This window comes from Juglans regia, chromosome 12, assembly GCF_001411555.2.
Source record: "Juglans regia cultivar Chandler chromosome 12, Walnut 2.0, whole genome shotgun sequence".
NCBI classification, from domain to species: domain Eukaryota; kingdom Viridiplantae; phylum Streptophyta; class Magnoliopsida; order Fagales; family Juglandaceae; genus Juglans; species Juglans regia.
Window position 1 is genome coordinate 4,387,823 of NC_049912.1, and position 70,826 is coordinate 4,458,648.

Genomic DNA, 70,826 nt, shown 5'->3' on the forward strand with positions numbered 1-70,826 from the left:
ATGAGTTGAGAGATATTTGGTAACCAAACGAAGCCTAAATCTCCACATTAGATTATACATTTATTCATTATATGGTAATGAATAACTAATAATTTCAAAAATATTTAATTTTTTTAATTATTAATTTATTTAATTTTATAATATTTTACTATTCTACTTATTGTATGTTAATTAATAATCATGTTTTTATTAAATTAATATATTAATTGTGATCAAATATGTGATAGAAAGAAATAGAGAGATAAATAATTAATATAATATGTATTTGATGTATGTACAATAACCTTTAAATTTGAAAATTTTTTTAAAAGTCACTGTAAACAAATTCTAAATATAATATGACTAATCTAATGTAAATATATTTTACTCTTTAATAATTAAATACTCATTAAATTTAACTTTTTGTTAATCTAACAAGAATATTCTAAAAAGGAAAAAAAGAGAGAGAGAGATCACAAAATGGGAAAAAAGTGTGAATACACCTACCAATTGGCAGGAAGAAAGCTATACGATTACACCTACCAATGACTAAAGCAAGAACGTAGATTCTTGAAGCCAACCGAAGAGGAAATGGGTTTGACTTGCAGGTACTGCATATCTTGAAAACTCTATCCTTCTCATCTCTCTTTCGATTTCAATCTTCTTCCAGTCCCTCTCTTCCTTTCTTCCTTTCTATTTCCTCTTTTATTTATTTATTTATATATAGTATTGTTAATTAGTCTTCAGCTGAATTCCATCGAACAAGCCCCTATCGCAAGCATCTCTAAGGAATCTAACTTTGCCCGTTTGAACCACCACCAAAACCTTTGTTAGTTTCTAGTGATTTTCCAAATCTCTTAATAAAAAAGTGCAGCATAGTGCTTCTATGTCATTGTTTTGTAATGTATCGTAATGGTCCAAGTAATTATGCCTGTGTGCTGCTTCAGCTGCTGTTCTAGATCGCTTAAGACCATAAATCTGAGTCTTTGTTTGAAATTTCAGAACCTGAGTGTCCATCAGTTTTAAATTTCCACTAATGGGTTTGATCAGTGCTGGTTAAAGTTGTATTCTTTAGCTGAAATTCACTTCCGCGCACGTTACAAATTCCCACAAATGGCTTCAAATGCTCGGTGTTGTATTAGGTGGTACATGCACTTTGGGTTTCATATATCTGTATCTTTGCTTTATACCTTAAATCCTCCATGCAGTGTTTAGTGTGCTGTTATTATCAGCTCATCTTTCATCTCGAAAACAAGTATTTTGCCCTCGGAATCATCTATTTCTATCACTTCCACCTGTACCAAGCCTAAGTTTTTCTGTCGTGGCAAAGAAAGAGAGATGAAGGCTCTAGTTTTTCATTGCTCAATTGTCCTCAACTATAGGATCCATCTATCACTCTCCATGCTGGTTCATATATTTAGTTTCTTCAACTTTTAACATAATATATGTTTGGTAAATTTAGGTGCGTTCACCTTGATCCTGGATACTTCTCACTCAATTTTCAAATACTGTTGCTTTCTCCATGATAGTTTAACATTCAAGAACCTGATATTTAGACTTAATATATGCATGATGTATTCAAACATTATGTACTTTTGGAGTCATGTTCCTTAATATCTGTTAACGTGCTTGCTATATAGGTGTCTATGTCAATCGCCTGTGGCCTTCCCATCCTTGAGGGCGTATACTGTCTGGCCTGTGCTCGCTGGGTGTGGCAGAAATGCCTCTATACCGCTGGCCATGAAAGTGAAAACTGGGGCGTAGCTACAGTTGAAGAATTTGAGCCTGTGCCTCACCTTTGTCGCTTAATCTTAGCTGGCTATGAAGATGATATTCTTAGCCCGCTTTGGGCTCCTCCTGGAGGTTATGGAATTAATCCCGAGTGGGTAGTTGTACGTAAAGATTATGAAGAAACTGTAGGCCATGTTACTCCTTATATGATTTACCTTGATCACGATAAGGCCGATATAGTTCTAGCTGTTAGGGGACTCAATTTAGCTAAGGAAAGTGATTATACAGTTTTACTTGATAACAAATTGGGGCAGACTAAATTTGGTGGTGGGTATGTCCACAATGGGCTGTTAAAGGCAGCAGAGTGGGTTTTCGATGCAGAGTGTGAGGTTTTGAGGGAATTGGTTGAGAGGAACCCGAATTATACCTTGACATTTACTGGTCATTCTCTAGGAGCAGGGGTGGTTGCACTGTTGACAATGGTGGTAATTCAGAATCATGGAAAATTAGGGAACATTGAGAGAAAGAGGATCAGATGCTATGCTGTAGCTCCTCCTCGGTGTATGTCACTAAATTTGGCTGTCAGATATGCTGATATTATCAATTCTGTTGTACTCCAGGTATCATCATCACATTTCGTAGTTCCATTTTAGATATTTGTGCTTTTTCATCCATAGTTTAGTTCATTTTTACTTGGTTATGTTAGAATAGAAGTGTCATTTTCTCCGTGAACCAAGATAAGTTGCATGCATTGTCTTCATATCATAATTTAGTCAACATGTATTTGGTAATATTTTTTATATTCTTATTCATAAGAATAATTTTGGAAATATGTATTGTCAACTTCCTTATGGTATAAAGAAAAATTAGTTGTATTAAGCTATTAGTTGTATTAAGCTACAGAAGCATCATGGAATAACACATTCAAAACTTCCTAATTTTTTAGAGATGGCCATCATGTGATGGGGTGAAAAATTAGAAGAGCAGAACATCTTGAAAAGCACAAGTCATTAATTTGATGACTAGTCTTCATAAAGGCAATAGATTTGCAAAGGCAAGATGGATGAGTTGATTAAAGGGTTTAAATGTCATTAAAATATTACTTTCTTTTCCAGTAATTTATTATGATTTATACCAATGTTCTTTCTGTCTATGGCTGACTGTTTGTGCTAATTTTTTAATACGAGTTATCTTAATGACGCAGGATGATTTCTTACCTCGGACCACCTCTGCCCTCGAAGATGTATTTAAGTCACTTATCTGGTAAGGAGTAGTATGTCATAGTTTACCTTTCTTTCATTTGGTAGTTCCTAGCATGCATGATCTAAGTTTTTTCAAAGTAAGTTTCTTTCAACCTTTTATGGTAATCATTGTGAACCTTTATTTTTTCTTCCCCTTCTTCGTTTTGAAGAGAGGGAGTTCAAAGATGTGCCCCTCTTTATTTTTCTGAACAAGGGCTGGGCAGGCTTCTTGAGGGATGCAAGAACAATTGATACAAGAAAGGAATGCTTTCATAACCATGACTTTAGTCAGTTGCTAATCTTATTCTCTTTTACAATTCAGAGTGCACTGTCCAGATGAGATTCTAAGTTGCATTTGTTTCATTCTGACAGTTTGCCATGTTTACTGTGCCTAATGTGCCTGAAGGATACATGCACACTGGAGGAGAAGATGCTTAAAGATCCAAGGCGGCTCTATGCACCTGGTCGTCTTTACCACATTGTTGAGCGGAAGCCCTTAAGGTATAATAGGGTTAAGTATTGAGAATTATATGCCCAAACATTTCCTCAATTAAAAAGAGGCACTGCCTTGATGTTGACTAGAATGCATATCTGGCTGCTTTGTTTATCTAGGTGTGTTGCCAATTTGGTACATGCAGGAAACATTCTCCTGGAAGATTGCCACGGTTTGCAGGCACTCTTTGTGCATGCCCCCATCATATGGGCATCATCTTTAGGGACAAGAAAATACACCCCCCCCCCCCCACGGGGGGCATCCCTCGCTCTCTCTCTCTAATTCTTTTGGAGTGGGCGGGGTAACCTAGTAAGCTGAGTATGGACTTGGCTTCACTAAAGGTGACCTATGCCACTTGACAATCACTTTCATGAGCTTCTACTCCTCTGCTCTAGTCATCAAGGGTCTGTGAACCTGTATTAATCCAGATTGAGTTTAGGAGTGATGAATGAGATCTCTCATTGCCTGGGAGAGAGAAGTTCTTGCCCTTTATAATGATTCCAAATTTCCAAGGGGCACCAACTGCCCTTTATTTGGGTTGTTACAAATATTATCAGAGCCACGTAAAAGAGATCCATAAATTATAATACTGGTGAGAATTTATCTAAAACCCTATAAAATGAACCTAACAAAATGCCCTTGACATCATCATAAATCAAAGCTAAACAACTATGTTGAACACTTATTGTAGCTTGACTAAGTCATGGTCTCCAATACTAGTTTTGGCTTGCCAACTCATCTTTATCATCAACACTTGGGACATTTAAAACTTAAAAACAAAAAGGAAAATGAATTGTACAGTCCTAAGATGTGCAAGCTTTGCATTAACACCTGGAAGTTGGAACCCACATGAAAAAACTCACATTTTCATGGTGGACCCACTTCTTTTTCAAAGGTATTGTGTGGGGCTTGCACACCTTGAGACTGTATCTAACATTACTTTTTATGCCCAGTAGATAAGGATTGGCAATCTCAAGGGTCCCAGTAGGTTCCCATGACCACAGGTGAAACCGCATCTAGGATATGGACATCACTCAATAAACTAGGTGCACTTAGTTGAGCCATTCCTGCTGGACCATACAATATAGCTACCCCTCCCTTTAGCCTCGGTACCATTGCACATCAGTCATAATGCCAGGAAAACATTTTTAAATCCTACATGCATTCATATAGTCGCTTCCTTTTCCTTTGCTTTCATCAAGTTTCATAAGGTATTTATTAATTTTTATTACATATCACAAGGCGGAAGCATGCACATAAAATCATTTGTATTCAAACTCGTTATATTACATGTATATATGTATGCATATAGTTTGGGATGCATAAAGAGGGCTGACAAGAAAGGGTACATTACGTCAAAATCCTTGAAAACATTTTTGTGCAAATCATTGCATTGACAGTTCGAAGAAAAGAAGGTTATGATCATATCTACTTACCTTGTTTCCTTAGCTTGCACAGTAACAATTTTTCTTTAGCAACCTAGAGAAGCACTCACAGTCACTCAAATTATTCATTGCATACATGTTTCCAATGTTTGAACTTGCTACGCATACCTTTACAGTAGGACAAATCCGGATCTTTGCTTAATACTAATGTTTTCTTTGAAATACAAACTATTTTCATGGATGATCACCCAATCCCACTGATGATCGACTTACCATATGTACAATATGATATGTTTTCATGCCCTTTAGTGTGCCAACCTCTAAACCTTGCCCGGCTTTCATCCTTTCCGTGGTCATTAAGCCATCCATTAGGCTTAGCAGGTTTTTATTCTAAACCTAAGGACTTGCTGTACCTATTTCTTTAACTCAGCTCCTGAACAAAATGGTAGGGGCACTTCATCTAGAAATTCCAGCATAGATTTTGAAGCTTGTGTGGTTTGTCTTCACAACAAAATCAAAGATGGCAGCCTGCTTCATGCCTCATGTGCATTCAAAGGCTTTAAGATTAGGTGTGGTCTCTGCTCCAAAAGTGTACTTTGAGACCTCATCAAATGCTGCTTAGTATGTGTTTGCATGCTGTCAACCAGCTGTATGATGGGTGCTTGATTTACTACACTTCTTAGATTGGTCCTGCACATTCACCACTTGAGTCATTGAAAGATGACTCTCATCATGGGCTTAAAAGCCATGGTCTTAAAAGACTTCATGTGGTTTCCTTGGAAAGCCCTACAGCAGCCTCTATGAGTGGTAACTTCGCTGCAGAATTTCTGTAGGGGCTGAGACACACTCTTTTATGACCCTAACAAGTGAAATTGAACCTCCTGCACATTGTTGCATTATAATTAAATCAATTATTATATCCTTTAAACAGATTTTCAAACAAAAACATGATAAATAACTAAAATTCATGCTTCCGATAACAATCTATTGTAGGATTATATTCATGGACCTTGAAAATTAGCATATTGCGGAATGGCTTGACAAGGACGTTAAGGATTTAAGAGGGGGAGATTGTAATATCCTAGATTGAGTGTAAGAGGTGGTGAATGAAATCCCACATTGCTTAAAAGGGGGAAGTTCTTTCCCCTTTTTTAGCAGACCCATATGTGGCCTGAACTTTTCTTGGATTGTTGCAAAACCAATGCCGAGCACTGATGCTGGAATTATTATGGATTCATGGCTGTAAACACAGAGCTCAAATAGAGCCTCTGAGGACCAACTAGTCATGAAGTAAAGTTATGGTCCATCTACACTCATTCCCTATGAGTCGAGAGATAATGAGTTAATTGAAAGAAGTGACAACAATGTCGGAATCACCAAAATGGAAAAAATGTTGAGAATTTTTTTTTGATCAGTAAAAGATAAATATTATATATATGAATGAAATAGGCATAGGCCTTGTACACAAGAAGTATACAAAAGTACTCCTAATTACATTCTAAGAACAATTAAATAAAGACAAGAATTCCTGGATATTATCCCCATCTAATACAATAGTAGAAAACCAACACATTAAAGTATGAAGAAAAAAATTCTTTAACTCGGTCATTGAGCGTTCTTTATCTTCAAAGCAACGTGCGTTCCTTTCTAACCAAATACACCACATAATACACAACGGAATCATCTTCCATACTGCTACCACTTGATGACTACCTTGCATATTTGGCCAACACCCCAACAAATCCACCACCCTCATACGCATAACCCAAGCAACATCAACCCTTACAAAGATTTCATCCCACAACACCCTTGCAAACTCACAGTGTAATAATAGATGATCCACAGATTCTCCATTCTTTTTGCACATGTAACACCAATCCAACACTACACAACCTCTCTTTCTCAGATTTTCAGTGGTCAATATCTTCCCAAGAGCAGCACTCCAAACAAAAAAAGAAACTTTCGAAGGCACACGAGATCTCCAAATACTCTTCCAGGGAAATTGAATACTACCTCGTTGTGTTGTTAAGATATTGTAATACGCCTTCACTGTACATATCTTGTGGTTGTTAGTCCGCCACTTCAAACTATCTCGCTGCCCTGTAGGAATCTCCAATGAGTATAATAGGCTGAAAAATTCTAATACTATAGGTAATTCTCAATCATGGAAATCCCTAATAAAAAGAACATTCCATTGCTGCACACCATGAGAGTATACACGCACATCTACCACTGAAGCTTCCCCATTAACTGCAATACGATGTAAGGCCGGAAAAACCCTTTCCAAAGTATAATCTCCACACCACACGTCTAGCCAAAATCTAATACAAACGCCCTCACCAGCCACAAAGCGTATTTGATTTACAAACCCTGGCCATCCCTTCCTTATGTACTTCCATAAACCCACACCATACCTCCCTCCCACTTCCTTAGAGCACCAACCACCCCAATCGGCCCCATATCTAGCATCAATAGTTTCCTTCCACAATGATCCCCTCTCCATGTGATATCTCCATAACCATTTTCCCAATAATGCTTTATTAAAAATTCTCAAATTACAAACTCCCAACCCCCCATTCACTACTGAGGCACATACGGTTTTCCATTTAACAAGATGGAACTTCTTTTCCTCCCCCATACCTCCCATAAAAAAGCCCTGAAAAGTTTCTCCAATCTATTCACCACCCCTACAGGCATAGGAAACAAAGATAAAGCGTATGTAGGGAGATTAGTGAGTGTACTCTTAATAAGAGTGAGACGACCCCCTTTTGATAAATACATCCGTTTCCAACCAGCAAGCTTTTTCTCTATCTTCTCCACTACTTCATCCCAAATAGCTCTATTCTTGAAAGTTGCCCCCAACGGGAGACCCAGATATTTCATAGGGAACGAGGACACCTTACAATTCAAGAGACTTGCCAAATCTAGGATATTAGAGACCTCACCCACAGGAACCATCTCAGACTTACCCAAGTTCACTTTTAACCCTGACACTGCTTCAAAGCAAAGTAGCAAAGCTCGTAAAGTTTGGATGTGGCTACTAGTCGCTTCACAAAATACTAACGTGTCATCTGCAAATAGTAGATGTGAAATGATCATGGAACCACCAGAACCACTTCCCACTTGAAATCCTGATAAGAAACCTCCCCAACAACAGCCTGCATCATCCTACTTAAGGCCTCCATAACCATAACAAAAAGAAGAGGAGATAGAGGATCTCCCTGTCGCAATCCCCGCGAACTGTCAAAAAAACCAGCAGGTGTGCCATTCACTAGAACCGAGAATCGAGCGGTTGAAACACAATGCCGCATCCATGCAATCCACCTATCCCCAAATCCAGTTCTCTCAAGCAAGTAAAAGAGAAATTCCCAATTCACATGATCATATGCCTTCTCCATGTCAAGCTTGCACAGAACACCTGAACCTCCATCCCGTAATCTGAAATCCAAACACTCATTTGCAATGAGTACTGAATCAAGAATTTGTCTCCCACGAATGAAGGCATTTTGGGACTTGGAGATAATATGTTCCAACACCGGACTAAGTCGGTTAGCAAGCACCTTTGAAATGATCTTATACACGCTACTAACCAGACTTATAGGCCGAAAGTCTTCAATAGAATCTGCCCCATGTTTCTTGGGAATGAGAGCAATAAAGGTCGCATTCAATGATTTTTCAAACTTTTGGAAAAAATGGAATTCATTGAAAACCTAGAAAACATCACCTTTTACTATGTCCCAGCAGGTTTGAAAGAAATCCATTGTAAACCCATCCGGACCCGGCGCTTTATCCTTTGCCATACCCGAAATGACCTTATAAATCTCTTCTTCGCCAAAAGGTATCTCCAACACATTTGCACTCTGAGGGTCAATAGCCTCAAAATGCAAAGCATCAAGCTTTGGCCTCCAAAGAACCGATTCTGAAAGCAGGGTCTCATAGTACTGAACTATATGATTTTCTAGCTCGGGTGGAGAAACTAGTACCTGGGTCCCTGAATTAAGAGACTCAATAGCATTGTTACGCCTATGTGAATTAGCCACTTTGTGGAAGAACTTTGTACACCTATCACCTTCTTTCAACCAAAGAGTCCTGGATTTTTGCCGCCAAGAAGTCTCCTCTGACAACAAAACCCTCTCCAAATTTGCCATAACCATGCCCTTCAATGCCACATCTTCCGAATTATCTCCCAAGAACTCTTTCTCTTCTAAGTCTTGCAGTTCCTCCATCAGTGTACCCTTCTGACTGTCGATGTGACCAAACTCCTCCAAATTCCACTTCCTCAAATCTTGTTTTAAAGCCTTCAATTTGCCAGCAAGAATGTAACTAGGGGTACCAATAAACTGATACGAAGTCCACCAAGCACGCACCATCTCTACAAACCCATCCGCTGTAAGCCACATGTTTTCAAACTTGAAATATCTGTGCCCCCTGTGTATACCCCCGCAATCCAAAAGGATAGGAAAGTGATCTGAACTGACTCGAACTAGTCTTTTCTGCCTTACTTCCGGATATTTAGCTTCCCACGAGGGAGAAACCAAGAATCTATCCAATCTCGACCAAACCCGTCCATTTGACCAAGTATACTCACCTCCTGCCAAAGGAAGATCCATGAGATCAAGATAAAAAATGAACTCATTGAATTCCTCCATAGCTATCGAATGTCTACCCTGCCCTGATCGCTCACTAGGAAAACGAATAGTGTTAAAATCCCCCCCCCCCCATGCACCAAGGCACATCCCATAAGTAATATAAACCCGCCAACTCCTCCCACATCCCTCTCCTAATCCTATCCACATTAGGACCATAAGAGCCTGCAAATGCCCATTCCCATCCATCCACCACATTTTTAAAAAGAGTCGCAACTGAAAATTCTCCAATACATTCCTCAATCATCTCAACCATTATTTTATCCCACATTAGTAATACTCCACCTGAGGCTCCCACCGAGGCCAAATAAGTCCAACCCACATACGGGCACCCCCATAAACTTCTCACAATTTTTCTATCAATGTGTCGCAATTTTGTTTCTTGCAAACACACTACATCCCCCTTCCACAACCTCAATAACGATTTAATACTAGCTCGTTTATTACGATCATTGAGCCCCCGAGTATTCCATGATATAATCTTGGGCTTCATAATAAAACTATGTTGCCCCTCCCTCTCGATCTATCCCTTCCACCACTCCCTTCTTGTAATCTAATAAATGCTTCTTGTACTAATTTGGAGATCGTGGTATCTTAAACCTGTTTTAAGGGCATTTATGAAATGATGTCAGATCAATGCACATGAGATCAATAAATTTCATTAGTTAAATGCTGTCTATCTCATGTCCACACTTTTAAGGTGGGATTAGTTAAACTATGGCACTAGCTTGGCTTCATTTACATTTTCTTTTCCCTGTTGCAGGTTAGGAAGATTTCCACCAGTTGTGAGGACTGCAGTACCCGTGGATGGGAGGTTTGAGCACATGGTTATTTCTTGCAATGCAGCTTCCGACCATGCCATCATTTGGATAGAGAGGGAATCACAAAGGGCTCTTAACGTAAGTTACTAGGCAATAGGATTTTGCCCTGGAGACAACTTTAATACCACAGTTTTCAGCACCCAGTCCCACTGGCGTTTCAATTTGACCATATGATGGAAATTTCTTGAGTCATTTGGCCAAAATGAAAGACGTATATTTATAACAAAGAGTCTCGAAAGTATATGATTCTATCACTTTGTGTTTAATTAGCCGCTCTTGTTCACATTATGTGACAATCGATACCACCACACCTTTTTTCCCCTCCTTGGTTTGGATGATAACTATGCTTAAGGAATTAGGTCCTACATCCACACCTTAGACATGAAAGGTTAGCCATTAGATAGGATGCATGTGGACAACTACCTGCAAGAAATTTATTCTATTTGCCTTTTCAATATTATCTCTAATGCTTTCCTTTTGTTATCATTTGATAAATCTATTTGGCTTTTGCTGGCTTTTTATTTATGTTTACTTTTCAAATCGTCACTTATAAAAAAAAAAGTTTTCAAATCACTTTCACAAGCTTGTGTACACCTTGTCCAAAATCTTAAGATAGATTATGCTTCTCTGCTAAATTTGATATGAATCTATATATTCCAGCTGGTTCCAATTAAAATAATCGAATCCCTTTCCAGTATTTCAAAATTCTCCTTATTATCTAAAATTAAACTCTCTAATAAATGTTAATCCCATCTCTTCAAAGTTGAGAGAATTTCTAAATACCACTTGTAGTTTGCTGTGGTTGTGAAACATTATTTCTGTTGAATTCAGTTAATGCTAGAGAAAGATAAGATTATGGAGATTCCGCCAAAGCAGAGGATGGAGCGTCAGGAGTCTCTTGCACGAGAGCATAGCCAGGAATACATGGCTGCTCTTCGGAGGGCCATTGTATTGGATATCCCTCAGGCATACTCCCCTTCTGCATATGGAACATTTCAGGAAACGGAAGGTGAGCACTCCAGCAGATCAAGCAAGGGAATCTCATTATTATCCTCCAAGAAAAGGAAGGAAAGTTGGGACGGATTTGTTGAGCGTCTGTTTGACGTGAACGAGTCTGGTGACATGGTGTTCAAGAAGCAATAGATGATCGAAGGAATTTCACACTGTAACATAGACAACAAAATTAAGTCATTCTTTGATTCATATCAAGCACCCTTTGTTGGGGTGCATGATTATGTCCGAGTTCAATAGGAGGATATCTGCGAAGGGCATGAAAGGCTGCGTGTGAATGTAATGTCCAGCTCTAAACAAAATGTAAATGAGAATTTCAATCTTTAATGTCATTTAGGCCACAATTCTTTTAGTCCCCTTTCTGATATGACCTTGACTGTCAAAAGTTTGGCAATCGACTGCTCAGCAAGGGAACATATAAAGGGAAGGAGTCTATATATCCTCCCCAATGTTACAACAATTTAACATGCACAAACTATAGTGTATAAATGGGAAGGTAATAATTTAGAAAAAGAAAACAAGGAGAGAGCTTACTAGACGCTAATTTTTATAATGATTGGGTTCCTTTCGTCTTCCCTTCTCGGCACTTCTCGCTGGGATTAATCTTTAATCTATTTTAGAGTCAATTTGTTTGTTTTATTTTTCCTGTTTGTTAGTTCTTGTTATTGGGTGTGGTGGTTTTGGTCATTTTGATGGGGTCGTGTCGGAAGTTTCTCATTGATCAAAATATATTTGGTTGAAACATGAAAATGATCAGTAGTGGAGAATCACGGAAAGCAGTTGTAGGGTCATTAAATTTATTTCCATTGATGTTGTAGTGATGGATAAGTTGGCATCGGCGATGGGAGCTTGTGGTGCATCATATTGGATCTTCTGAGTTCTTTAGAACTCGTAGAAAAGGGAATCATGTGTTGGTGGTGCAGAGGTGCCATAATAGATACGGTCGGTTTTGGACGTTGTCAGAGTTTGGGCATGAGAAGAGGCGTGGGCTGATTGCAGTGCCAAAAGGGTTGAAGGGTGAGGGATGGAGGAGGTTTGGGAGAAGATCTGAGAGAGGCAATTTCGTGTTCCTCTGTTTCGGTCGAGAAGAACAGAGCTTAGGAGAAGGTAGATTCTTCTTCTCAGGTAGAAGCGAGACGAAAGGGCTCTTTTGTGGAGGTACTGATGTAGTTGCCGCCGAGGATGGAGGTTAGTAGGGGGGAGGGGGAGTTGGTGCAACCATATTCAAAGTTAAAGCAACAGGCGGTTCGTATTCTTAAGGGGGATGCTCAGTTCTCCAAGGAGTTGTCAGGGAAAGGGGAGGAGTTGTTATTTAAGGCCATGCAGGAAGTATGATTGGATATGAAGAATAAAGTTGAGTTTATACTGAAGTGGGTTGAGTTGGGCGTGGGCATGGGCAATGAACTCTCGGGCCCAGAGCTTTTTATAATGAATATGTGGATAAGTTGAACAATGCGAATGGGTGGTGGGCCGGGCTCTGGCGTGGGCTGTAACGAAGCTTAAGATTTGAAGGGAAAAAAAGAAGTGGTTGGGCTGGGTTTGGATAAAAGCCAGAAATGAGTGTGGAGGGTAAAGGGTCGTACCGATATTTCAGTATCAGAAATATTGGCCATGACTTCTTTCTCCTCTCTAACGAAGCCAATTCTTGAGTCGATGGTTCTAGATCTGGTGCAGAAATGTTCAATGGTCACCGACAACCCTTCTGGTGGTTCGGTGGACTTGATTCTATCGACAGTAGTAGAAGATGGCGAGATCGTTGAAAGATACAACGTCTGTGAAGTGTCAAATGGAGGGATCTTTAATCCGTTAGTCTCTTTAGACCCTTTGGTTAATGGTGTTCATCTGATGGAACCAATTCCAAGTTTATTGATACAGATTTTGTCAGTTGGGGGATTTGGCAACAAGAGTTGGTTGAAGAGATTGACAGAGATTTTGGAATTTCATTTGAAGAGATTTTTTGTGGTTTGCAGGTGGTTAATTCTTCTGGAGATGTTTTGATGGAAACTAATTTACAGATGGCGTTAATTGAGGGAGATTGTGCTGAGGAAGAGATGGGCAGTCCGACTCCTTTACGTATTTTTTTGCCTTAATCTACAACCAGATTAGCTTCGGATTGGGTTTTAAAAAAAGTTGAGGAATTATAGGCTTGCGTGGGGATATCTTGTGAAGGGTATGAAGAGCAATTTAAGACTCTTCTTGTTGTAATTGAAGCTGGACGGTCTACGACCTTGAAGTCATCTACAAAGGAGAACATGAAGTTAAAACAATTAAAATGCTCTATTAACTACAATAATAAAGAGGGAAGTGTGGGGAGGGATAGATTGAAAGAGATGACGTTTTATTCATCACATGAAGCCTAAGACCTCTCTTGGAATGTAAGGGGGATCAATGATGTTAATAAGCGTCTTCGCATAAGATCTCTCATTCGTAGTTAGAAAATTGATATCATATGCTTTCAAGAAACAAAGCTAAGTTTTATTGATAGAAGTATTGTCTGTTGTAATAAAAAAATTATCTTATAACTTTAATTAGATCATAGATATAGAAATCAATAATTAGTAAATGGTTATAGGTTAATTAATAAAATATTATTTTGTAATTACATATTTAAAATTTTATATTGTTAATGGTGATAGGTTAGATGAAAATTACATGATTAATTATACAATTATTATATAAAATAATATATAAAAAATATATTTAAATTTAAAATATATTTTTTTATTCGGTCGGTCCGGTCCGGTCTAATTCGGGAAAACCCCACCCCGAGACTGGACTAAAAACCGAAACTTTAAAATTGCCTAGACCAAGACCGACCGGTCCAACTTCGGTCCGGTCCGGTCAGTTTCTCTGGTCTCTATATTGAAATTCGCTACTTATTATTTTATGTTATTATTCAATGATGGGTATATTTTGCTTTCCCTGCATACTAACTACTACCTCCTACATTGGCAACCCAAGAGAGAGTTTGTATTTTCCTTTTCCTCTTTATTTGTGAATTATACTTTTGGCTCTCAGTGGTCCTTTGGGGCTAAATCTTGTTCATCGCCTTGCGAATGACTCACTAGGAGATGCACCGACTCCTCATTTCAGGTAGTCCTGCTCACGTTGGTCTAAAGGCACCTATCCAATGCACAATATTTATTTCTCATAGAAAAGGAATAGTATTTCAGTAAGTAAAATAAAAAAAACTGAGAAAGACATTGGTTATGCCGAAAAGGTTGGGTCGTTGGTGGTTTAAACAAAGAGAGAAATGCTTCAAATCCAAGTTACCATGCTCTTACTATGCATTGTGTATTTTTAGTTTTTTTTTTTTTTTTTAAATACTAATTAAGCGACTTACTATGTCACATTTTTCAGGCTTGCCTTCAAAAGCTCGACCTCGACCAGCATTTTGTCAGCTCTAACAAAACTGCAAATGAAATCCAACTCAAGTGGACCTGAAAAAGCATCAACAGTATCTGCCAAATAATGATATATTGAATATATACTCAGGTTAACAAACATAAGCTATGTTAGATAGCACAACTCAATGATCTAATGAAGATTCTGCATGATGCATTCACAAGGGATTGTGTTACATCTAGGTATAGATTACTTTTAAATCTTGGCCAAAAAAGAAAAAAAAAAAGAACAGTATAGTTTACTTTTACATCTTGGCTGTGCTCTGTTTTGTTTGACTAAAAAATTAGCCCAGCCTAGTTGTCAATTACCTGTTATAGATAATAGCAACTACGAATAATATTCTCCTAATCTGCAATACAGTAACCCCAAAGTTTTTGTGGGGGAGATAAATAATACACGTTCTGGAGAGGCTGCTTCTTCCATCCCACTATGCCTGGAGATCATGAACTGTCTCCCCTGCAGTGAAGATGAGACAAAACCAGTTACAATTCCGACTCACGACTGCATTCAGAATGTTATAGAGTGGTGGCCTCAATTATGTGAAACGAATTCTAATTCATCTATTTAATCAATGATGACTTATGGATTCAACGCCTTCATAATTAACCTAAATACCACCATACCTAGCAGCTCATGAAGACATGCTTTATCTTCCATAAACAAAATTACTTATTGTGCAGATCATCCTGACTTAAAAAAAAAATTTATTTAGATCATACAAAAATTCCTACAGGAATTAAAAAGCCAAACAGTTGTTCACTTGTTTTCGAATAAGTTGAACTGGGTCAGTAAGTGCTTGATACCCAATATAGCCAGTTTTATATGTCCAGCATTTTGGTTTCTTCATTACACCTTATATGATCTCAATTCAAGAGGAACATGTAGATTGGTTTGGTTAAAATCTGTACTGACGCAAATCTCTATTCCAGGACAAAGGCAGACACAAGGACTGATTCCCTCCCTATCAGATGGGTGCTCAAAAGAAAAGTAAAACAAATAAAACCTCAATAATTGAAACTATCAATATTTGAAAGAAGAGTGTCTCAAGTGCTTTTACCGTGCATTCTCTTGACAAACCCTTCAAATTCCACGAAGTTTTGTTGTTCCATAAGAAGTGGACTAAGTCTAAGGTAGGTAAAGGACAAAAAATGCCTCCCATCTAGATCATTCGTAGGCTTCCCGTAATCTAATATCTTGTTATAACCAACTCTGTCAAGACAAGGAAGTGCATTCTCACTTGCAACTGGTATGCAAACATCCCAGGCAGCATTCAGCACCTGAAATAGACAATTAGGATGCTGATTGCCAAAACACTCCAATAACAAATCTGCACGGTTGAATCTAAGCGACCATTTACAAAATAATTCTCCAAATATACCAGAGGAGACAGACACACAAGCTGTCTTAAAATATTCTGGCTTTCCCCAAACATAATTGCAAGCTTAAATTAAGAAAATAACAAAGCTCATCAATATTTTCGAATATTTTATGCTTACTTGCCAAACTAAGCCTTCAGGATCAGCCAATGCCTCCAAGAGGTCCTCATGACGGTCTAACATTTGTACTAAAGGAAATGTGAAGTTTAAAGCAGCTCCACGTTTCTTGAGCATAGCTGCAATTGCAGCATAACCATCACGATTGCAAGAATTATAGAACCCAGCAGTTAATTCAGCAGCATGACTGGATGTCTTGTACCACCAGTGAATGCTCGGTAGCTGCTCAGCAATTAAAATATGGTAAAAAACTGAATTAACCCATTACTAGTAACCACATTCAAAGTTCAAAACATCAGGATTCAAAAGAACTTACGGAATTAAGCCATAATGAACGAAACTACAAAGACCCAATATATATCACGAAAAACGAATGTGCATAGCATTTTCACTTTTAGCATGCTTACTTTCATGAAAGTGAAACAATTACCAAAACCCAATAAATATCACACACAGAAAATTTTAAATGCACTGTTTGATCTTAATTACTAAAAAAAGGCATCTTCCTGTAAAATAAGCAGACTTCAGAAAGGTAACTCACCTTTGCAGCAATACAGGTCCCCTCAAAAGCTAACTTTGCCAGGTGAAGTACACGATCACCATGATCAACCAAAACCTGAGAATACCATTTGAGGAAGAACCTTCCGTAGTAGCCATCATAATCACCTCCATCACAAAAGAAACCAGTTTCATGAGGCCTGGAATTATAGGAACCAGCATTATCTGGTCCTCTTGCCCATAACGAGTGTCCCCTAGCTTCTGCTGCCCTCTTCAGGCTTCTTAACATGTACCTATCATAGCACTAGAAAATAAGGGAAAAATTATGACACTACTCAAGAACTGAAAACATGAATTCTCTGAAGAGACAATGGTGGCAATGAGTTGAGATGAATATCAAACAGTGAATTATATGGTTATCATATTCAATCACAAATTTCTTATTCTGCACCCATGACTACAATACTTTGGAAATAAGCTCATTTCCTCGACTAAAAGGGCAGCCCATTAAAATAAAAATTTATAACATGTTTTAAAACAACTTCCTGTCTGGAGCTCCATCTATCTATAAAGAAACCTAGCTGAACAGTAAATATGATTTTTTTTTTTTTTAGAAGAAAATTTCTTTTTTATAAGTACAAGAAAATAACATTTAATTTTAAGAAAACCGATGTCACCTGGAAAAGATATTTCTCAAACTATGATCATTTACATTGCACTGCAAGATTTTAAGTAATAGTAACTTTAAGCCTTGTTTTAATTTTTGATGATGTGGAACCTCACCAAGGCAGGACCCTTTGGATCCATCCCTTGGGAGTAAACTCAGGATGCACAAGCCCTCCAGTCAGAACCGTGTATATTATGTAATCCAGGAAAACTACTAGCCCGCTCTAGGTTAGACTTGACTGGTTAAGTCATATTTTATTCCATCTTTTTATATGTAGTAAGTCATCTTTCATTACTATTAGCATTACAATCAACACTATTATGATCATTGCTAACCAAACAAAAATCTTAATTTTTTATAAGTAACAAAAGATCATTATTAATCAAACAAAAAGACCAATAACAAGGAAGATGCAACAAATCTCAAACAAATCTTGGGATGCCATCTGGCTAGGGGAAAAAACCATGCATGTGCCAAACAGTGAAGAGAGCAACTTGTGAATATGTTTTTCTTTTTTTTAATCAGTAAATAAGAATTTTATTAAAATGGGCGAAGGCAAGTACACAGGACATATATAAGAGCAACTTGTGAATATGTACCAGCTAATGCCGCAAACATGGCAGACATGTCTCTTAAAATATACAAAGAGAATCACCCAAGAGGTACCTGGAATTCACCAATACCAGGATATCTCCAACCATGCTTTACAGGAAAAGATGGGTAACGTAGCTCCCCACATGGTCCAAGTCCAACTTCAATTATGGAAATGATGCCATCCTCAAAGAACTCATTGAATTCTACCCGGAAGCTTCTCATGTAATCAAAGTAAACCTACACCATTTACCAAAGAATAAACCAATAAATCTTCTATGCTTGAGATTATAACTCATGGCGAAAAGTAATTCCCACACTGTTTTCTTTGACTTTCCTTTGAGGAAAAGTGCCAAGATTGTATCAGAGCTATGGTTTGGATATTAAAGAAGGTGAAAGAGAACTCCAAAGCATCTTTGGCTTCAATGAGCCTGGCACTTGAATGAAAACATTTTTTTTTCTGAGTAAGAAAATTTTATTAAAAGGAAAGAGGCATAGCTCAAGTACATAGGAAGTATCCGCGGTATAACCTAGCATCATCTAGGGACTAGAAATGGATACAAGCAAACTGTGGAAACTATCCTCATTACAATCAATAACTGAAGCCCAAGAAAAAGAGTGTCGAAGAAGAATCTTTTCTGCTCATCCAAAGAACGGTCCTGGTCTTCAAAACACCTACCATTCCTCTCCGTCCAAAGGCACCACATAATACAATGAGGAATCATTTTCCAAACCACAGCAACATGTATATTACCCTGAAGGCCCTTCCAACACCCAAACAATGAATGACAAAATATTTAGTTTCCACTACTTTCTAGTCCAATTTTCCAGAATTTTCTGGCTCTTTTCTCTTTATTAACTAGAAGCTTTGATGAACCAGTGTACTTTCTTTTTATGAACATTAATAAAACTTATATTACGTATTCAAAAGATGGTCATCTACTTATTCAAAAGATCGTCATGGGAACTTATGTCCTATGTTTTGGTTTCCTTAGCCTTGTGTTTTCTGGTATGTCCCCTTTGTCTTTGTACAATTCTCTTTAAAATACTTTCTTACTTGCCCAAAAGAAAAAAGGATGGAAACATTTGCTTTCAAATTATATGAAACATAATTTAATGTTTAAAGTCATTAGCCAAGTTTCACACTGTTCATACACTAGAAGTAGGGGTGACTCCGGAGTAGAGTCGGATTTGGGCTTTTTTTTAGCTTAATATTTAGCCCATTTTTAAAAAAGAATTTAGTGGGCTTCAAATTTTAGATTTTCCAAAAATTAAAAACTAAAACTAAATCATTCACTGTTAATTTACTTCTATACTAATATCTAACTTATTTTTATACTAGACTTATACTATATTGTCTAATTTTATGTTATCATATTACAGTATTACATATTATTTCTAGTGTCTAATTACATGTTATTATACTATAGTATTATGTGTTATTAACTTATTATATTAGACTTATTTCTATATTAGTGTCTAACTTATTTATAACTTATTTCTATACTAAACTTATTTCTAGTGTCTAATTACATGTTATTATACTTTAGTAAATTAGTATTATGTGTTATTAACTTATTATACCAGACTTATTAGTTATTTTTTTACTAGTGTCTAATTTATTTCTATACAAGACTTATACTATAGTGTCTAATTACATGTTATTATACTAATATCTAACCTATTTCTAACTTAATCATATACTAGACTTTCTAGTGTTTAATTACATGTTATTATACTTTAGTAAATTAGTATTGTGTTATTAACTTATTATACTAGGCTTATTTCAATATTAGTGTCTAACTTATTTCTATACTTGATTATGTATGGTAGTAATACTATGATGTTTACATATATATACTAAATTATTATTAGTTTATTTATATTATAGTATAAGTATATTATTTTATAATAATTAGCTCATACTAGTATATTATTGAATTTAACTATATAAGTTCTAGTTATATAGTTATATAAATATACCAGTATAAATGATAAATATATAAATAAATACATATTTTTATAACATATGTACAATATCGGAGTCGATCCAGCGACACCTTCAACTCTGACTCTTGAAAAATTAAAAAAATATCCGACTCCAACTCCGACAAAGTCGGATTTGGAATCGGATTTTCACTCAGCCCTAACTAGAAGACAATCAAGCAATTTTAAAATTTAAAGAATGTAGTACCTCAATTGCAGTTCGACCCCTTAAAACCCGTTCCTTGTCTATTCCCCATGAGAGACATTCAGGATTGCGTCTTCCCTCTTTATCAGTGAAAAATATGTCGGGATTGCTTCGACCAATTTCTGCCACCCAATGTGGCAATGGAATACAAACATCATCACCAACATTGCCCCCACATTCATGAAATGACATCACGACCTGAATCAATCAGACACTTGAGATTTAGCAGTGGAATGAATATTCAGAAGAATTAATAAATTCGAGTACAAAGAAGTGACAAACATTAGTTGCGTCTCAGGTATAAATCTGTAACTGCTTAACAAAATAGTGATAACAACACTGCATAACCTTAGTCCAGTCAGCTCAAAAACACAAGCAACATCAGCACCATATCAATCTAAACACTCAGCACTGTCCCCCATTGAGTGTACGCCACCATATCACACTGCACTAATGACACACCTGAGAGCAGTTTTAATAGGTGTATGACTCACCTGTAACTTAAGCTTAAGCTCACGCACCATCTGAAAGAGTCTCTTGTAACCACTCCAGTTATACTCCCGAGGAGAATGTGCCTCTACTATGCCCCACCAGCAATCAACCACAACACCATCAATATTAATCGATTTCAACACCCTTAGCTCCTTTAGGAGATCATCTGGATCAACCAGCTCACACTTCATATTAATGACACCCAGCTGCATCAACAACGTGAGGCACAATTACAGAACTGACAGAAGCACTCAAACATGTATTTAGCAGTTATTTTTTATTAGAGAGTAATGCATGTACCATGTACATGGAGTAGAAATGTAAGGTGTTGAAGGACAGATAAATCAACACCTGATCTACAGTAACAGAGTAGGAATAGGAATAAACAACTTACTGGTAGCATCACATAAACAGGAACGTGAGTGGTTCCAGCAAAATTACGTTCAAGTAACTTCGAGGGTAGGTCAACAATCTATAAAAAGAATAGAAGAATGTTTAAAAACTTGAGAAATAAGAAAGAAAAAAAAAAAGGAAAGGTACATGTTTAAAAGAACCATTTTATGTCAGATTCAACAAATCATCAAGAGTGTGAATAAATGTTACCTTCTTGAGATATTATTAAGAGCATGAGCTAGCGTCTTCTTATAACTAATAAGACTTTATTAAAAGGAGCAATCCAAGTACACAAGAAGTATACAAATACACAAGGGGAAAAAGATACGAGAAAAGCATGAAAGTTAAGCCAGTTAAAGTCGATAGTGTCCGAAGGAGAGAATGCTGAAGAAGAAAGTTTTGAACTACTCCACCATCCATTCATAATTCTCAAAAACATCTATCATTCCTTTCCTTTGAAATACACAATGAGACAAGTAGGGACCATTTTCCATACCATTACGATTTGTGGGATGCCAGCTAGCTTTCTCCAAGAGTTAAAAAGGTCAACTATACTTCTGGTATGACCCAAGCCAAACCCACCCATATGAAAAAGTCACTCAACAGTGCATTGACAATCCCAAAATAGGGTAAAAATGAGCCACGTACTCCTCATTCCTCTTGCACAGGGGCACAAATCAACCACTATTTTCATGCCACAATTATTAGGCATATTGGAAGGTCATGCTGAATACAAGATATATGCATGATCTTTCCATGAAAGGGTAGATGTTTCCTGTGCTCGAGGTTTGGTGCATTATGCAAACAGAGGAGATGATACAATCTGATCAAATTACAGGTTGTATTGCTGCGTCTTGCTGGATGAGCGAATGTGCCAGTGCAATATATTAGTTTCCTTGGACATGATCTTTAATTAAAGAGTAGCACAAAAACATCATGTTCAAGTTTTGAGACACAATATTTTTCTTTTCATGGAAAATACAATGGCACACCGATAGATGAGTATCTCATATTATATAACCCTAAGCAACTTAGACCTAGTACCTGCTTGTCATCAATGCTGTTAATGGAGCCACCAATAAGAGGATGATTTTCAATTGGTTCTCCCACATCTCCCACCAGGGATGAAGTATGAGATCGAGCACTGGAAGATAGATCATAAGGTGATGAGCTTGGAATATAAACACCTTTCATACGACCTGCGTTGTACTCTACCGAGGACTGGTAACCAGAAGCGACTCCTCTAACAGAAGCAGATGGAGAGTGTTGTGACACCATTTGGGAAGGGGATGAAGTCACCACAGCAGCACCACCACCGACAGGCCTTGAGCCCTGTCAAAGTAGAGGAGAAAACATTCCCAGTTTTGAGGTTTTATGGAATTTGTTAGAAATGAGGATCACAGAAATGCAGGAGTTGAACCTCACCAACTATGTTAAGCAGGAAAATAATTTACTGTAGATCTAAGAACAGAGGATAAGTAAACGGTGCATAACACCTTATTTCATCAAATGTAAATTAATGGGAGAAAGTCAAATGTAACATAACCTTATGGTAAAGAATAATGTTTTTTTTATAGGTCATGATTAATAGGCCATAATCTTTTTTTTCTAATATTAAAAGAAGAGTAGTGCTACATGTACTTACAGTTTTACTTACACTTTTACTTACAAGACTCATTTTGTTAGTTTTATTTTGATATTCAAATTTTATGATTTTCAACATATCAATAACTGACATGTGGAGAAGTAAGTTTTTTGTAAGTTTTTCTTAAGTAAATTTAGCATTTTTCTTAAGAGAATCTCAAGATTAAAAATGTCAATGATGCAATACTTCAATCTCCTTTGGGTTCTAATATTTTTCTTTTCATATTTAGCACCCTTATATTTACATAAAGCGTAATTTCAGTCAATCCGCCACTGATAGATTATTGTTTTTTTTTATGATGAGAAATCCCGGAGACCATGCAAACACATGTATTTAACCTGGCTAAATCCTGGACTGGTGCAATGTGTCCTCATCACATGGATCAGGTAAATCATCGACATTTCACCAATGGGACATGGCCCCTAGAAATTGTTTGCACCCAAGGGTTCAAACCTTAGATCTGGAGCATACTAGTAAGACCAAGGTCCTTACCACTTGAGCCACCCCTAGGGGTTACTGATAGATCATGTTTAATGAACTACTAAAATAATGTAAGATGTAAAACTATTTCATTAATAAGTTTCTACACTTTCTACCCAGATCATGCTATATTTTATTTTATTTTTTATTCTTCAAAAATGAAGTACAATCTTAAATTTTTGGATGAAGACTTAACTGTTAAGATAGTGCCGCGACATATATTTTTCATCTATTTTAACATCCAAATCTTTTCGAGGGCTGAATTACAAGTTATGTTTCAAACTTGGGTGCAAAATGACAACTTGGGTAGCTTAGTGATCATATTGCAAAATGAATGATTGTTTTAAGAGGGTAAAGTGTGATTTTCCCTAACTTTTTATAGTCAAAACTTACAAAGATGAGATCAACAATCTATACTTTTTGTTGCCAGAATCTTTTGAGATGAACTGAAGTGCAGATTCACATCCCTTTTTTTTTTGCAAGGCAACAGGGTGGGGTTTCTAACTCTGGTTTTCCCAGTGAGAAACTGGGGCTGGCGCCACCCGAGCCAAAGGCCACTGGCATAAAATTTTTTAAAAAATATATAAGGGATATCAGCATAACTTTACCTAAATCCAGGGAAGGTTTGGGTATTCTACCGATATACTTAATACTAGAACTAGTCTAGCAAGGTTCTAATATCAAAAGAATTGACCACCCAATTAAAAAGCTACATTCTGAAAACCACATGCATAAGATATGGCCAAATAGGGTAACAAGTGCGCATGAATACAACATCTTCACCAAGTGAAAGGAAAAAAAGGTCATTTTAACAAACCTCGGCCTTATCATTGTTCTGTCTCTCTCATTACATAAAATACAACTCCAATCTGTACAATGTTGGGGAGAGAGAGAGAGAGAGAGAGAACTTTTTCTTGAGGGATAAGTACCTGAGATCTTGAAGGAAAGGTGGTTCCATCCGGAAGAACAACCCATCCAGCTTCCCTTGCCAAAGCTGCAATTACATCATTGATATCAGCCCTGACTCTAAGATTATAGTTGCCATGCCTCCGTAGCCCAGCCAAGATCCTTGCAGTAATCGCTCTCCTATGCCTCTCTCTTAGCTTGGTTCTCTCTTTCTCTTCCAGTGGCCTACACCTCCGAGTGCCTCCACCTGGGGTGCCCACTTGGTCTTGAGTTTGCTGGTTGTGGTGTTGAAACTGGTTATTACTACTACCAGTCACCATCCCTCCAACCCCTACCATCACTGGTGCAGCATGCTTGTCTCCATTTTCTTCATCATCGTCCTCTTCTTTCACATCCATATCCATCTCCTCATCATCATCTTCTTCACTCGTACCAATCAATTTCTGCATGTCAGTCGCCATTATCTCCCCTCCAATTTCAGCTCATTAGCAAGTATATTTTTAATACTTCTGCTGCAAAGCCTCCATTGCAACTCAACTTTTAACATTTGCAATGAGATGACTAGAAATGTTCAAACACTGCAGCAACATAGTTGGAATAACTTTGTGCCAGGCAGATTCTATAGTTTTCTGGCAGCAACTGGGAACTTCAGATTAATCACATCTCAAACTACATGTGAAAAATATTCAGGAAAAAAACAAAAGTCATTCAGTTTCAGTGAAAATTTGTTGCAGAAAATATTTCACACAAAATCTATGCAATTCTGAAAAAAAATACAAACGTCATAATAGTAATTAGTAATTACTACGAAGTCGAGAAGAGAGAATTTTGCTCATCTAACAGAATCGCACCAGGAAACTTCAGAAAGTTGAGGGTTTTCATGTTCTATTTTTCAACAAAAAAAAAAAAAAACATAAAGAAAAGGCTTGCATTGTTCTCCTTTCACAATGTTTTCAAACAAGCAAGCAAAGGGTAAAGACAGCTATTTTAAAAGAAAAATAAAACCCTTACAAGTCTCTTTCCTACCCTTGAAGTTCAGACTGAAAAAACAGGACCAAACAAAAACCTTTTAAACCAGGATGCAAAGACTTTGCTTTACACTTCAAAAGATGGGGGGCCTAAGAGGACTCACAAACCCAATCCAAAGTATTGCAAAGCCCCTGAGCTAGGAGCAGTTATGAAGAAGTAGCAGCATGTTGAATAATGAATATTGTAGATGGAGAAGTAGCAGTCTTGTAGATAAGGTGTTGGTTCATACGTCCACGGGGTAAGTGCAGTAGCAGTTAGCAGACAGTTAAATTGTTTGTGTATGCATTAAAGGTGTTTATGACTTTGTTTCTATATAAAGGGCTAGGAAAGTAACGTGCAGGGTATGTGAAAAATCCTGAATTGTAATGTGGTCTTTCTCCAGCCCCAATTGGAGTGTTATTCAGTAGTTTCACTATCCAATCGGCATTTTTATATTTAGGACACATCATTTGGTATCAGAGCATCACTATGACCAAGGAAAGGATAGAGAAAGTAGAAGCCAACAGTCAAGAGGAACGGAAGGCTGTTTGTCGATGGAGGTTGATGTCCAGAGTACAAACTCACGCACAGAGGGGATCAAGGCCTTATTGAAGGAGATTATGAGCATCTTGACACATACTCGTCGTCACTCAAAGAAGCCACCTTCTTCCAATAACTCGGAATCGTCCTCATAAACAGTGAGTCACAAGGAGGATTCAAGCTCTCACACAGCCCTTCCAAAAGTACATCAAGATGGATTTTCCACTCTACTTGAGGGATAACAGGGAACTGCAGCAAACCAGTGTGTTGTCCTCGCTTCCTTTCATTTAGACGGAGAAGTGAATCAATGGTAGCAGTGGTTACAATGACAACATAAGAAGGAAGGAATGGAAGTCACTTAGGAAGCTTCTGAATGAGAACTCAAGGCCCAAGTTTGGGTCTACAGAGTACAAGAATTTTGAAGAAACTATTTCATATATTCAACCGCAAGGGACAGTGAGAGAGTTTCAACGAGACTTTGAAAGGCTTGCTGATCAAGATGTTAGTTGGCCTCAAAGAGCTTCAATTGGAGCTCTTGTTGGCAGTTTGAAGAAAGAAATTGTCGCAGAGGTGCAACCTGCCAGACCCAAGACTTTGAGGAATTGTTTGTGGTGGCTTGAATGACGGACGAGAGGCTGTCCAGGAAGAAGCAGCAGGGAAAATCAGAAGCACAGAAGTTAATTTCCCCAACATAAACTGCAATTTCAGTGGCACAACCTATAAAATCCAACCCCTTGGGATGAAATGCAGTGGTGCTGAGAGAAGGGATTATGCTTGAGATTTCAGTTGAAATGAAAGATTCCACTTGGCCATTGGTGTAAAAACATCACAAGTCTGCATAATTGAACGTGATCAAATATTGATTGAAGAAAACTCTTGAAGGCATACGTAAAGATGATCAGAAGCTAGAATGATAGGACTAAGAGGAGAAGCTGTAGGTATTATTGCCGGTCAAATTGGAGAGCCGGGCAAACTTTTCATACCAACGGAGTATTCACAGGGCAGTACTGCAGAACATATACGGGCCCCTTCTAATTGAAAAATAAGATTCAGTGGTGTTTGTGCATATGCCAGTGGGGTTAGTGCAGGAGTAGTTATCATACAGTTTGTGTGTATGCAGTCAAGGTGTTCGTGACTTTGTTTCTGTAAAAAAAGGCTAGGATAGAAACGTGCAGGGTATGTGAAAATCCCAAACTGTTCATTGGTCTTTCTCCAGCCCCAATCGAAGTGTGTTATTCGGTATTTCCATTATCCAGCCGCTATTTTTATGTTCTGTATCCACCAAAATATCTCATATCTTTCCATTCTCGGGCAACCATCATGAACTTCAAGATGACTAAAAATGCCCATAGAAAACGAAACACGCATTAACCAAGACAAAAGTACCTACAGAGAAAATGAAACACTTTTGTCCCCATGGCAGCTCCTAGCCTCTCAAAAGACAGGTTTCAGCATCCGAGTCGTCCCTGAAGGCCAAATCATATTGATCCTAATAAAAACTAAAATGACGATATCTTTCACGGTTATAATTTATGTGATAAAAAAAACAATAAATAAATAAATAACCCAGATTAAATGAGTGACTTCACAAAGTTGAGCTTATCGTTCACTTTTCCATCAATTTATCCCATACTAAACGGAGTTTCAGCTCAACTCTATAACTGTACAATACCAAAAAGCCAAAAAAAATGTAAAAGGAAAAGAAAATTCGATCTCCTACAAAAAACAAATAAAAGGACCGTTAACAAAAAAAAGAAACTTGTTTGCAACGTAAATTCATCTTCAAGTGCCAGGATATCATAATTACCTTCTCATGTCAGCGTGAACACGGATAATCAAGTTCCAGCGACTCGACAAGCCGTTAATTCTCTATTTTTCTCCAAGAATTTCAACCTTTTAGTCATCAATCAAAGCTCAAATAGAGCACCCTCAACCAGATCCGCGTTCTTAACTCCAAAACCAAAACTTACGCAGAATTCACGGCCGAGAAGGTCGAATTCCGGCGACCGGCGTCCGGCGTGGTTTCAAACACAGAAGCCGGAGTTCGGAGAGATCAAAAAACGAGGGAGCGCTAGAGGCGTGGGATTATCCGGCGAGCACAACGGTCAAGTCCGGCCGGTGAGAGAGAGAGAGAGAGTTGAGTGAGAAAGCGTGCGAGCATGCGAGGGCTAGGGTTTCGCGCGTGTGCGGGGCGGAAGGCGAGCGTGTCTCTGTGCGAGTGTGTGAGGTTAGGGTTTGGCACGAACGAGGCGTGTGTATTAGCGAGGGAAAGCGAAGAGTACGGACGTGAGACCGGAACGTGTCACACGTGTGAAGTGCACGAGATTTAGGGGGGGTATTACTGCTGGTTGCAAGGCGGGGATCACGTGAGCCTGAGATTTGTTGCTTTTCCGTCGTGCGGTAAGAACAACGTACCATGCAAATGCAAATGCAAATGCATGGGTTTTACGTGGTTTCTCGGATTGTTGTCCGAATTTGAGAACTTAGGGTCAAAGGACACGTTAAGGTTGTGTGTGTGAATATAACTGTTATCGGACATTCTCAAATTATTTTATTATTATTCATAAATAATTCATTACTATTTATAAATTATACATTATTATTTATAAACAGTTTCATATCACTTGAAATATTCTTAATATCTAAACAGAGTTTAAATATTCATACATTAAGAATGTAAATCTCCTACAAAAATAAAATAGAATTCAAATCACGCCCCACGTTTCAATCCTTTATCTAATGTTTCATCTTTCTTGAAATTCGCTCTGCCCTGATTTGGATAGAGGGATGTTTTCATCTTTCTATGCATAGATTATAGCAATTAGAGTGACAAACACAAAAATAAATAAAGTTAAATATTAAAATAGTCATCGTGGTTTGCTCTTTAAATATATTAATCCTTAAACTCTATTTTTGAAAATTTCTCTAAAAATTTAACTTTGATAAAATCAATCAATCTTTCCGTTATTAAATTATATGCGCGCAAACTTCATTATTCAATGGCCAATGGGTTAGTCGTAAGCCACCCAATGGCCTTCTAGCAGAATGGTCCATAGCAATGCTACACAATCTCTTTAACCTCCACACACTATATTTTATTTAATTTTTTAATATTTTTAAGTTTATTCTTTTTAAATTAATTCAATTATTCTATTCATTATTTATATATTAAATATTTGATAAAAGAAAAATAATAATAAAAATTAAAAAAAGTGTGATGTGTGGAGATTGTGTGAATAGTAAGAGGTTGTATAGATTTTTTCTAAAATTAATTATGGTTGGGAGCTGAAAGTCTCCTAATTAATATGGTTGGTGTCCCTACAAAAATGCCTATGAAAAAAAAAAATAGGCGAGTCAAAAAATGTTGAAGGACAACAGTTTCACAATAGCAGCAAAAAATATGAGACCTACATAAAAAGAAAATTAATTTTTTAATAGTGAACCTCATACTTTTTCAAAGCGACTGCACGACACTTGCTCACTCCACAACTGTATGTAGCATTATTTTTTTTCAAAACATGCTGTAAATATTAGGAAAAGAAAAACAGGGTATGAAAACTTATTATTTGAGTAAGCTAAGAAGAATCCTACTAAAACATATGGCATTGTCCTACAATAAATATCATTATGTTACTACTAAACATTTATCATGAAGTTACACTTTCAAGGCCATTAATGAGGCATTTCATCTGATATATTGTACCTTAAAACCCTCACTGATGTAACCGTGTATTCAATGAACAAATGAAACTGCCATCATCGTTTTTTTCCCAATTAATACAGCATCGTAGAGACCTTTTTCAATGAGATCTCATGCTCTCGTTTTGTTTCTCTTCACACTCCACAAAACACACACACACACACAAATGAGAGGAGGCATCCTTGAAGTGCTTCTTGTTAATGCTGAAGGCATTAGACACACAAAACTTATTGGTATAATTCCTTCTCTTCTTACTGTCTTTGCGCAAAGAATGCTGCATTTTTTGTTGTGTCATTTTTCCTCCTATCAAAGACAACATCCATTTTATGAATCACTAACAGTTTGAATTTGATCATATCATCATAGGAACCCAATCGTACTATGTCGTTATCGAATGTGGAACTCAAGTACATAGAAGCAAAGTATCATCAGGTTTAGCTCATGCTGTTGTTTTCCAATATGTTGCTGTTCTCATGGAAACCAAATGCTAGTCCTATTAACAAAGTTTCATTGTGCAGGTGAAGATGATAAGGCTTGGTGGAATGAAAAATTCCTATTTGAGCTCCCTATGTCTGATTGGAAAAACTTGACACATCTCAAAATAAGAATCATGGACACAGAATTCCTCACAGACAGTGCATTTATTGGTGAAACAATGTAATGTCTTTTCCTTCAGCCATACGAGGTTTATTATACTAGAATTGATGCTATGTTTTTGCTTCCCCTGAGAGTATGTTCTAGAATTAAACCTTTTATGAGCCTAGAGTAGTAAATATAAGGAGTGTTCTTCTAAAATTGATATGGACATGAACCCCTAGGGGTTGGCTCAAGTGGTAAAGGCTTTGGGTTTGAGAGTATACTCCCTCAGGTTTAAGGTTTAAATCCTCTTGAGTGCAAACAATCTCTTGGGGACATTGGACTGTGAGATTTTTCCCTTGAATTATCCAAGGTATATTTGTGAAAAACTCCTTCCCGAGAGCCTGTGCACCCCCGAAATTAGTCGGGATGCTATTCCTGGACACCTGGTGCTAATTAAAAAAACAAAAAAATGGTATGGACATGGTGAACAATCCAAATCTCTTTTAAGTTTCTCCAAAAGATTAATCTATTGTGTTTGATCCAATTTGCATTGCAGGATTTACCTTGGTGGAATAGTTTTAGAGGGAGCCGAAAGAGACTTTATAGAAATAAAACCGGCTCCATATAATGTGGTGCTTGAAGATGATACCTACGAAGGACAGATAAAGATTGGGATTAAGTTCATTGCTAATGTAAGAATTAATGGCAATAGATTAAAGTCTCATCCTAATTCTTGTCGTTGATTTTGCATAATTAAGCAGCCACTACCTTTTGCAGGAAGAAGTAAATGTAGTAGAGTCAAGAGATAACATTGAAGAGGAAAACGAACCAACAAAATCCATATGTAGCACCCTTGTCAAATTATGGAGAACTTCAAGGGGAAGCTCTTGTTTTTCTGTAAGCAGAAGGAGTCCAACAGTAAGCAGAAAAATTAGATGAATCGTATAGATGTTTGATGGGGGAGATGAATCGAAGCAATATCAAGCAGATGTTTTTTTTTTTTTTCCCATTTTCTTATATGTTCTTTTACATTTGATTATTGTATCAAACGTTGCCAATCATGTTCGAAGTTGGTATTAGCATATTTCAAGCATGTTGGAAGTTTTAGGTAGTTTTTACCGTGTGGCTCTCTCTCTCTTCCTCTCTCCAAATGTGTTTAACATAACAAAAACGGGTATTTTTTTTTTTTTTATAAAATCCCATTTGGATACAGAAACATTCTCAACACATCGCATCTCATCTCATCATTACAACTTTTTTAAATTTTCATACAAAATATAATAAACAACTCAAATTTTTCAAATCTTATAACAATAATAATATTTTATTCAATTCATCTCTTCTTACTATCCAAACGAGCCCTAACTAAAATGGCATCTTTGAAAGAGAGGATAATGTTTCATCTCATCTCCAACATAACATAAAGGGGATGCCAAGTCCTCAAGTAGGTGCGGACTCAAGGTGGTCTTTTGACGATGCTTATCCCTTTGAAGGGAGTATACCCCCCATCCCCCCACCCAATTCAATTGTTCACAAGAGCAGAGCAGCTTCTGTTGTGCCTGTCATGAATTTTCAATTTCCAAAACTTTTTCCAATCTAACGTTCATAGAGCTGAGGTAAAAAATTTTGCGTTTGACATAGAAAGTTTGCAAAAACAAAGCACCACTTGGGTAGAATTCTTCCCCCAAGTATACTCATAATGTCGCTTTGGAAAGCAAAATCAATAGTGTGAAAAGCAAATTAGAACACACGTTGTGTGCTATCGAAGTCTAGCCAAAGGGGGATAAAATAATAGGACGAAAGTGACATTTCCACTTCAAATTATAGGAGCCAAGAAGCCTCAGACAGGTCTGAATCCTCACTCAAACCCACAAGGAGGTTACTATCAGGATCCCATGTGAGAGACAGAGAAAGCTGAGTTCTCCAACAGCAAAAACAACTCAGCGCCTAAACCTAGATGTTCATATAGCACATATTTGGAATGCATTTTTAAGAGTTGAAACGAGGCCCAAAGGTACAGAACTAGAGGGAATTCCATATTCGGTTTTCTCAAATTAGAATCAACACCACAAGAAAAGTAAAAGAAAAGGAGGAGAATGTACACTCAATAGGAGCATGGACAGTTTGCTTAAGTAGTGCACAATGCACTTCGAACCACCCAAAAAAATAAAGATAGATAACATTACAACGTTCTAGATGCAATTCATTCCACTTAAGAGAAGAAAACGGTCTTAACCATGTTATATTTCAAGAATGGAAAGTTTTTTTATCAGTACACATTTTGCTTTTGTGGTGCTCAAACAACTCCTGCAATGACAACAGAAGAGAGCAAAATGAGCATTGCCCTTTCCACCAGTTATTGATTTATTTCTAGTATAATCAACAGTGCTGAGCTGAAATTACAACAATCATAAACAACCAGGCATTATTCCACTTCTAAGCTCAAAGCAAAGTGATGAACCCACCAATTACTACTACACCTTCTCTAGTCCAATTGGACTCAAAATGTGCTGTTTCTTTGTTTGTAAAGCATTCTCCTAAAAGAAAGCCAGCAAAATCAAGACGAATTCATGTGTAAGTATAAAAATGAATCAGAAAAGATCAACAGCCACCACTAAGAAAAGCAATGGATTCCATGCCCATAAGTGCAAGTGAGAGCAAAACCTGGTCAGAGTGAGGTTCAGAGAAGAGAAAACCCCAGGTTCCTGGGATGAAGTTCAAAGCTGTATGGCATAGCTGCAGAGTCACGAGTTCTATGCTCTACATTAGCACAGCTATTGTTTCAAAAACAGAGAACCAAATAGAAAGAGATTAACTTTGCAAGAACGAGGTGTTAATGAGCAAATATGATCTCAAAGTGTATCAAAGCATTAATCCCAAATAAATGGCAACTAATAGGATTGAAATGGCAACCAATACCAAGCTGAACATTTCAAGATTTTTTACTCGACACAGAAGATGTCCAACATACCTGGGATCTCTCCAAAATACTAAAGTAAGGCTCCACGTTGAGCTCTTCTTTAAATTAACGGGTAAAATTGACTTCAAACCCAGTGCCCACTCCACCCCTCTACAGGCCTTATTATAAAAGTAAATTTAAAAAACTCTTGATAATACTGACTGTAAAGACATTCATCTGTTTTATTACAAGTCATACTTTAAATGCGAAATTGACCATAAAAAGCCCAGCGCCCAAAGGAGATCCATTACCGCATCAAAACTATCATACACAAAAAGTATATGAATCGTCCATCAAAGATGACACTCCCCAAATTTAATTTTATATTCAAACTAGCTGATTTCTGAAAAGCACAACACAATACGAGTTCTAAGGATATGATGAGCACAACAAACCCACCAAGGGAAAATAAATATCAAATAAGAACTAATAATAGCAGTTTTACAGCACAGCTTTTATGAGGGTAAGTCTAGAAAAGCACCAGAGATAACAGCAATAATAAGTAAACATGAACTACAGGAAAAATGAGCTTAAGTTCCAGACCCTTCCTTTCAAAATTACAGCAATATATTTGCACAAAAAGATATACAGCCATATGTTCATAGTGTTTGCCATTCTGTCAGATGCATCCACAGATTGGCATTTTACTTCTTTGAATACTCAGACAACTCAAAATCGTTCTGAACAAAAGCATTCAAAATACTTCTCAGTTCCATAAAGATTGCTCACATTGAAAAGGCACAAATATTAAGAAAGGGGCAATAACTCTTCCCCCACTTTTTATACTAACATCCAAACTAGCCTTTAATTTAAAGGTGCAGAGGTACACTAACTTAAAACAATTATCATGAAGACAAAAGGTATTTTCCTCCGCCACAACTGAGGATTTTTTAAATAAAGAGGTCATTTTCCTCAAAAAAAAAAAACAAAAGGTATTTTGGTAAAAAGAACCAATTAACTTCTTGTATTTGACTTGTCTTGTATATGTCTCCTTGAGCTATGCCTTTCGCGTTTTTCAATAAAATCCTCAATTACATATAAAAAAAAAATTAATGTATTTAGCAATGGGAAAAACACTTTCAATGCAAAGGTGAACGCCCTTTTCTGGAAAGGTGAACTCCCTTTTCATTCACACTCATAAATGGAAAGGTGAACCCCCTTTTCTGGAAGAAGAGAATATGTAAACTTTCAATGTACACGCACGAAGCAAAATTGTTCACGCATAGGTTTGCATGTAAATGTGCGTGTACATATACAAATGTATATATGTTTATATGCATAACATGTGGAGATGTGCATGAGCATTGGCCTGCATGTGTGAGTGCGTGAGAGAGAGAGAGAGATCAAACCAAAAATTGATGAGCGTGGAACAGCTACAGATCATTCTTGAGATATTTTACTGAGATCAATTGGTAAAGTGAAACAATATCTCTATATACACAAGCACCCAAACTGAACTCGGAAAATGCAGAGTCTGGGGTGATTTAAGGGTTAGTAGTCAGGGAGGCCTGAGACTCAATCGGATGGGCTGCGTGAGAACCTTATCTTCAACTTCTATCACAAGAACCGCACAACCCCAAAAAATATCCCTCTCAACAGTTTCTTTCGTCATCAAAGGCAAGAAAGGCAATAGTAATCTTGATGCCAATTATGCATACTAAATTAGAACCTTCAATTACCTGCTGAGGGATTGATATAATCCAGCCAAATTAAGAATAAAGTAATCGTGTTATCAGCTATCATCATCCATGGCACCAGTGTAGGTGAGGTCTGTCCGCCTCACCCTCACTGCCCCCTTGAGCCAGCTGGATGCTCGAAGATTACCATGGTCACCACTACCTATCACAGCAGTGTTACTCGATGATGGCCCACATACTGCGCCATCTTCCAAGAGAGTCCATGGGTCAATTTCCATATCATGATCCAGCTGCAAGAGCGAAGGCTTGAACTTCCCTGAAATGTTGGTTGCAGTTCGTGCCAAAAGACCCATATTCCTCTGAGGAGGGCATGAATGAGCTCCAGGTAAGGAGATGCTGGATTGAAGCAAAGCAGTGCCAGCAAAAGGAACAGATGGTGGCTGGCAAGAGACAGAGCAACGAACAGAAGGAAGAAGAATTGGCATTGCAGTTTGAATTCGCAACCGAATTGTGTCAGGCAGTTGCATCCGATACAAGTCATTCTGCATTGGTTGATAACATGTTACACAGAAAGATCATTTTAATCCACTTGACAATGTGGTCAACTTAATAAATGAAGATTGGGGGAAAAGCCTGGGGGACTAAGTATAATGATTTGAAGATAGAGAAAATTAAAGGAAAGAAAGAAAGAAAGAAGAGAACTTCTACATATGCCGCTATATGTAGCCGATCCTTGCCATTAAGTGTCGAGGATTATTCCTTTTCAAGTATATTAGAGATATTGTTAATCACTGTAACACATGATATACATTATGGATACTACAATTTGATGGATGATCTACGGGAACTTGGACCTCCAATGTGTATCTTCTTAAAAGTAATTATTCTTGGACCCCGAGTGTACACTCTAAGACCACTTTATAATTTACAGACAACTTTAAGTCACGTTATCCGTGCAACACATCTACTAACACATTTTGGCTTTTTCCTACTTTTTTTCATTTTATTTATATATGTTTAAATATTTATTTGGGACGGGGTGATAAGTAGATGTTTCTTGATTAACATGAAGCTGGATTCAAACCCAGGCCAGTACTACCACTTTTCAGAAGGTAAGGGTTTATATAGTCAAGAAAACACATTAATATTGAATAGTATGCTGTAAAGAATCAAACCTGCAGAGCCTCTGCTACCTCACAATCAAATCCAGAAGATTCTTTGGTAAATTCACTGCTTGACTTGGAGTCAGGCTTTGACCTCAGCCAACTAGGCTGGCAACTACTCAACAACCCATGCAAAACCAACAGTAACCGATCAAAGAGACTATCGCCAGAAAAACCTGCCAAGGCCACTGAAGAAGCTTCTGCAGGGGACTCCACCTCCATCTTGGATGCATAACTCTGTGTTTGATAAAATGAAAGGTCTGCATCTTCATACACAACTCGATTTCCGAGGAGACGAAGTATTATGGGGGCAAGTATTTGCCTCATATTCCGCCCAGATGGTTCCCTGCCAATTTCATATAAGAAACTCAGCCATGATATTGTATCAGCTATATTTCATTCTCTTAAAATATTAATGAGTTACTCCTAAAAAAATATACTAATGAGCTTCTATGCACAACCATTAGCAAGAATCCAAAATTGATTTGATCATGCAATATAAGCAATTCAGCAATAATAGTCTATGCCACTACCTAAAAGTAACAGAGAACCTTTCTTTTTCTCTTCGAGCGTATGAAATAATATTGAGTGGCACTTGTTTGACATCATTTGCAAAGCATTGAGGGAAAAATTGTTTCAAGCACATACTTACCTACTGTTAAATAGAAAAGATTCATTTAGCAATCGGGACGTGAAATCTCAACCATCAGAATGTACAGGTCCCAGAAAAGAAATGAGGGAACATGAAAACTACTCTAAGCAGTACATCATTAGTCAACCTGCCAAATCAAGCTCATGGAATCACTAAATGAAAAATGTATAGAAACACAGAGAAGAAGGGACATGATCCCTTCGTGGGCACATTCAATCTTTGAGGGCTCTCCTTTCTTTTTTTTTATAAGTATTTGAGGGCTCTCCTTTCTTTTGAAGCTGTCTCTAGTTTGAGAGTGAATCTTGCAAAGTCTGAATTGGTACTGGTGCGGGCTGTCCCCAATGCAGTGAATCTAGGTCACTTCCTGGGATGTATGGTATCTTCTCTACCTATGAAATATCTTGGCTTACCGGTGGGTGCTTCATTCAAATTGGAGGGGATTTGGAACGCTGTGATTGAAAAGGTCGAACGTAGATTGGCTTCTTGGAAGAGGTTATACTCGTTTAAAGGGGGTAGGCTTGCTCTTATCAAAAGTACCCTTAAATCTACCTACATATTTTCTGTCCTTGTTCCCGCTCCCTACAAAGGTAGCCAATCGTATTGAGAAGCTACAACAGGATTTCCTGTGGAGTGGGATGGGGGACGAGTTCAAATTCCATCTGGTGAACTGGCAAATTGCTTGCACAACAATATCTGGGGTTAGCTTGGGGATCTATAATTTGATGAAATTCAATCAAGCACTGTTGGGTAAATAGTTGTGGCGGTACCAACAAGAAAGGGGGGCCCTATGGAAGTCATATAGATTCGAAGTTTGGGGAGGATGGTACTCGAATGTGGTACGTGGACCATATGGGGAAGTTTGTGGAAACAAATTAGAAAAGGGTGGGAGACTTTCCTAAGCCATGCACATATTGAAGTAGGTGATGGTTCTCGAGTCAAATTTTGGCACAACAAATGGTGCGGTGAACAAAGTCTCAAAGAACCATTCCATGACATTTTTTACCTTGTACGGGCGAAGGATGCTTCAATAGCAAATCTCTTTGGCTTCTCTCATGGCTCCCCACAATGGAATGTTGATTTCATTAGGGTAGCACAAGATTGGGAGTTGGGAGGTTATCACCAAGTTCCTCGCCTTACTATAATCCGCTAGGGTGATTGAAGGCACCGTAAATAAGATCAGTTGGAGCCCCTCCAAGAAAGGCAGATTCACAGTTAGATCATTCTACCAAGTACCAAGTTCTAACTAGCTAGGGCATGACACTTTTCCATGGAGGAATATATGGAAGACGAAAGCTCCTCTGCAAGCAACTTTTTTTGTTTGGACAGCCTCCCTAGACAAGATTCCTACTATAGACAATCTGAGGAAATGTCGAGTAACGGTGTTGAACTGGTGTTGCATGTGTAAAAAGAATGAGGAATCAGTAGATCACCTGCTTCTACATTGTGAGGTGGCCAAGATCTTGTGGGGTGATTTTTTTGTGGGAATTGGATTATCCTGGGCCATGCCTCTTAGGCTAGTGGATTTTCTAGCAAGCTAGAGAGGACTCTAAGGCAATCCTCAAGTAGCAACAATATGGAAGATGGCCCCTATATGTATGTGTTGGTGCGTTTGGCGGGAGCAAAATGATAGAAGCTTCGAGGATTGCGAGAGTACAATGGATGAGCTTAAAGTTCTCTTCTTTAAAACCTTGTTCTTATGGGTGGGGGTCCTTAATCTTAATGGTCTAAATGTCCATGATTTTTTTCTACTTTCGGTTGTAAACCCTAGTTAGGTACTTCTCATGTATACTTCCTGTGTACTTAGGTTATGCCTCATTTTCTTATGAATAAAATTCTTGATTACCTATAAAAAAAAAAAAAATGATGCCTTCGCTTGTGAGATGGCAAGGTGATGCCTAGGAGGGTGGGTGGATCTTTTCACTTGTTGGAGAGGTCTTACGGGTAACTTTGAAACCGCTGCTGTTTGGAACATGATTCCTTTGTCTTATGTGGTGTATTTGGTTTGAGAGGATTGGCTGGTGTTTGGAAGAACAGAACGCTCGGTGGACGAACTTAGATGTTTCTTTTTCAACCCCTTATTTCTCTGGGATTCGGCCAGTGTATTCAATGTAGTTACTGCTCACCATTTTCTTTTTTCCTTTCTCTAGTTCCTGACTTGTAACTAGGTTTGCTCATTTGTATACTTCTTGTGTACTTGGGCTATGCCTATGTACTTATCTCAATAAAAAAATTTCATACTAAAAAAAAAGGTTAGATCAGGAAGAATATAACCGTTTGAAGCAATATGTCGATAAAAAAGGAAAATAGCTATTTTGTAAACCTTACAAAAAGGGTATTGGTTAGAATTTAGATCTAATTATTGTCAATAGAGGGAAAAAAGAGAGAGCAAAAGAACTTAACAAGTGATTCAACACAACATAATTGGTGAGTAACAAATGCAAAGGAGTAAAAATATGTGAACAGATTATAGTAGAAAGGATTCGGACTAGCAATGAACCATACAGGCAACAGGTAGTGCATGCCAAAAATGCAAGAAGCTACTAAATGAAGACTAAATAGTCGTTGTATAATTACCCATCTGCACAAATGATGGGAAGAAATCTGAGGAGTAACTGTAAGCGCAACGACATAGAAGCTCGCAAAGCTGCAGGGGAGGGAGGAGCAGAATCCGATGTGCCTGTAGGACGTCTAGCTAATCCAGGACTGCCACCTCTCATAACTTTGCGATTATTTCTTTTGTTTACCGGTCCTTCAATTCCAGAAGGTATTGTCCCTGCCTGCTTACTTGCCCCACAAATAACTGCATTTATTTGTTGGTCAATAGTATTAAACTGCTTGATTAGATCACTTGCAAAGGTATTCCGTGATTCATCAGTGCTTCGATCTATGCAAGGAATAAGTAATTCAATGAGAGCCTTCTCAGTAACTTGCTGCTGGTGGACATTGGAACCTTCCATGTCCAATGTTTGGGTAGACCCATACTTTTTTGAGTCTGTTCCCTCTTCAACAACCTCTCCTTCTTCAAGAGAGGTGACTTCAAACTTCTTGCCTCCCCTCTTGGAATCAGAACCAGAATTACACCAGCCCCAAGGCTTCCAAAACTGGGCCTTTGATGAAAAACCTTCATTCTCAGCAATACTAATAAGCCTTTGTCTGATCGTTTTCCGACCAAAAAGAACATCTGGTCCTCCTAGGAACCATTTAGCCTGCAGCAACATTGAATCTTCCAATGACTGTCCAAAAAGATGAACCACCTCTGAAAAAAGAGATGCTGCATCAGGTCGGACCAGCAATCTTGTGAGGATAATGGTAATAAAATAGTTCTCATTCTCAGAAGCAGCAGCTTTTCCAGAAGGCGAGGATGACCGTAAAGCATCCACTAAGGACATATTATGGCTGTCAAGTTTTTCAAGGAGTGATTGTTCATTCAAAAGAAGCCTGAGCTCCACCCACTGCCAATGTAATTTTGCAGGTTGCAGGGTATCCAAGGCGTGCACAAGCTTGTCCAGAAGCTTTGTTTCTTTATCTGAATATTGAACTTCAGATTCACCATGTCCAGAACTCCGATTCCCATCCTCTGGTACAAATAGTGACTGTGGCATTTTACAGTCAATGATGGTATTTAGGAAGAGCCTAGCACGGAGAGGAACAAAGGCCATGGATTTTAAATGGATATCTGAACCATTTAAATCTAGCATGGCTGCAAATTCAGCATCAATGGCATCTGCAGCAACAAGATCATAGAAACCGCAACTATCCCTCAAACATACATCTCGAAAAGGCAAGTGTTTTATAGCATCAACTATGGCCACTGTTAAGGATTGATATAATTGGTTGATGTCTTCACGGTTTGCAAGGTTTGTGTTCAGAATGAATGGCCGCCACATGAGAAAAGCAAATATTGAATAGGCAGGTGCAAAGACTAAGCTAAGAGGAAGCATTCGCTGCATCCGTGAAAGAGCCACCATGCACGGTTCACCCAAGAGTTCTACAATCAATCCATCACAAATAGTTTTACAGTTTCCAACAAGCAGCCTAAACCAATGCACTTTAACTTCAACCGAGTTATCCACCTTTGGAGCCCCAATTGAACGGGCATTACCATTTGCACTGGATCTTGTATTCCTCACAAATTGAATTACATCCAATCCTTCCTTTAAGCGGAGGACAGTCACCATTCTCTCCAGGCTAGTAACCCCATGAATAACCAGCCCAATCACAAGTCCAGAAACAGCAGCTGCGATTTTTGTTGCTCTTCCACGTAGTTTTGTAGAACTGTTCAAAAATTCATTAGACATGTTTGTATTAGAATCATGAGCTTCCGGAGACAATTGAAACTGTGTGCGAGATGCCTTTCCAGGTGAAAGAACTACAGCAAGAACTGAAGAAGCTTCTGTTGCAAGAGCTATCTCAAATGCACGGCTTTGACGCTCTCCAAGAGCTTCCTTAAGCAGGCATAGGCTTGTTATATGGATGCGCAAAATGTGCCTAGCAAAATTCAACGACCCTGTAGCAGATGAAGATTTTGTATTATTAATGCCTGAAAGATCAGGAATTTTCGCTATAGTTGGTCCAACATTGCCAATAATGGCAGAAACAGCAGAAGACACCAAAGATGGATCCCCTTCTTGAGCAGCACCACCAGTCTGCCTTAAACAGTCCATTATTCCCGTAACTATTTGTTGAGCCACCTGATACCCGTTGTCCCACTTGTCAATGTCAGGACTTTTTGGTGGACTAGCAGTAAAAAGCTTTCTATCTTTACCAAGGAAGTAGTGAAAGGTATCCTCGATATGGCGTTGCACTATATCTCTCATGTTAGTACTGACTCTTGATAACCGACCACCACCACCTATCTTTTGACGGAAAAACTCATCAAGATCTTCAACTCCTGCAGGAACCCCAAGTGTAAACCCCAACTCTCCATCCGCTGACCGTCCAGCTTCAAGTTCGGAAAGAAGTTTCTTATCACATGCCACCTTGAAATTCTTCTCCCATTCTATGACACTACCCACATTGCCATATTTTTTCAACAGATATTGAGCATATACTAGGGCTGCTGAACCTGAAACTCTTCCATATGAGGCCATAACTGCTGCAGCACTATGCATTGTGGCCGACAAGGTTTGAGGAATAAGATCTGTTGCAACGAGTATGTTCTCATACCTGAACCAAATTAATATTTAAGAATATAAGACAAGCTAAGTTCATTGCATCCTCACGGTATCAAGATATAGAGAAGTAAGACAAGCCATGCATCATCACAGCACCAGAAATAAGTAAGACAAGCCACACACAGAGATGAGCCAGAAGAAATATGCATAGGAGAAAAGAATTTTCTATAATATGCAAATTGCTAAACAAGTATATGCGGGATTATCAATGTCAGTGTGTGCCACAAACACCAATAAACTAGAACAAAAGAAACTGAATAAGATGAGTTCAAAGAAGCTGGGCTATCGAGGGGAAGAAAAGTTCTCAGAGAAAGAAGAAAGGAAAATGGGTTCTTCCAACCATGAGAATGCTTTCTCTGGAAAAACAAATAAGTTATTTGAGCACAATGGGTTCTAGCTGAAGTTTCAAATGCTTGCTAAATCTTTTTTTGTTTTTTTTTAACAAATGCTTCATAAATCTAACAAAAGAAATCTTGGAAAGCATGACCTGCAGATTGGTGCGATTAATAACAGAAATATAATAGCGATGTTTGGTTAGAATTTTTTTAAATTTTTCAATAACTTTTAAAAAGATTCTGAACTTCAATCCAGACATCTTCCAATCTCCAAAAAAAATTCTACTTCAAATTTCTTATCTAATCATTTGTCTAGATTTCAGTAAAAATTACAAAACACAAAAACTAAACAACTTTTACAAAAACCAAAACAAAAACTATACTAAAAGATTATGTTTTGATAGTCAATCAAGATATTTTATTCATAAGAAAAGAAGGTATAGCCCAAGTACTCAGGGTGTATACATGAGAGCACTAAAAAACTTGTATTCAAACAACTTCTCAACTCTGCCCATCCAATTTCACAAACCCCAAGACAAAACATAATTCAAAAAAAAAATTATTCAAAATTTTCTATATACTTTCACAAAACCAAATAAACAATACATCTCAAGAAAATTCTCAAACATTCTCAAATTTTCTCTTAACCAAACACACCCACTTCCCAGAAATGCAAACCTCAAAGATGTTGATAAATGATTGCCAAGCCAGTAGGCAATGAAGGACAGAGGGAAAAAAATCATTGCCAGAAATATAAAATTATTTGATTTAGCTGAAAGAAGTGAGATTCCACCTTCGGAGGGACGACAAAAGAAATGCCTCCTCTACTTCACAAACTTTGTTGTCCACATTCCTCGGCGGCATCAAAGCATTCCTACCAGAATGGATTGTAGATTTGGGGCTACTAAGTACCTTTGGAAACAACCAAAGGAGAAATTTGGCTGCTGAAACTAAATCATTCGTAAGATCCATAAAATACAGTATGGCAGATAGTTCATCCTCACCAAGCTTCCACCCTATAGAGCTCCTATCATCAACAGGGGTGAAAGGCCTAGCAAACTGACAAGCCTTGACCAGAGTATTTTCAGTCTCTTCAACAAGCTTCCTAACAACAGTCATTAACCAAACTATAATGGTCCTCTTCTCTCCAAAACGCAGCTTCTTTAAAGTTTTTCCAATAGCCACAATGTCTCCACAAGGGTTTGTTCTAATTCCACCAATTGACTTAGGAGTCTCGTCTTCCATTACAGATTTATGGTGAGGGCAGCTTACCCTATTATCACATGAGTGACTTGTTGATGCTCCCTCACCACCCTCAATCCTAGCAGCCACTGTTAATTGAGCAAGACTTTGAGTCTTGCGCACAGTCTTCTGCCGACTTTTGGGGACTTGCTTGATTGACTTAAGTGGAGCATCAACTTTGAAAGACTCCAAAGATTTAGGCCCCTTCCTCGCCCACCATGTATCTTCATCATCTGAAGGAAGAGGTGAATGAACTTGAAAACATGAGCTCCTTTCCTCATGTAATTTTTGTCTCTTTGCCCTTTGACATTCTTCACATCCGGGTGTACCTTCCATCAGATCCATCTTGTTGCCAAGTGACCCAAAAGCCCTCTTGGCACTCTCTTGAGATTCATCAAGTCCTGTATCCATGGATGAAGATGAACTGTTTGGGAATTGCAACAGGACTGAGATGGCCACCTTCAGCTCCTCAATGTCAAACTCATTTTTAATATTTTTAGCAGGTAATACATTGGATGATGACAGAGCAGCTTTCCTCTGTTCAACCAAAGCTGGGGAAGCACCATCCTTTCCCTGGATCAGCTTCTGAGCAGATATATTTGCAGTTTTTGAGTTCTTCTGCTGATCAAAAAATAATCCACGGAGTGCAAGGCGACGTTCATTTGAGTAAATATGCATGGCATCCAAAAGATGTGGCCCTTCAGTAATCCCTGTTTCTTCCAAAGCATCACACATAAATAGCCCAGGCAACTGCTTCAAGATTCGGTAATGTCTCTTCCGTCTGTCGAGGTCAACCTGTGGCCCATTCATATCCATTATTCCACTTACTATCAGCTGCCGCACATATGCTTGGGGTAAAAATATGCCAGCACGTATCAGTTCCACTATGAGTAGCTGAAGGCGCTTGCAACCTTCTCCATTGCATACTTCATGCTGATCAATCCAACAGACTATGATATCATGCAAGGAACCAGGGCTGTCAAATATATCTGAATTTACACTGCTTCCACCCATACTTTTAAAATCATCATTAATTTCAAATACATTTCCAACAGATGTCCTGGCAGAGTTCTGCTGAGAGGAACCTCCTCCAATGCCACTAACACCAAGGGTGCTTCCACTCTTGCCTCTAGATGACCTTTGCAAATCTTTTATCTTTAGCTTTAAAATTCGCACTGCAATATATACCTGACAAAAATCTTTTCTGCCTGAGAACTTAATGTTAGTAGGTGCAACAGTCCGAAAATCCCTGTAATCACATGTTGCCCACTCACAAAGAAAAAAGATAGAACAAATAAAGGACAAATTCACAGTCCCAATCCATTTCAATGATGACCTTAAGCATTGGCTTACTTCTGCAACCCAACTTTTAGCAATAGCACCATCCCAGTGATCTTCGAATAGCAATTTAGAAGCCTCTCTGACATCTCCATGTACAAGAGATTTATCTAAGGACTGAACAGCTTTAGCCAGATTATGACCCAGATAGCCAGGACTTGAAGCTTTTGCAAGAGTTTCTGCACAATTCTGAATAGAAGAAACAACATTATTGAAGGCCAAGGATTGATATTGAGCATCAATAGCATTACTTTTGTGCATGGAAGGAACTTCTGTGCAACCATTTTTCAACTTTTCTGCATCCCCAGATACCTTCGATATAAAATTCCCATCACTTACAGCATAAGATACCACATAGGGCTGTAAGGGAAAGCAGTCCAATGCAACAAATGTATCAGGTACAGCCTCTATAAGATACCGAAGCATCTCCACCAGCGCAGAGATTGTATATGCCTTTCGAGAATTGTCAACTAGATCTGATCCACCAGGAGAAGGATCGCGAATGAAACGGATAGCTACTCCAAAAAGACCATGTACATACGTTTGAGATAGAACAACAGTTTCTAAAACGCCATATATAATCGGCAACAGAAACTGCAAAATCTCAAGCAAATCTTTTTCCTGAACACCACAAATACGTAAATCAAAACTAAAGAGAAAAACTAGCTGACTTATAAAGGAAACAAACATGTTTTATTATCCTCTTTAAGAAAATATTAGTGTGCTTTATCTGAGAATTATTACAAATTCAAAAGAATATTTTTCTTACATATGAAGATTTTATTGAAAATAACTCAAAAGCCATATGAAGTATACAGCAAGAATACTTATAAAAAAAAGTATCCAGCAAGAATACCAAAGTAAGCCCATTAAAATATATAGAGGATGTCCAAAGGAAAAAAGTTTTGAAAATAATTGTTTTAAGCTCTTTATTGTGCGTTCAAGATCCTGAAAATTTCTATCATTCATTTCTCTCCAAACATACCACACCAGAAAGATGGGAACCATACAATTTGTGGGCTACCATATATAAATGGACATAATAAAAATATTACCTGTAGCTGATTCAGAACCCAATCAATTATAAGAGAAGGAAGAAGTAGCCCTTCTGCATTGTGCCATTGCAATAAACGTGTCATGTACCACCATTTAAAATGCAGGGAAGGTTCCTCACCATCAAGGGCTGCTGATGCTGGATCACTCCTGTGCTGTAACGACCCAGCATAAGGCACTTGTGGCGATTGATCTCTGCTATAAGTAGAATGAGAATTATTTCTTGAGAAAAAATCATCAAGGAGATATTGCATATAATCAATAACATCTTTTGTCCAGAGCTCAGTGCGGGATAGCTGAGTTTTGTCAGGAGCTCCCGAAGAGATACTTGCAGAACCAGGCCTGACCTGCAAAATATAACCATAATCTGCTACCTTCCAATATTAAAAATAGCCACAAACATTTGGGTATGGTGACACATGAGTACAAGTGTTTGAGCATCCTTACCTGATTAAGATAAGTGACTTTGATAAACCAAGTTGCTCTCAGTAATGAAACATTATTCCTAATTAGAATTTCAAAGAGAGATTTCCTCCTAAATCCATGAGGAACATGATCGGCCAAAAAACGTAGTTGTTTGTGTGGTTGTGACAGGCCCTGCAATAAGTTTTCTATTTTTATTTCATTGAGAAGTAAAAAAAAATATTCATATAAAAAATTTCAACAGAATTTTTCATTTTTAAATGACAGAATAAAGGAAAGGATTTATTAAGTCAAAAAACTTACAAATTCACATTTTTTGTCAATAAAAAATCCAAACACATTCACGCATGCCCAATAGAGCAATAAATCGACAAAGCACACTCTCTACAATATTTTTGTTTGCTAGTAATGTGACGGAGAGTAACATAGAGACTATTATGAATCACCATAATACCTAAAAGTGGCAAGTGCATCATGGTCCCTTCACTACTTGCCTAAGAGCATTTTTTTTTTTATAAGTAAAAATAAGACTTTATTAAATCACCAAAGTAACACGATACAAAGAAAATGCCCTGTTTATGTAGGCATGTTGGAAACTAGGAATTCGTGAAGGTCCATGCCATTTAAGTCTACAGCTATGCCATTTAAGAGCATTTCTAACACAGGACTTATTTTTCATAAATTTCAAGCTTAATGATGGAGTTGAACAGCTGCAATTTACTTAGTTTTGTATTACAAAGTATTCCATTCTAAAAATACTGTAAGAAGTATAACAACAACCTATCAAAGTTTTTTTTTTATTGGCACCGGGTGTCTAGGAACAGCGTCCCGACTAATCCCGGGGGTGCACAGGCCCTCAGCAAGGAGTTTCCCGCAAGTGCACCTCGGGTAATTCAATGGGAAAATCCCTCAGTCCGATGAACCCTAGAGATAGTTTGCACCCAAGGGGATTTGAACCTTATACCTAGGGGGAGTATACCCCCCAAGCCCAAGGCCTTTACCACTTGAGCCAACCCCTAGGGGTAATAAAAGCCTATCAAAGTACCTTGAGATAAAACATGAATAAAACACGTAAGTAATATTGCAACATGTTGTTACATGACTTGTAACCCTTGACAAGTCCACTGGAACCCAAAGAAGCTTATACAATAGTAAATAGGACAACGTATGCCTATCAGCTAACCCATGTTGAACCATAGCCCCTCCCTTGGTTAGTTAACTAAAAAAAATTGTAACTAAAATAAAAATTTTATAAATCTAATGAATATGCCTAGCCCAAGTACACAACAAAAGAAAAAATTGATGGAATAAAAATCTAGTACACATCTCCCAGTTGATGTGAATAACATACATAATCCTCAAAAATAAAAAAAGACAAAATTTATCAAATATTAAAGTATAGGCAAGTTGTTGAGAGAGAACAGATGACTACCTCAATCCATTTCTTCCGAGAGTCTTCACCGCATGCTCTTTGTTCAGGAAAGATGCCAGGTTTAGTTAACTGTGAACCAGAAAGAGGCACATCATAAACCTGACCAGCCTGCAGAGGAAGAACATAATATGATTTTAAATTTCGTTACAAGATTTCAAAATCTGAAGAACCTCACCCAGTGAGATATCACACTAAAAATACACATTCGTTTGGAAGAATGCAAGTAGGAAAACAGGCTAAAATATATTGTTTCCTGAAAGCCAATAATAGTTGAGAAACTCAGTTCATCACCTTCCGCTTTTGAGCACGAGATTCATTGATGGCCCTGAGACGTTTTCTGATAGCCTGAAAAGAAAAGCCAGCAGTCACAATTTGTGGAGCCTTCCAATCAATTCCATGAGCAACGAATCAAATATAGAGAAAATGGTGAAAAAATAGCAATAATTTGTAGCATCTAGTAAGAAAAAAGAGACTGATCATAGCCTCGCTAAGTTATTCACCTCTTTGCACTTGACAATCACAGGCTTAGAAAAAGCTTGAACCTGAGTCAATGAGATCTCTCTAGCTTCCTACCATACTCAGCAAGTAAGACAAATTTAGATAATAACCATCAAAGAAGAATACAAAAAATTGAGATTTTCAATAATAAGACTTATGCAAGGCCATATATATCTTTATAGATATATAACAACGAGGAACATATTCCTTCAACACTAAGGCTGTGTTTGGATGCTGAGGTGATCTCAGATTATCTGAGTTAATCTGTGAATAGTTGTGTTTTGTGAGTTCCATCGAGATATGTTTGAATGTAAATAGGTTGAAATGTGTGTTTGAATGTATGAAGTAGGTTGAGATGGGTTTAAATTTTTATGAGAAGTTGAAAAGGTAGTGGATTCCCATCAATGATTGGTTTAATATGGATTGTGGTGAACTTGACATGCAAACATAGCATAAGGGTACATTTGGTCCGCGGGATGGGTATTCCTATTCCTTTAGGAATGGCAATTGCCATGCTATTATTTGATGACAACACATAAGGGTCTCATTTGAATTGAAGCAAAATTCCCAAAACAACCAAGTCTCACAATTTTTTCCTTACAAACCATTATTTTTATTTTTTAAACCTAAAAGATATTTTAAAAAATGGCCATGGGGTTGATCCCGTATGGACACACTGGAGGTTGCACATGCGCCACCCCCATAACTCATTTAGAGGGTGGAGTGACCACTCTCTATGGTCATTGCGGGTGGAAGGCCACCCAAGGAATATAATTTTAAAAAATAAAAAATAAAATGTTGAAGAAAAGGGCTTCTTTGAAAATTTACTACTCCAATGCCCCATGAGTACCTATTCCTCTCATTTTTTAGAGCAATAGCCATTCTTTTTTTTTTTTTTTTTTTTTTTTTGGGTGAAGAATGGTCATTCTTATGAAATAGGTATTTTAGACAAAACAAAGGAATATATCAAGTCAATTCCAACACCCTATTTTGCGAAACACACCCTAAGCATATGCTTATTCTGTATCATTTCAAAACTTGTCCATACTGAACTGTAATGAAATATTTTTCCAACTAAGACAGAGAGAGAGAGAGAGCATAAGTTTAATATAGCCAAAATTGGTAATATGCCAGTCTAAAGGTTAGAGTTTGACACGTAAATCAGAATTCCATAAATGAACCAAGACTGTTTGAGCCATCTATTAGTAAACGAGCATTTACCTCCCAATAAAACAGTCCATTGTAATATCTCTACAAATTATTGGACACAAAATATGAAGTATGTACAGCAAGAGAAGCATGCAGGATCCACAGTTTCAAGACTGGGATTCTTCATTGCAACAAACTTAAGCCATGTTTGGAGGAAAAAATGTTGGAAAGTTTTTTATTGGGATGGAAAAATGATTGAAGATGATGTTTTCATGGGTTTTTTGTGAAAATTGTGTGTCATATTAAAAATGACTTTGGATAGATAAATTAGAAATGTTTTTGTAGAATTTTTTTATTATTATTCTAAGAGTTTCTTCTAAAAAATTAAAAAATATTAAAAACTTTTATTTACAGGCTACCATCGTTTCAGGCCCAAATCTGGGCCACCCTCAGAAGTGCCCATCGTCAGCCAGAAACGGGCCACCCAAGGGGTGAACAACAAGGGCCACCCACTGGGTGGCTGGGGGTGACCACCACCAGACCACCAATCCACGAATTTTTAGTTTCTTTTCAATTTTATATTTAAGCTTGAGTTTTTAACTGAACATGTGAAAAAATGTTCGAGGAAGCAGTAAAAATGATTGTGATGGAGATAGTTTTGTATATTCTATTTTTGGGAGTGAAACATCTTAAAGGATAAAAACATCTCAAAATGAGACATTTTTCGGTGTACCCAAACATGGGCTTAGTTCCAGACACAGGACAAGGACAACATAATCATATTGCATGTTCCTCAATTATCTTTCATAAAATAGTGCAAAAAAAAAATATTTATTGCATGTCTGGGGTTCGAAAAAAATAATAATAACGGGAAAGTACTTTATTTGTATACATGTGAAAAACACATTCTTCTCGAGTAATGATTGAAAGCATCAATTTGACTTAAAACAGATGACGAGGCAGACAAAAAATGCATTTCAAATATAGTAATAGCATCCACATATAGACATGCTCCCTCTTGGAAAACTAATTAAATTTACTACTTCCACAATAAAAAGGCACCCCAAAACCTTCTAAAATTGATTTTAAGTGCATAATGAAAGAGTAGCATGTTGCATATGGCAACGAAAAATTAGATGTGTTGCAGAATGATTAATTTGATACGGTTGGGTTAGCTTGGCCAATGCCAAAAGGTAGGTTGATCTCCTTGCAAGCTGGAGTGGATTATATGGCAACACATAAATCACAGCAATATAGAAGATGGTCCATGTCTATCTAGTGTGGTGCATTTGGAGATAAAGGAATGATAGAAATTTTGAGTACCAAGAGGCGATGATAGAAGAACTTAAAACCTATTTTTTCAATACTTTGCTTCTTTGGCCAGCTTCTATAGACTTTACTAGGTTAAGTCTTCAATCTCATGTACTTGGGCTATGCCTTTTTGAGTTCTAAAATAAAATGTTGATAACAAAATAAAAGAGTACCTCAATTCCTTCAATGGTCTCCCTGTAACCAGATTGTACATAGTCTCTGGTGAGAGTCTCCTCAGGACAAGTTGTAGTTTGGGGGTGAAAGTCAGGTGGCCCAATTCTGAGGTTAATAGTGTCAAAAATGATAAAATGAAGTACTTTAGCACCATATATTCTAGACGTAAAAACAAAATATCAAAATAAGCAGCAACTTCGGCACTGTTCCAGTACAATTAATGAAATGAGAACAAAGGATAAACAAAATCATTTTTATGATAGGTAACAAAATAATACAAAATTGAAATATAGCATTGCTCTCTAAACTTCCCAATTCAAAACATTCAGTGGACAAGTAAAGACATATAATAAACAAAACAAAGGTGCTATTCTGTTGCAGGAGTTACCGGGAATTTAGAGGTTCTTTATCACACTTCAACTTGTACGGAGTTTGTTGAGATAGCTGCCTGTACAAAATATCAATGATAATTTGATGACTATTGTTTATTTTTATTTTGTACAATTTCAAAAATTCAACACAAAACTTTAGAAATAAAATACTTTTCTTTTACCAATCTATTCTTAGCAACATCATTATTGATATTTCTGCCTGCACAAAATATGAATGATAATTTGATGACTTTTTTTTTTATAAGTTGATGACTTTTTTTACTAGCATAATTCGAAAAATACGTTTTCGTTTTCTGGTTCTAGAATGTAATTAGGTGTTTCTTTTGTATACTTCTTGTGTATATGGGCTTCACCTATTTCATTCGATGAATAAAAGTGTCTTTCTTACTTATCAAAAAAACAAACTTTAGAAATAAACAAATTTTTTAACCAATATAACCTTCCCAAAATCAGGGTTGAAAAGGGATCCTAGAAAATGCAAATAATGATGAAGAGAATAGGAAAATGTTTTCTTGAAGAGGAAAAAGCAGGAGTCTATGTTGCATCAGACAATTCGGGAGTTTTTAGATTAAGTATTTTACTGTTTGAGATGCTGTTCTTGGACACCCGGTGCCAATTAAAAAAATATATTTTACTGTTTGAGATTTCCTGGTTGATACTCAAAATGATGGTTGAGATAGCTAGTCAGAAATAAGTCTAGCAAAGCATAAAATTTATAGCATATAATGTGTATAGACATTATACCTTAGCCGAAGCCATGGCAGAAGACAAAAGTTAAATTGGTGAGGTGTCAAGCATCTCCTATGAAGGTCATACCTTTATTCCTAGACTTTCTGTTCGACATGATGGTTTAGATTCTTTATTTTTTCTTATAAATTTTAGGCTTTGTTCGAGGGGTTTCTCTTCTTAGTTTTTTGAGTACAATAAGTTTCTCCTTTTTACTTTTTATGTAATCTTATTATTTATTTATTTTTTTTTATAAGTGAATCTTCTTAATTATTGGAAGCACAGTAGGAGGCAAACTATCATTTGGCACAGATAATCCATAGGCAATGATAACACATGAATAGTCTAGAGAACTAGCTCCTGCTTCAATGTTAGTTATATAAAAAAAAAAAGGGACTCCTGGTTTAATGTCCACTGATCTCCCGCATTGCATTGCTTATTGTGCGCTAACTATGAAAGCAAGGAATTTTAAAATTACAATTGCCATTACCATGGATAAATGCATCATAATATATGATGCCATCATTTCCAAACAAATAAAAAGCTAGATTTTATTACAATCCAACTAATTATGACACCATACGAGCAGGCATGAAACACTTATGGCGTACTCTCCGAATATGATCAACCAATTAGTAACATTAAACGGCACGTCATCATATCATGCACTGAGAAGGCTATGATAATGGGAAGAAACATTATCAGGTGAGGTAGGTGGCACAGGGGCTTATTATCTGCAGAAAGAGTGAAAGACGTCTGATCCATCAGGAAACCACTTACCGAGAATTTAGGGCAAAGTTAGCTGACAATGGAGAAGAATCAGCACGGGCAGTATCCCTAGTTAAGGGCCCACCTAATGCACTGTTACTAACTGCATTAGTGCAGCTGGCAGCATGATACCTTTGCATTTCTCCCAACAATCACCGGCATACTGCTCCCAGCATCAAGCCACTATTAGAAGCTGTGAAGCTGCTTTTAACAAAACAATGCTTACCAAATCAGTCGAACAAAGTGAATTTATCACCTTTTTTTTTAAGATAGATGAGTTTATCACCTATTTGCTCTAGTCAAATAATATGCCAAAGAATTAACAACTTAGGGAACAAAGTTTGAACGCTACACGACGTGATTTGAACCTGTGACCACCAGAATTAGTCAATGAGTTAACGAGCTCCTATCTAACTTCTATAGAATAAGTTGAAACTTGAAAATTCCATTATCTAAGAGCCAAGTTTTTGTGACCATGTCTGTCAAACCACAAACATTTATGAATGTGACCATCAGACTGTCAGATTTTTTTTTATAGGTATCAGACTGTCAGAATTATTTCTACAATATGAAAGTAAAGAAAATGATGTAAGAAAAAACATAGAGCTAAGTAATCCAGTCGCATGAACAAATAAGCATGCGTGCAGGAACTTTTTTGTCTGCTATTTGTTACTTCAATGTACCGTTAAAGTTGCTCAAGTTTAAGATTGAATGTCAACTTGTGTTTTGAAGGGAAACATACAATTTTGACCTCTACTTTCTGGCAATTTAATTATCAACAAATACAAAAGTGAAACATTGCGCTCTCTTCACAACATGAACCGCGAATTTCGCCTTTGGTGCATATCAAGCAAAACCAAAAATTTATGAATTACTGAAGTTTACAATCATAATGAAATCACTTACATCTACATAAAATTCTGAATTTCTAACATGCTAAAGTAATAGTTTGGTGTTGCTAACGATAATATCATGAGCATATAACATCAAGGTAATTCTAAATAGCATCGATCCCCTAGTTCTTATGCTTACCAATCTCAATTTCATGAACAAAAGTTAACCACCCACCTTAAGAGTTTACAACTTTCAAGACTCAAAACTAAGCACGGCCTAGAGTTTGGAGCTTCTATTATTCAAAATTCCAACACACTACCGACAGCACAATAGAATTGCGTGACTGATCAAACCCCTATAATCTTGAAAAAAAAATGTAAGAACTCATCGAAAATTACCTAAATTTTCAGCTTTTCTTCCCAAACCTCATAACTCAAGTAGCTCATATCAGTTCACATACCCTCCTCCCCACCCCCTCCAAAACAAGCAACGGAAAAGTACTAAAAACAAAATAAACAATACCGAGTCACCCTGAATAAAATTTACCAATCAAACAAAATCCAAGCTATAATTATTTTTTTACCAAAATAAGAATTTGCACTACAAGTTTTCAAATCTAACAGAAAAACGTACCATGATTCGCACACAAACCAAAGCTAAGGTTTTGAACGAATTCCGATTCCTGCCAACGGGGGACGAATCCCGAACTACACAGCAAGGGCCCACAGATTTGGTTCTTCTTTCAAGCTTGGTTTTTTATCGAAATCTCGTAGAAAGGGGATAGTGGGGACCGAATGGGAATTCGAAAGAGGGAAAAAAATAAAACCGTGGAAAACGAAACTCTCAGAAATTTAGGGTTCAAAAAGAGATGGGAATGGAGATTCTAGAAAGCTAAATAGGATTGCAAAGGAGAAGAAAGGTCTACAGTGGAGTCGATGGCTTTAACTGTTTAGCTTTTTCTCTTCTGGTTGTTGCTGCTGATGACGATGATGCCTCTGTTTCTTCCGGTGCTTTGATGGGAAGGAGGGCGATCCGGTGAAATCTCAGCTTTTTTAATAAAATATTATTAGGATATATTAATTTTAAAAATATAAAAACTTAATAAATTAAATCTTATTACGTCAGTTATACTAACTTATAATTAGAATTTTTTTTTGAACTTATAATTATAATTTTTTTTTAAATCAATATATAGAATACATCTAATAAAATATTTATATAATATAATTTTATTTTATTTAAAATCAATTATTATTAATACAAAATATGACAATATTACCATATAATATAATTTACATCTTTGGTATCAGAGTTATTGTTATATTTTATTTTTTTGCCCTTTATATTGTTATTTATATTGTTATTTTTCTTACTGTTTTATTTTGAATTACATATTTTATGATGGATAATTATTATGTTTATAGTACTGATTTTCATAATTTATATGAATTAAAATGTCTATAATATAATTTAAGACTTGAATTAGAAATCTTGATAAATAATATAAATGATCTTAAAAAAAAACAACAATTGATGAGATAAGATTATACATTAATAATGTCTAAATATCATGTATATCAGAGTAGACAAGCAGCAATAAAATTGTATGAAGCTGGCTGCAACTTCCTAAAAAATGAAATTAAAAGTATAAGAAATGATTTGAGAATTCTTGTTTTATAAAAAAATAAAAATAAAATAAATAAATAAATAAAGAGCAAGAAATCACTAATACAAAATTTTTACAAAGATAATCCATAGCAAAAGAGAATGAAGTATATTAGGAAGCTTGTTTTGGTAAGTCATGAAAAATCGATGGTCAGCCAATTCATGATGGACTGCTTTAAGGGTGGTCCCGGTGGTGTTCCTTGACTCGCTAAAACATGATCAGTACAAAAGCTATCCCAAGTGCAGGAGGATGTCGCGTAATAATTAAGAATAAATTCATAGATCGTCTCATCAGAAAAAGTTACTTAAAATCAAACTCATTTAAAATGGTGAAAATATTCACAAAGAGAAAATAAAAATGATGGTATGTGCAATGGATGGAATAGTGCAACAAGAATGAAAATGACACTAGTCATGGACTAGATTCATATTTTTGAATTTTTGAGTGTCGAAATGAAATGTAAAATACTAATAAATTGAAATTAACAATCAAATAATCAACTAAACTGAACAATCTTAATTAATTTGAAAATTAAAGAATAAAACTGAAATTATTTAAAGTCCTAATTAAACTTTAATCAACCTAATATGCAATGGAACTAAGAGATTAATAAAACTAAGCTAAGAATTAAACTAGATTATAAAGTAATTGACAAAATACAAGCTGAAAATTGAAAAAGTCTCAAAATCAAGATTCTAGGGTTCATCTTTGTATTCAAATCACAAATTCTCAAAATTAATCTATAGCAATTGTAATCACTGTTCAATGAAAGCTTAAAATAGCAAGAAAAATAACAACATTAAATAAAATAAATAATAAATAAATTGCCAAAACTTCTAAGCTAAAAATCTCAAAAATATTATATAAACTTAAAACTAAAATTAAATAAAGAGTATGGAATGAAAAGAACAAGCCAAATGAATAGAAATGGAAGTGGTAAGCAATGGAAAAGAAGGCTAGAGCGGCAATTTAACCCCAAAAGAATTCTTCAAGCGGTGCTACGTCCTCTACTCAAAAAGTCTAATCTTCTGGAAAAAGAAAGAAAGAAAAATCCCCTTGTGCTTGCCTGCAAAAACCCAAAGACCAGCTCTCCTTTGCGTCTGTGTAGCCAATTCGTTTTCTTGCATGCTGTTCGATCCATTTCGTTAAAGAGTCCAGCTCTCCTACGCCAATTCAAACCCGCTTCAGTCTCACGTCCAACTCCATGAAGACCAAGTCAAAGCCAAAAGAACTACTAGCATGTGTCTCCCAAGTCCAACTCCAAAGTGTGTGTTGAGTCAAAACTCCCTAAAAGAAAAACAATGAACCCACGTGCGTGTGTGTGAGGCTTTAGAGAAACCAAAAGAAAACCTGTAGCCTTTATTGATTTTTCTTTGCATTTGTTGGCTTATAAAAAAATAAAATAAAATTAGAAATGAAATAAAATAAAATAAAAATAAAGAATAGAAAATGAAAAATATGTTTGTGCATGTGAATGAATATTATCCAATTAAATCACAAGTTATAAAAATTAAGCATTAACTATGCTATAAAGCAATTTCAATCACAACTCGGATTTATTCATCTTAACTATTTTTCCATCTAAAACCAATAATAATGTAATGAAATAAATAAAATATATTGATTCTAAATGTATAAAATATGTAATAATTCAGCTCAATCATTCCTTCAAGTTCTTAATTTACTTATTTCTCTTTGGATATAGGAAATCTTTGTCTAAAAACCTGTCTCAATGAATTCTTTATTCAAACCTAATAAATCCACTACTAGTATCCCTATAGAACCTGATAACATTAACAAAAAAGATTACATTATAATAAATATATAAAGAAATCTACAAGACTGGACAATTCCAAATGTTTCAAAAAATCAAATATACAAACATTCTATTTTTTCTTCTAAATTATCATTTCTTACAAATTATACAATTAAAACAATAGAAAAAACCATTAGTTTAAATAATGATTATGAATCGTTACAACTATTATCTTTCTCTTCTATTGCGTTGAGAATCTCAAAAGTCAAGATATTTTTCCTCTTTCCTTCTTCTTGCTCTGTTTTGAGGGCCTTCAAAGACCTTAAATTCATGTATGTAATTTTGTGTAGATACTTTCATAGATCCTCACAGTCTTTCACCCGCAAACAAATACATTAAATTGTTTGCGTTAAAATCAGCGCGTTTGAATGTGCAAACTAGATGTTTGCAAAATTGTGTTAAAGACCTAACTATTGATTCAAAAGTTCTAAAACTGTTGGATACTAATTTGATTAAACATTTAACCCTTATGATTATAACATTACACCACGCTTCAGAATCCGACATTCATGGAGGCCCACTCTATCGACACTGACTGGGTAATAGCCTCTCTTTTTTTTAACGGTTTCACTCATTTATCAATATTCAATGATTTAATACTATGCCCATATATAATACAAATGTATTTTAATTTAGTCTATAGGTCGTCCTCTCCGTCATCTCCGTGATTTGAACTCGTGACGTGGTCTCTATTCTAATACTAATCATTAAAGATCTAATCATTGATCTAAAAATTCTAAGATTATTAGATACTAATTTGAACAAACTTTTTAACTCTCATTATCATAACAAATTGACTACTAGAAAGTTAATTGGATATATAAGATGATAGCTTGTATGCTTTATATTAATTCATTGCCAACAGAAGCCTATCCTACTTTTGCTTCGTACGATCTTTCTTTCTCTGTAGAGAAACAACCTCTCCTACACGTTATCATAACTCATTTACTCCTAAATATTTTTTACTTGCTAATAGTATATATGGCGACCAAGTCGAGTCCTGTTGAGACTCTCCCCAAACCTTCGATCAAAACCCTCCCAGACTCAGAGTCAGCGAAAGGGGGTGGGAGCTTCGACTCCTCCCCCCTCGTCTCTTCTCCTTCTACTCCTTTTTCTTATTGTCAGTGTAGTTTTTTTTTTGGTTTAGTTTTTGTGTTTTTCAAGCCGAATAAAGGAGGATTGTCGTTCGGGTCTTTCCATCCGTCACTTGTCAACATGCACCCCACCGGGACGATGCCCAGCCGCTGATCTTCAAGACCACCAAATCTGGCATCCATCGGAGTGGAGCGTAGCCCCCATGCGCAGGAGTAAGTTTCCAGATCTCGTCTGCGCGTGTCCATCACGCGCCACCAGGAAGCCTTTTTCCGACGCCACGCTCGGCTTCTCCGAATTCCTCGACTCCGGGACTTCCAAGATTGATTGTCGACTTTCCTCCCAGAGTGACCAGTGAACTGCACGTGCCACTGTCGACGTTATATGCACTGTTCACTCGTTTTGTTGTCCAGTTTTGTTTTCTTTTTTTGTCGTTCAGTTTTTTCATTTTTGATTCAATTGTGGTGTTGAGTTTTGGATTAGTTGCAATCTGGAGCAAGAGCTGTTCGAGATAGGCGGACAATTTACGGCCTGTGGTCGTATGGCCAGTGCTTGTGCGTAGGTGTTGCCTGCGCAATGGAGGTTGTGTGTTTGTGCGTGAAGCTGGGTGCTCGTGTCGTCAAGACTCGATTTGCCGATGCTTGCGGTAGGTGTGACATCCGGGTTCACGCCAATGCTTGTGGCTTTGTAGTTGGTTATGTGTTTTATTTGTAGTTTATTTGTTGTTATTTTAGTTAGTATTATAATAGAAATAGGCTTTTGGATTTAATATCTATAGCTGTGTCCCGTACTCTTCCTCCTTGAGAGGACAGCTATAGATATTAGAAGTTAAGACAATGTCCACCACAAATGAATTTGTGTGTGGGGAAGCCCCAGAACTGATGCGTAGTTTGACTTATAGTCTAGATTTTCCATGTATAAATCACATTTATAACTTCGTTTTATTAATGAAACGAGTATGTTTCCATAAAAAAAAAAAGAAGTGTAAACAAAATATGTGATGAATATTTGAATTAATTTTAAGACGAAAAATATTTGAATGTCCAGAATTATAATTTAAAGATTTTGAAATAAGTTTTTTTACGATTTTTATTTTTTTTAGAGAAATGATAATGGAAGTCATGAGTATGCAAGCGTTGTACAATCATTTTGAAAAAGTAAATAAATACGAGATTCATATGAAAAAATAATAATTTTTTAATAGTAAATCTCATTTTTTTTAAAGTAACTGCATAACGTTTATACATTCTATAATTATATAAAAAAAATTTTTTAATAGGTTAGTTGATGACGAGTCAAATTTTTTTTTGTTAGTTGACCGACACATGTCATATTTGTTATTGGATCTTCTAACCTTGTGAAAAACTAACTAGTATTGAAAGAAGACAACTAATTCTAATTTTTTTAAAATCTAAAGATCAAAAACTGAAATCTTAGCGAGATTTTTATAAAAAGAAGTATTAGTTCTATGAAGAGATCTTATAAACTCATATGAGTTAATGTGAGACGATAAATTTATTTTAAATTAAATAGAGTTTTATAATTTGACATCTTACATTAAATTACGCCATTTTTTTTATGTTATTTTTATGAAATTGTAAAATTACAAGGTGCCAACTTTGTTTTTTGTTTTTATTTAAAAAAAAAAATGCAAGCTACTTTTTAAAGGTCTGACATGGCCCCAATTTCTTAGGTTTCGTTTAGTTATGCAGTTTAGATGAGATGAGATATTTTAAATAATAGTGAGATTTTTTAGTTAAAATGAGATGATTTGTAAAAAGAAAAATACTTAGTTCAATCGCCCGGGATAAGCGCCGTGTAAGCGGCTGCTGATATTGGAATTGTGTCAGTTGGATGAAACCAATGAACCTTTCGAAGATATTGAACAAGTTGTGGTTGATAAAAACAATGTGAGAGGGATGAACATAAAGTCCACAATTGCAAGGAGGTCTGTGAATGGGAAAGGAAACTCGGGGGTTGTCAACTTTAATCATGTTGTCTTCTATTTCCTAATCTTACAACATGAGAAAAACATAAACATTCATAAAAAAACAATTGTGAGAAACCGAAACTCATTTTTTAGACATGTTGGAATTTTCATTTGCTTGTGTTGCCAAGACTTAGGGAATTTCTTTAACCATTCATGCAGGCTGAACTCGGTGGCACGAGCAGTGGAGTGGGATCAACAGAACTTCACTTTCAATTGAAAAAAAAAACTTCAAAACATAACTTGAAAAAATAGTTTCAAAACAGAGCAAATTCATCCAATACATTCAAAGCTTAATCCAAACTGTGATTTCTTACCATAAGGTGAAGAAGAAGACAAAGACCCACACCATGATTTCTTATCGGTTTATTTACAGGCAACGATGCCAAATACTAAATGCAGAAGAAGACGTTGACGCTTACCCCACGCGACTGAACTCGACGTTTTTCACATTTTTTTCCACTTTCTTTCAACAATCAAAGCAAGCATAATGTGAAAGTTTTTTCTACTTTTTCGCAGAGCTCAAAATATTTCAGAAGAAAAAGAAATTTGAAGAAGAAGCCAACAATAGCATTTTTTCCGCATTTCTTGTTCTTCATTTTTTTTTAATTGACGTGGTATAATTGCCACATCAAGCCGATTGCACACCGTTTGCAAGGGCCGATTGTCTCTAGAAGAATCGTTGTAAAAAAATGTGTGTTTGGAAAATGAGATGAGATAGTTTTTACTTTTTAGAATTTGATAAAGGTGTGAATCTCATTAATGATTGAAAATCATTTTATAATTATTGAGTAATAATTATGAATATATTAATAAAAAGTAATATTTATAATTAATTAAAAAATATACCATAAATAAATTTATATCTCAAAATTATTTTTTAATCGAAATTACTCTATATTGAATATTCTCACCAAAAATTAAAATGACGGGTTTCTGCAAAGAGGAAGATGCGTGAACAAGGAGGAAGAATGATCTCAAAATGAGATGAGAAAAAAAGAAAAGTATACTGTTTACTTAACTTTTTACTGTTTATGTTAGTTTTGTACTTTTCATTTTACTGTTTATATCAATTTTGTACTGTTTATTACACTATTTATGTCAATTTTTGCACTATTTATGTCAGTTTTGTATGGTTCATTGTACTGTTTATGTCAATTTTTAGATTGTTCAATCAACTTTTTACTATTTATATCAGTTATTAATTTTAAAATGTAAGCGAATGCTAAAAATGTTGAGATGAATAAAAACATCCCACTGACCATTTGGATTGACTCACTGAGAGAATTTGTATCTCATTTGTTATTCAAACTGAGCGATAAGATATGCTTGGATAGTAAGATGAGAATTTGTTATTTTAGATGAAAATTTAAAATATTATTTTTTAATAATATTATTATTTTAATATTAAAAAAATTAAATTATTTATTATATTTTCTATAAAAATTTAAAAATATTATAATATAAAGATAAAATGAAATAAAAATTTTGCATCCCTACGCGTTAAACACATACGGTCGGCAAGGGAATGTGGAAAGCGCCAATAGGCCGATTGGGATTGAGAGAATCTTCAGTGTTTTACACTCTCCTATTGGAGGTGGACACGTTAATAATCTATTATACTTACAGTGGATCTGCATACATGATACAAAATCATCACTCCTTCCTTCCGTCCCCCTCTCTCTCTACCCTCTAAATTCCTCGGCTGAGTCCATTTCTCTCTCTTCCCTCTCGCTCTCTCTCTCAAGCCGTCGCCGTGAGTCCGTTTCTCTCCTTTCTCTCACTGTCGCTCTCTCTATCCTCACCGTCGCGATTAACAATTTTGCGATTGACAATTTCCTTGCTCCTCTACTTCTGTGACCCGAGTCTTCTTCCCTCTCAAATCTGCTAGAAGCTCTACATTCGCTTTCTCTTCGAGTTCAAGGCCCCGAATCCACTGTGCCCTTAGAGGTGCTTTCTATCCCTTTGAATACCGTCTGTTATTCTTATTATTACCCATTTGGTAATGTCTCTTTTGGTTTCCGGAGAAATTTTTGGGATTAAAGTTTTAGTTTTCGTTTTTGGTAATATTGGAGTGTGCTGCTCGTATAAAAATGGTTTTATCGTTTCTCGTACTTTCTTGGCAACCAACAAAAATGTGGTTAATGCTCTTGTAATTCTTAGACCAGTTCTTGTACATGGAACTTGATATGTATTAAAAAAAATTGTAAATGTCGGGATGCAGAGTATATGGTTTTAAAAGTGTAGCCCCACCATTTCTATCACTGCATGTATTTTTTTTTTTGGGATGCAGGGTATATGGTTTTTCTATTGTTATATGAGAGAATGAAATGCCTAATAGAATTATTTAAAAGCGTAGGTTGCGCCATAGAGGTCCTGATTAAAAGTGTAAATCTTCTTTAAGAGTAATGTTATGTAGCTTGCAAGCACTCGGTTTCAACCTAAGTGGGTGGTGTTCACGTTTCTTGAATATAGTTTAAGCTATTATTCTCTTTGAAAATTTCAGTATACTTTTTTATAGATTGTGACATTGTCTGGTATTTTAATGCATCTTTTTGTAGATTGTCCGCTGTCTATTGTACATGCCAATTAATATATCCCAAAATTTGCATCTAAGGGAAGTAAAGGAGGTGGTGCAGGAAGTGCACACCCATTTTCTTGGAGAGTTGTATTATCTACATCTGAAGCGAACAAACTAGTTTGCCAACAAGAAGTTAAAAGTGGTTGGAAAATTGGCCCTGCACTAAATAAATATTTATTCGTTTGAAGATGCATCATCAAACACTGGAAGTACAGAAAGTTATGGACCACAATAATTTCCAACAAAAACAACATGGATATCATAGTCTTAAGAGTCTCTGTTTGAAAATCAAGAAGGCAGAAAACATAAACTGAATGTTCCAATTCCATGGCTACAAAACTGAGTGTTCAATAAACTGAAAGTTCCAATTCCATGGCTACAAAAGTCCTCTATCTATTTCCCCATAGTGACGGAATCCTTCTCTCGAACACACATACTCTACCCCAATTAATGATCTTTCTATGTTTGTCAACCGAGTATGGTTTGTTCGAATGCTAAAACCAGTTCGTTTGGAGAAGGCTTTTATGGCAACTATGTGCATCCTCTAGATCTTCAAACTGTAGCTCCTCATACGGCTCCACATATGAAGATTATATGGTATTATTTACCTTGGGCATGTTCTTTTCTTTTCAACCTCACCATCCTCTTCAATCATGTCAACTTCATTGGCGCTAGAATTACAATAATCTAAAATCTCAACATCATCTCTTGAAGTACTCATCATTCACTCAACCTCTGATATCATGAAAAATTTGACTTTTAGCAAATTACAACACTACAAACTGTACACCATCTTCATGCAAATTTATAAAAGAAGAAAACGTTAAAAACTCAATGATAAGTTAAGGTGCATCAGCATATACACACATTAATTCTACTCATCTCTGTTTCCGGGTTGGTAAAATATGGTGTAACCAAGAGAGGATCCCCCAACCAGACAATCAAATTAAGTGTAGTATAGATGGCTCAATACAAAACCTGAAAAGACCTTTAAACATTTTGATAGAAAGTGTTCTGATGCTTCTTTTTAGCAGAAAACTATGAGAAAAATTCAAACCAGAAGCGTTTGCAAGCTAACAACAAAGTAGGTTTTTGCAAGTTAATCCAGCAAATGGGAAAGTTGTCAACCGAAGATTCTAGTATAGGAAAGAGGCTCTTCAGAAACCTTTCTCCTCCTCATTGAAATCATGTGCAAACACAAGTTCCAAGTTTTAGCCTTCCAAAAGATATTGGCTTACAAACCTTATAACTTTTTCATCACCATCCTATAATCTAAAATTATAGTCCACCAATTAATATAAACAATTTATTGACATACCTTCTGATTAATCTAAAATTATATAAACAATTATAGTCCACCATCATTACAGCATCACAATACCTTCAGATTATCACAAGCCGAGTGGGGGGAAAGGGAGAGACGTCATGCATGAGAAAGTACGACAAACGACAAAATCATTTTTACACGAGCAGCAGACTCCAGTATTACCAAAAACGAAAACTAAAACTTTAATCCAAAAATTTCTCTAGAAACCAAAAGTGACATTAAAAATCACCAAATGGGTAATAATAAGAATAACAGACGGTATTCAAATGGAGAGAAATCACCTCCAAGGGCACAGTGGATTCGGTGCCTTGAACTCGAAGAGTAAGCGAATGTTGAGCTTCTAGCAGATTTGAGAGAGAGAGAGAGAGAGAGAGAGAGGGGGGAGGCTTCTAGGCAACGAGGGTAGGTAGAGAGAGAGAGGAAGAGATCGAAAAGTGTGATCTACTGAAGTTGGGTGTAAAGTATAATTTGCTAAGTTTCTTACGTGGCAGATCCTTAGTGGCTGGTGTAAAAATTATGAAATCACTCCACTGGTTGGAGCTTTTCCCTAAATAAAAAATAATTTTATCATATACACACACAATATATGAATCTAGACAAATAAAAGACTAAATTTTTTACTACTAGAGTTTTGTTATTAAATAAATTGACCTCACTCTAAATTATTTGTTTTATGGATATGAATCCGTAGAATGTGACCGTGAACATTAATTGTTTAGGCTGACCAAGAAGGTGCAATGGGAACTACAGAGACACCGCGAAAAACTGGCCTTCCTCAAATTGTTAAACGAGATAAGGGATTGAAATTGGTAATTATTCCTTATTTTGAACTGTGAAGGTGAACATGTGATGTTATTTATAGCATAATTGATTCATGGTTTTACTTTTAATTGCATTGTTGTAAACATTCTAATGTGGGACTGATGCACTTCCAAAGTGACCACTGAAAGACACCAGCTGTTTTTCCTTCCTTTCCTCATGATTTTATCTGTGTTGTATATCCGTAGAACTCTTAGAGAGTTGTACGAATGTACTATAAACTCATATCAAGTATCCAGAGAAAATGTGTACTGTTTAATATAATCACTTGAAACCCCTAGGGGTTGGCTCAAGTGGTAAAGATCTTGGTCTTGGTGGTATGCTCCCTCCAAGGTCTAAGATTTGAATTCTCTTGAGTGCAAACAATCTCTAGGGGTCATCAGACGGGGAGATTTTCATCTTGAATTACCCCAGGTACACTTGCGGGAAACTCCTTGCCGAGGGCCTGTGCACCCCCGGGATTAGTCGGGGATATTATTCTCGGACACCCGGTGTCAATAAAAAAAAATATAATCACTTGAGAAATGCTGTAGTTTTTCAAATTCCTAAAAGGACTGGCAAGTGGTGTTAGTGTGTATATTTCCTGCACATCTGTTCTATGCATTTTGCATGATTGGATGGTTTCGTATCAGGTCTCCTTGTTTTCTAACTGGTTCTCCTGTTTAGTTTTCAAACATTAGCCTAACATTAACCTTAAACTATTAGTAATTGCACCCTATCCACCGAGAATCAAATAGGAGGGGCCTAGATGGCGGGAAGTTGCAGATGCTCATTCAAGTCAGGTTTGAGCCATAGCTTAGACGCCAGCCCTACTAGGAAATTCAATGAATCCTTAGGCGGCTAATACTAATATTTTAAGGTTAATCCATATTCTGATTCAAACCTAGGACTTAGTACATGCAAACTGCTTGGGAGTAACCCAAAGACCATTGAGCCACCACCCTTGGTGGAAACAAAATACCCGAGATACTCAAATACAAAGTACTCTTAAGTTATCAGTTCTCTTATTATTTCATATTTGAGTTTAGGTAGCTGGTCTACGTGTGTGTCAGCTGAAATGGTGGACATTGAGAATCCATAAAGCCATGGCATTTATGTAGTCTATTGGAGCAATTGGATTGGCTGTAATGCCTATAGAATTAAATACAAATTTCCACTGTGCTGTTATTGCCAATTCTCCAGTCTATGCTCAGGATGTAACTTTCTTTGTGCATGGCAATCTATTGATATGCAGGCGGAACATTGGGTTGATAATATGACAAAAGGTGCGGAAGTTGAACAAACAGAAGTAGAATTACAGGCTCGACCTAATAGGTTTGTATAAACCATATTTACACTCTGTTGTTGCTATTATTGGGTCATTGTATGCTGTTTGCTACAACTCTGTACATTTTCATGTAGACTTGGATTGGGTGCAAAAATTTCGCGTCAGTCCAAAGTTGGACCTTCAAACGACCCGCTTGAAAGGAAACTACATGCCAAGTTAAACATAGGGAAAAGAAAAGCTGCCAAAAGTGCCAAGGGATCATCCACTCCTGCGAGAGATGGAGGTGAAAATGAAGATGACAGTGAAGAGGATTTAGACAGCAGAACAAGGGCATTTGACAAGAAGAGAGCAGCTGCTTCTGGAACTGCATTTTTACAGGCAAAAAAAACTCGGAAATAATAATTTCCAGATGTCTATGTTGAGTCTTCTAGGGTTTTTTCTATTTTGTATACTGTTTATTAGGACTTGACTCTACAAATCAATTCTGTGTAGAATACTCACCAGGGATGCTTTTGCTTTGTTTATGTCTAGCAATATAATTCTTGAAGCTATTGAGCTGTGCTCCATTTTAATGTTTTTTACATTCAAGGAAGTTTTTTTTACCTTTAACTAGGGAACACTGTTCAAAAGTTTACCAATCATCTTTGTGTTTATTATATAATTTTCAAAGCATGAAACTTCATTCCTATGAAACCACATAAGCTACTTTCTCATTTTATTATTATTTAATAAAAATTACTTGTTTGAAGCCGTATCATTCACTCTACTTGAATTATTATTCAATAAAAATGAAATAATATATGCCATTAAGTGAAACTTATATAAATGAAGAATAGTGTATCTAATTAAATTACAAATCTTTATTTCTTTTAGTTTTCATAATGCATGTCATGAATCATTATCGTCATTTTGATTTTATCAATTTTTGTCTTTTTTCTTTGTAACTAAAAGGATTTATACATATTATTGAATTTTTGAAAAAATTAAGGAGAAAGAATGAACTTGAGAAAGAGTACCGTCACATGGCTAATCTCATTGCATAATGACATTACATAAAAAAATTGGATTCACAAATATGAATTTATTTATTTTTTCTTGATTTGGATATTATAATAAAATGGTTTAGACTTTTAAAACATTTTTTAATCATATTTACAAGATTTTCAAATGAAAATATTTTAGATAATTACATATATTGTTTTGAATTGAACATCTCCAAAATGCGCTGTGACAAGTTTATAAAATATCTGAAGCTTTCTTGGAGAGTCACTACTAGCTGTGCAGTTGAAGTACCTATCTTTCTGCTTTCAAGAAGGAGTTCCATAAGATTGATAGGTTTCCCAAATCGTGTGCTCCTCGCTATTTGGAGAACTTTAGAGCAATGCTAAAGAATAGATAGTGATATGAGATAATTTTATATGAAAGTTAAAAAAATATTGTTTGAATATTATATTTGAATATTATTATTGTTCTTAGATTTGAAAAAGTTAAATTTTTTATTATATTTTGTGTGAAAATTTGAAAAAATTGTAATGATAAAATAAGATGAGATAAAATCGTTTATGTATCCAAACGAGCCCTAAATATCATTGGCTCCTCAATATTTATGAGATCAGATCCAGACTTCCCAATGTCTTTCATGTTTGCTTATTTATTGATGACATAAGTAAATGATAATATTCAACTCATATGAGCAACCAGAAAAATTCTGGGTGTGCATAATAACCAAAACCAGCTGGAACAACCATTTCATATTTTGATGTATTATTTCCAGCAATCCATTGCATAACACTCAGTTTGTGTGGTGAATAGTGAACACAACATTCCTAATTTGTAGTCACTTCACCTTGTTTTATGCTACACTCATTTAGTTACAAATCACAATACCTCGGTAAATACAGCAGCAAAACAGAGAAAAAAAAGGAAACACATCTGAAAATAAAGACAACTGAGCACAAAGAAGAATGAATGGAATCAAACAAACTCGAAAACACCCATCAAATGCTACAAATCTACAACCAGTACACCTATATTGTTACTGGGTTAGATGAAAACTTGATCCAAATTTCACTCTTGTATCACTTAAAAAATCGCCACAGAAAGCAGGCATTATTTGTATTCTTGCAGGCCGCAGTTTGCAAACTGGATTTTCTGATCCTCACCCCGAAGGATCCTTCGAATTATGATTTTCATCTATGAAGGCTCTTCAATGATAGTTATAAAACGTTGAAGATTGTAAGATATCTACAGGATTTCTGTGGAAAAGTCAAGAAAAGCCAAGTCAAATCATACCAAGAATGTCCAAAGGTCCCTCCCAAATCTATGAATGCCATCTCTTTTCCCTGATGGACAAGAAAGTTGAAACAACTTGCTTTTTGACCACCTCGACACAGTGTGGGTCAATGTATGGCATGGATGCAAATAAATTGATTGTCTTCTACAAGCTGATGCTGTTTCCATTTTCCAACTCAGTTAGAACGGAAGTATACTCACTCTCTTGATTTTCATTTTCACAGCCTAATATGATGTCTTCCATTAAGTCTTCAAGAATCGCTTCACCGATTTCAACACCAATAGTATCAACGTCAAAATGAAGATCCATCCATGTTCCCATTCTTCCCATGTCTTTTCTGACAATTTGGTCCAAAGTATGAGGCAGAGGCAGAGGAAGGAAATGCCAATGGACTCCTTCCCAGACCTCATGAATAATATTTTTCATGTTTACAACTGGCCTTATGCTAGGCTTTATGAATGATACCCAAGGGCAGCAGCCAAAATGGCGCTGACAAACCTCCAGGAGAACTTCATTAGTGCAATCAAAAAGGAGCCTCCAGTAATACCCAAGGTGGCTGGGAAAGCACTCTACCTCATCAAACAATGATGGGTCAAGAAGCTGGTCTGAAGCAAGGCACTTCACACAGAACCCATCCCAGTTCAATCCAGACGCTTGCAGCACTGCTTTTACGTATTCAAATATGACTTCCTTGTCTTCCATGCATGATTTTGCACAGTTAACTTGACTTGCAGTGGAAGAGTCGTGTTCTTCAAATTGAATCTGTTGCAGTGGTAGCTTGACTGAAGAATTGTGAATGAATTGATATTAGCGTATTATCCAAAATGAAAAGTAAATTGTTTCAAGTCATTAAAATCTCAAAATGAATGCCTACCAGATGGGGATGTGGACTTTGTAGGGCTGATGTCATCCTCTGTAAATAGTGGCTCAAGAACAGATACAGGACTTGGCCGCTCTGGTATATCAACAGTACTTTCGAGATTTTCAGCTTTCCGGTTGATTACAGAGTTGTAAGGGGATACTAATGGAGGAGATGGCACTTGCTTCTCCTCATATGATTCCTGTGAAAAGAACAACAGTAGTTGTTAAGACAAACATGATTGATGTGGAAGACACAGTGGTTGGGGTGGTGATAATCATTGTGGCAATGCGTGTGACGATAGTAGTGGTGCCAATAGTGAGAAAGGTGGTGATATCTGCCAATGTGGTGCTAGTGCCACTGGTGGCAACGATGAGTCATAGAGCTTTAGAATTACGAAGAACTTTTAGCTGGGCAAGTATCCCCTAGTTTTGAGTATTTTGAGTTCTTCAGTAATTATAGACTTGGGTAGAATAAACGAAGATTGGATCTCAACAACTTCATAGGAATTTAAAATCCATGCCTACAATTTTAGGAGCCCAAATTCATGCATACAATTCCTAGGCAAAGAATAGGACCTATGATATATCACCTGTTTCAAGCTTTCACAATGTTCTGTATCATCACAAATTTCAGATGTTTCAGCATTTAGATCATCTCTGGTATCCAAAGAGCTACTTGAATCAGGCAGAGCATACAGTACACTGATCTCTCCCTGAACTACAACGTCAGTTGATTTCCCAATCACTACAGCACCTGCAGAAATAGAATAAAAGACTAACCATTGAAGAATCCAGAAACAAGCTTGAAATATATGAAAACACTAATCGCGGTGAATTGGAGAATTTATAAAATAATACCTTCAGGACTCATCTCATCACTAATGGAAACAAAGGCTCCTTCCTCTCCATTACCATAAAAATGATCTTCTGAGGGACTTGGTTTTGAGCTAAGAGCTGGTACTCTATTAACAGGGCTGTCAGAAATGGACGACTGACTCTCCAAGTTTTGTGTTGCCTGATCTAGATGGCTGACATTGTTTTCTCTTTTGGGAGACCATGTGTTTGAATTGACCTCCTGAAGTTTAGCAGAGGCAGAAATCCTCATCTGAGAAGTTACGAATTTATCCTCCCAGTTCCTTCCAGGACTGCCAATGGGAGTCAAGTTGTACTCAGGAAGAGAGAGAATCCTACCAAGGGTTCTATGACCCTGTTTGCTTGAAAAATCTACACCTTCATCCCCATTGCTCAGCAGTTCAGATAGATGTTTCTTGGCTTCAACATAGATATTAGATACCCTTTGCTTGGGATGACCATCAGTTTCATGTTCCATGCTTATTTCAGGATCTTTCAGTTTGCCAGTCACGCCTCCTTTGTTAACGCCAACAGCAGGCCCACCAATTCTTTCTGTATAGAAACGATCTTTACTTGGAGAACTTTTCCCAGTGTTTTCTTTATCAATTTCCGTGTTACTATCTCTCAGATCATGAGGAAAATTATTAGAAACAGAAATTGTAGAGATTCCACTCCATTCCTTTCCCATGGCACTTTTCAACTTTCTTTTAATTTCAGTAAGAAAAAAGAGTGCACCAACTTTCTCAGCTGACCCTTTATCTCCAACAATGCAATGCGGTTCTGGTGATGAGCCAACACCAAATTCAGTTTTGGAATTTCGAAAGCCTGCTGGTCCAGGCTTCAAAATAACAATTCTATTTGAAGCTTCAGAATTCCCATTTTGTTTTGCCGGGCTTCTTTCCTGAGACTTGACTTTTCTCCCGAAAAAGTTACGCTGCTGCTTATGATTGACACCCTCCTTAGCTTGTCTTAAGCCACCAAGCTCCAGAGCTGACAAGTTGGATTCAGGAACTGACTTGGGTTCTTTGCCCTTCTCTATCTGAGTGTCCTTTAAGTTTAGAACATATTTCGCCATCAGCGAGTTTGGGTCTTGCATCAGTTTCTGAAACA

At 36.7% G+C, this 70,826-nt stretch overlaps 6 protein-coding genes across 17 annotated transcripts in view; 3 read left to right on the forward strand and 3 right to left on the reverse strand.

The window, feature by feature from the left end:
- The first annotated feature begins 482 nt into the window (after positions 1-482).
- On the forward strand, positions 483-11,639 carry LOC109021066. Of its 4 annotated transcripts, none has more exons than XM_019003606.2 (6): positions 483-587; positions 1,620-2,330; positions 2,915-2,973; positions 3,324-3,452; positions 10,239-10,374; positions 11,128-11,639. In XM_019003606.2, exons 2-6 carry the CDS (start codon positions 1,626-1,628, stop codon positions 11,437-11,439), a joined length of 1,341 nt encoding a protein of 446 aa, XP_018859151.1. In that variant the 5' UTR covers positions 483-587; positions 1,620-1,625; the 3' UTR covers positions 11,440-11,639. The 4 variants fall into 4 exon arrangements, with proteins under 4 accessions (XP_018859151.1, XP_018859149.1, XP_018859150.1 ...); XM_019003604.2 differs by lacking the exon at positions 483-587 and adding an exon at positions 653-1,441; XM_019003605.2 differs by lacking the exon at positions 483-587 and adding an exon at positions 653-1,121.
- Positions 11,640-14,784: 3,145 nt separating this feature from the next.
- On the reverse strand, positions 14,785-27,957 carry LOC109021067 (beta-amylase 7-like). 3 transcript variants are annotated; one of them, XM_035683877.1, is made up of 12 exons: positions 27,424-27,957; positions 27,007-27,277; positions 24,092-24,737; positions 22,082-22,369; positions 21,039-21,116; positions 20,647-20,850; positions 20,156-20,350; positions 18,037-18,201; positions 16,747-17,007; positions 16,209-16,427; positions 15,770-15,989; positions 14,785-15,168 (listed from the first exon to the last, which is right to left on the reverse strand). In XM_035683877.1, exons 3-12 carry the CDS (start codon positions 24,527-24,529, stop codon positions 15,140-15,142), a joined length of 2,097 nt encoding a protein of 698 aa, XP_035539770.1. In that variant the 5' UTR covers positions 24,530-24,737; positions 27,007-27,277; positions 27,424-27,957; the 3' UTR covers positions 14,785-15,139. The 3 variants fall into 3 exon arrangements, with proteins under 3 accessions (XP_035539770.1, XP_035539769.1, XP_018859153.2); XM_035683876.1 differs by having other exon boundaries at positions 27,007-27,332; XM_019003608.2 differs by lacking the exon at positions 27,007-27,277.
- Positions 27,958-29,231: 1,274 nt separating this feature from the next.
- Positions 29,232-30,785, forward strand: LOC109021064 (elicitor-responsive protein 3). The gene is made up of 4 exons (XM_019003603.2): positions 29,232-29,549; positions 29,683-29,748; positions 29,835-29,973; positions 30,452-30,785. The coding sequence occupies exons 1-4, from the start codon at positions 29,420-29,422 to the stop codon at positions 30,636-30,638; spliced, it is 522 nt and encodes a 173-aa protein (XP_018859148.1). The 5' UTR covers positions 29,232-29,419; the 3' UTR covers positions 30,639-30,785.
- Positions 30,786-32,088: 1,303 nt separating this feature from the next.
- On the reverse strand, positions 32,089-54,185 carry LOC109001476 (mediator of RNA polymerase II transcription subunit 12-like). 6 transcript variants are annotated; one of them, XR_004797828.1, is made up of 15 exons: positions 53,789-54,185; positions 52,334-52,522; positions 50,824-50,883; positions 50,435-50,540; positions 47,804-47,872; positions 47,595-47,648; positions 47,304-47,411; positions 45,896-46,045; positions 45,451-45,795; positions 42,609-45,016; positions 38,881-41,472; positions 35,667-36,000; positions 32,560-35,033; positions 32,361-32,432; positions 32,089-32,202 (listed from the first exon to the last, which is right to left on the reverse strand). XR_004797828.1 is itself a non-coding variant. In XM_035683864.1 (13 exons), the coding sequence occupies exons 2-13, from the start codon at positions 52,459-52,461 to the stop codon at positions 34,587-34,589; spliced, it is 6,801 nt and encodes a 2,266-aa protein (XP_035539757.1). In that variant the 5' UTR covers positions 52,462-52,522; positions 53,789-54,185; the 3' UTR covers positions 32,089-34,586. The 6 variants fall into 6 exon arrangements, 3 of the variants coding, with proteins under 3 accessions (XP_035539757.1, XP_035539759.1, XP_035539760.1); XR_004797826.1 differs by having other exon boundaries at positions 32,089-32,432; XR_004797827.1 differs by having other exon boundaries at positions 32,361-35,033.
- Positions 54,186-61,397: 7,212 nt separating this feature from the next.
- Positions 61,398-66,298, forward strand: LOC109001480. Its single transcript, XM_018978777.2, has 4 exons — positions 61,398-61,666; positions 64,344-64,433; positions 65,678-65,757; positions 65,845-66,298. Exons 2-4 carry the CDS (start codon positions 64,362-64,364, stop codon positions 66,107-66,109), a joined length of 417 nt encoding a protein of 138 aa, XP_018834322.1. The 5' UTR covers positions 61,398-61,666; positions 64,344-64,361; the 3' UTR covers positions 66,110-66,298.
- Positions 66,299-67,429: 1,131 nt separating this feature from the next.
- LOC109001477 overlaps positions 67,430-70,826 on the reverse strand; it is a 6,108-nt gene continuing 2,711 nt past the window's right edge. For both annotated transcript variants that reach the window (XM_018978775.2, XM_018978774.2), the window contains 4 exons: positions 69,723-70,826; positions 69,455-69,618; positions 68,878-69,064; positions 67,430-68,785 (listed from right to left, as the gene is read on the reverse strand). The exon at positions 69,723-70,826 is cut by the window's right edge and continues 544 nt beyond it. In XM_018978775.2, the coding sequence (XP_018834320.2) occupies positions 68,148-68,785; positions 68,878-69,064; positions 69,455-69,618; positions 69,723-70,826 (2,093 nt within the window). In that variant the 3' untranslated portion in view covers positions 67,430-68,147. The remainder of the gene's footprint in view (positions 68,786-68,877; positions 69,065-69,454; positions 69,619-69,722) is intronic.

Bases quoted from the DNA above. Each gene is read 5' to 3' on its own strand.
- LOC109021066 (XM_019003606.2), top strand. From the start codon at position 1,626: ATGTCAATCGCCTGTGGCCTTCCCATCCTTGAGGGCGTATACTGTCTG. The intron at 2,331-2,914 runs GTATCATCATCA...TTAATGACGCAG, and splicing joins TCAATTCTGTTGTACTCCAG to GATGATTTCTTACCTCGGAC. The intron at 2,974-3,323 runs GTAAGGAGTAGT...TCATTCTGACAG, and splicing joins GTATTTAAGTCACTTATCTG to TTTGCCATGTTTACTGTGCC.
- LOC109021067 (XM_019003608.2), bottom strand. From the start codon at position 24,529: ATGGCGACTGACATGCAGAAATTGATTGGTACGAGTGAAGAAGATGAT. The intron at 21,117-22,081 runs GTACTAGGTCTA...TTCTTTTTATAG, and splicing joins ACAGCATTGATGACAAGCAG to ATTGTTGACCTACCCTCGAA. The intron at 20,851-21,038 runs GTAAGTTGTTTA...TTGTTGATGCAG, and splicing joins CTGTTTATGTGATGCTACCA to CTGGGTGTCATTAATATGAA.
- LOC109021064 (XM_019003603.2), top strand. From the start codon at position 29,420: ATGAGATCTCATGCTCTCGTTTTGTTTCTCTTCACACTCCACAAAACA. The intron at 29,749-29,834 runs GTTTAGCTCATG...TTCATTGTGCAG, and splicing joins TAGAAGCAAAGTATCATCAG to GTGAAGATGATAAGGCTTGG. The intron at 29,974-30,451 runs GTAATGTCTTTT...TTTGCATTGCAG, and splicing joins GCATTTATTGGTGAAACAAT to GATTTACCTTGGTGGAATAG.
- LOC109001476 (XM_035683864.1), bottom strand. From the start codon at position 52,461: ATGCAAAGGTATCATGCTGCCAGCTGCACTAATGCAGTTAGTAACAGT. The intron at 50,884-52,333 runs GTAAGTGGTTTC...TATTTTGTACAG, and splicing joins AACTTTGCCCTAAATTCTCG to GCAGCTATCTCAACAAACTC. The intron at 47,873-50,434 runs GTACTCTTTTAT...TGAGTATGGTAG, and splicing joins AGACCATTGAAGGAATTGAG to GAAGCTAGAGAGATCTCATT.
- LOC109001480 (XM_018978777.2), top strand. From the start codon at position 64,362: ATGGGAACTACAGAGACACCGCGAAAAACTGGCCTTCCTCAAATTGTT. The intron at 64,434-65,677 runs GTAATTATTCCT...ATTGATATGCAG, and splicing joins GAGATAAGGGATTGAAATTG to GCGGAACATTGGGTTGATAA. The intron at 65,758-65,844 runs GTTTGTATAAAC...ATTTTCATGTAG, and splicing joins TTACAGGCTCGACCTAATAG to ACTTGGATTGGGTGCAAAAA.